Below are 66,939 nucleotides of genomic sequence, written 5' to 3'. Positions count from 1 at the left end.
AGAACGGGCCCAAGACTTTACGCTATCTGAGTTGTTTTTGAGATTACTCAGGCTTATTCTGCCTGATAGTAGCAGTCAGATACAGACATTCTTTAATGTTTGAATGACTTGAAACTGGCATTGTTACAGTGGTTCAGTTTGTCTAAAAAGCAGACAAACCACAACCACAGGTAATGTAACCGCCTTTAGACCTTTCAAATACGGATGCTGCTTTGCACTACATTAGTTTTACTTGCAAGCCTTTTCGTGACACGAGGAAATGCCTTCAAAATGCATAGACAGCACTATTGTCTTGTGGTTAATGTGTTGTTTTTATATGATCATGTGTAGGATGATGGGAAAAAAATAGCTTTCATTCCACATTGACTGGATTCAGGCTGATCCTGTAACGAGGGCTCTTTCACTTACTCCTTACTGGAGCTATTTTGCGGATGACATCATCGTCTTAAGTTGAGACTGAAACTGTCATTAGTTCATCTTTCCTTCACACCTGTTGCATTTGTCTGCAGACAGGTCTGTCTTATCCCCTGAGTCCATACAGCTTTGAGCACCACACACACACAATGATCTGAGTAACAAAGTGCAAAAAATTGCCTTGACATTTTCTGAAAATAGTAATTACGCAATAATCCCTTGTGTCTTTTGACATTTACTTGGCACGAACCGCATGTGGAATGTCAACATTTGTTCCTTTCTGGGGTTTTTTCTTTTCAAAAGTGTGTTTTGGAAGGCCTAGATTACAGAGTGGAAATAGCCTAGTTGTCGGAAGAATGCCCTTTTTTGAGCAGACTCCCAAACGACTCTGACCTCCACGACCTTTCCTCCTGCCCTACTCCCCCAAGCTTCTCTGAGAAAGGAGTGTTGTGGACTTAACTTGTTACTACAGAAACGGAAACAAAATCCAGTTATGCTGTTATGGGGCACATTGTTAGGCTCGCCATTTGAGAAATGAACTCGCTACAAATAGTTTTAGTGTCGTTAAGATAATAACTGCTTTTATTACCCAATAATGCATGCTTGTCTGACAAAGGCCTCCATTTAGGCAGTCTGCAGAAGCAAAAGAATTCTCTGTCCATCAACCGTTTGACGCATTGAGTGGCCAAACTTCTGCATGTGTGTGTGTGTGTGTTTGGAAGTTTATATAGCAGAGATGACTCACTCGCTGTAAACCTGATGCATGTCTTGGAAGCAATATTAAGTTAACTCGTATCATTGACGCGTAATGCTGGCAGCTGCTTCGGGAATGAAAGAGTAACTGTATTTAATGCGTGTTTATTTATGTCTGAACTGCAGTGCCCTGCTTCTTTTTTTTATCTATTGTTTCCTTCCTTTGTGCTCCACTGATACTTGTAAAACAATGTTATGTTTAATGCTTTGAACGATGCATAGCACGTTACACTCTAGGCTATGTTGACACCTTTTTAAAGCACATTTAAATGCTCAGCTACTGCACTCCTATTTTAAAGTGAATCCTTGCCTTTACTGACCAATGCAACCCCTTTACATGTTATTAATTATGCATTGCTTGCCAGGCAGTTGTAGTTTCTCCACCAGGGTTGCCCTGTAGGGTGTGTTATCTTACAGTAGGATCCAAAGCAAGACTTGGCCTTCATGTCGAGGCCAGATACGGGAATGTTATCGAGGATTCTCATCAGCTACTGCTTTGGGGAGCAGGAACTCATTTGCCTGGGAACTTGAGCGGAAAATTCCTCCCCATCTTGTGGGGGAGCGGTCAGGATTTATTGATTTTGCTACTTTATTATGCAATTTAAAATAGAATTGATTCCTAAGGCATCTCAACTGCAGTGGTGGTTGTAAACCTAAAGGCTTACAGGCTTTTAAAAAATGGTACGGTCATTTTTATACTGCTACTGAATAATTGGATGAAATGCATAACTTGCAGAAACAAAATGGGTGCATAGCCAATATTTTGTATTGTACTCCCAAAGAGAATAAATATGCAATGCATACACATAATTGTTTTTCAACTCTGTGTGTGTTCATGCATGTGAATGTGCTTGTTTGTGTTTATATGTATTCGTGAGGGGCACATAATAAGTAGGATGTTATTCATGAGGAAAATGTCCTGTTTGATTTCCCCTGATACTTCCTCTCTACAGAATCGATATACAGTATTTGCTTGCATTATTTGTGCGTGCTTCGGTCGTGATTGTTGTGGGCTATATATACCCTACTGGCACGAAGTAGAGTGTATGTTTGTCCACATGTCACACTATAATTTGATCCTTGTCTGCATGTTGACATGACATTCTCGACATTTCCGAAACAGGTCTGATGGGTTTCACCACGTTTAGAGCAGTGGTGAACCGAAACACAGCACTTTGGCGCTTGCATTACTTCCTTGTCAGGGAAATTCAATCTACCAATCTATTTCATGACATACAGTACTGTGCAAAAGTTTTAGGCAGGTGTGAAAAAATGCTATGAACTAAGAATGCTTTGAAAAATGTAAACAATAAATGTTTATTTTTTATCCATTTACATGGTAAGACTGAGCACAGCTACAAGACACAACGTAGTTATACTGCATCAGCAGGGTCTCTCCCAGACAAAGATTTCAAAGCAGACAGGGGTTTCAAAATGTGCAGTTCCAGCTCTTTTGAAGAAGACGTTGAGGATCGTAGACGCAGTGTTCAGCCAAGGAAACTTAATGCAGCTGATGAAAAACACATCAAGCTTATTTACCTTCGAAATCGGAATATTTCAAGCAGTGGCATCAGCTCAGAACTGGCAGAAACCAGTGGTACCCAGGTACAGACATTTACTGTCCGGGGAAGTCTGGCCAGAAGTGGTCTTCATGGAAGAGTTGCAGCCAAAAAGCTCTACCCCGACAAGGAAACAAGGCCAAGTGACTGAACTAAGCACGTAAACATAGAAACTAGGGTGCAGAAACATGGCAGAAGGTGCTCTGGACTGATGAGTCAAAATTAGAAATATTTGGCTGTAGAAGAAGGCAGTTTGTTCGCTGGAGGCTGGAGAGAGGTACAATAATGAGAGTCTGCAGGCAACAGTGAAGCATGGTAGAGGTTCCTTTGCAGTTTGGGGCTGCATTTCTGCAAGTGGAGTTGGAGATTTGGTCAGGATGAATGGTGTCCTCAATGCTGAGAAATACAGGCAGATACTAATCCATCATGCAATACCATCAGGGAGGCGTATGATTGGCACCAAATGTATTCTGCAGCAGGAACATAACCCCAAACATACAGCCAATGTCATTAACAACTATCTTCAGCTTAAAGAAGAACAGAAAGTCCTGCAAGTGATGGTATGACCCCCACAGAGCCCTAATCTCTACATCATCGAGTCTGTCTGGGTTTACATGAAGAGACAGAAGAATTTTAGGAAGCCTACATCCCCAGAAGATCTGTGGTTAGTTCTCTAAGATGTTTGGAACAATTTACCAGCCGTGTTCCTTCAAAAACTGCGCAAGTGTATCTGGAAGAATTGATGCTATTTTGAAGGCAAAGGGTGGTCACACCAAATATTGATTTAATTTAGAATTTTCTTCTGTTCCTTCACTGCATTTTGTTAATTTATGAAGAATTGATGAAAATAAACTGTTAACACTTCCATTTTTGAAAGCATTCTTAGTTTACAGCATTTTTTCACACCTGCCTAAAACTTTTGCACAGTACTGTATGACCCCCAAATACAAATGAAATTTCAATTCCATTCAATTTCACATATAAAGTGACAAAACAATAATTCCATTGTCTCGAGGTGCTTTACAGAGCCCAGTGCCTGAACCCCCTTAGAGCCCAATGGCCACAGGGCAAGAAAAATTCCCTGTTAATCAGGAAGAAATCTGTAGCAGAACTGCGGCACATAAGGGGGGGGGCCCATCTGCTTTAGACCAGCCAGGTAGAGATAGAAAAGGGGAGGGCAGCCGGGTAGAGAAAACATTATGACATGTATTTTGTCAGTGCCATTTTGTGTGGCTGTTTGGCATTGAATTGTATTTGTGATGCCTTCAAATGCAAAGTTTCTGGATACTGTGTCAATGCTGTTCAGCTTTTATAAAGCAGCACTGGGTATTAAGACGTGGATCTACCCCCCACTTAGTCACAGTGCTGTAACGGAGGCCACTGGCTGAAAGGACACCAGACTAATCTGTGGCGCACATATGGCACAGTCGGAGCATCTGATCCCGTAACCAGAATCAAACTCCTAAATCTGCCCCCCTCCTGCTGACCGTCCAATAAACAGGAGCTTGACCGAACCGAATTGAAAGGCTTCTCTTCTGAAACACTGCCAGCCTACTTGTGACAGCCAGTCCCCTGTCAAACATTAAGGGGTTTGGTTTGTAAACAGACAAAAGCACACCACTTGAGAAACCACTATTTGCCTTGCAGGTGTGGGTGTGTGCCAGTGAGTGTGGTGGCTAGTGAACTCTGGCCTGTTTGGCTTTGGGAAGACAGTGGCTCTTCTACAGTGGCACGCGTGTTCTTGCGTTCCCTCGCACAGAGAGTGCCAGCATACTGTAATTTATTCAAACGATATTCTGGCTGGATGTAAAGTGTTGGACGGCTCCCACTCAATCGCCCACGCGTGCAGCAGGCAACCAAAGCCACAGATGTCATGATTTCACACCGCGGCTTCTGTTCCTCTGTCACTCACTCTCTCTCACACACACACACACCATCTCATTTCTTCTCTGTCTCTTATTCTCTCTCTCTTCCTCTCTTTTTCATTTCCTCTCTTTTCTGCACAGCACTTGTATCACTCTCCATGCTCAGCCCCGATTACGTGTTGACTTTAAACTTTAGCCTATACGGTGAGGCGTTATGTATATTCTGTGAATAGTGAAGGTGGAGGCACCTTAATTCTGCACGAGCAGAGAATTTGCCATTCAGGTGTAAGTAATGCACGTTGAATAATACATCGGCCACGAACACCAGAGTCAGTTATCTGAGTGGAGGAGGGGGAAGTGGTTGTTATGTCATGCGAGTAGTGCATCATTTATGAGACTTCATAGCCTCTTGAGAAGCTGTAAGAGGGAATACGTGCTTCGTTGTCATCATGTTCGAGCCACTTGAAAGTCCTACGGGTTTAAGCAGTCGAAAAGCTCCTTTTGGTGGTCTGGGCACCCACAGCATCCCCTTCAGTTAACAAGGATTAGTTTATTAAACGTCCATGTATGTGCTACAGCCGTAATCCACCCAAATGTGTAATCTGTTTTCACTCCGAGATGGTTTAGGGCTTGTTCATTAGTTGGCCTACTTGGTTACTTTGTATTGAACTCCCCAAAAAAATTCAATTTGCATTATTTCTTCCCAGGCCAAGTGCATTCTTAATTCTCGAGAGCAATTAACTGGAGAAAATCTCCTTGGTGGAACACAATAAATGACTTACAAACACCGTTCTGGAAAAACTGTGCCTACCATTCAAGCGAGGGAGAGGATGCTTTAAATTGATCGTAATCTAACTCTCTCCTCTGTGGAGGAAGACATTCATCCTCCTTCCTGCTGCGTCCTGCGGGTACCTGTTGTATCCGGCTCTGGTGGTTCTACGGTAATCAGATTAAGCCCGCTCCTCATATGATTGTAGAATATGAATGCTCTGCCTCCTAGGACACGTAAACAGCCTCTGATAACGTTACCACTCTTGCCACATCACCAGTCTTTTCCCATTAAAAAGATGCACATGACGTTATGTGTTTCTACAATAACCGTGTAAGATGGTCTTCCTATAGACATGGTCATGAAATGTTGCGTGCATAGAATGTATGCATGTACATTAGAATTAATGGGTGGAAGAAATAAATAAATAGATGCATAAATTAACCCTATCCCCTTTGGGTTTCTTTGCCTTTCCTTTGAGTTAATTTCCATCGCTCTGTCTCGCACGAAACTTGACACCATCAGACTGTATCTCATCTTTGCTTAAAGCCTCATTTGGCCAGTGCTTTGCCAGCACCTCTGTTGCGTACATAAATAAACATGACTTGGCTTGAGTTGACTGGTCTGACCAGACTTAATAGATAGGATAATGGGCCCGTAGATTTCCCAGAGGACATGTCAGCTGGGATTTTCAAAGGAGTGAAATAACTTAACTTGTAAACGTGTGTCAATGCTATATGTACTGTGATATCATCTGGTCAAGCTGGTTTCTGAATGGATCATGGGAAATAAGCTGAAGTTAAATGTCTTAAAAACAAAATGCATGGCAATAGGTTCTAAATGTGCTCTCAGGACAGATCAGAAATTAAGCCTCTCTTTAAAGGGTGCTACTATAGAATGATAGAACAGGTTAAAGAAGGCAAAATGTTGGGTGTCACACTGTTTGCCTTCTGTCATGGTCCACTCAAATTAAAAAGACAGTGGTGAGAATGATAAATGGTATCTATGCCATTAGAAGGATTGCTCATCTGCTAACAAACACAGCAATTAGACTAGTCATACAATCTCTAGTTCTGTCAAATCTGGACTACTGTCCTGTTATCTGGTCTAGTGCATCAAAGCAAGAACTTAGCAAACTTCAGCTTGCTTAAAACAGAGCGGCAAGACTAGCACTTCGCTGCTCTGTTAGGAGTAGTGTGGATGCTATGCATACCAGGCTGTCATGGATGAGGGTGGATGAAAGACTGGCATGCAGCCTTATTCTGTTTTTAAATAATGTGTACTCCTCAGAGAAACCCGTCAGTTTGTCTTTACAGCTATCGCCAGTAGATCAGAGACATGGATATAATACTAGACAGGCACTAAGTGGTCACTTTACTTGTCCTCTACCCAAAACCAATGTTTAAAAAAACAGTTATGTACAGAGCCATTGCATACTGGAATGTGCTCCCCTCATATTTGACTCTAACAAGAAATAAATGTGATTTCGAAAGGAAACTTAAGGCAGCAATAATCAGAAAGGAAATTAGAGTAGATTAAGTTATTATTTTAGGTATTTTCGGACTGACAAAAATGATTTGTTTTTAATTCTCTGTTTTTTGTGTTTTATGCATTATTTTACTTTTAATGTAAATGTTGTTTTCTAAGTCTGTTTTGTTCACCAACATTGATCATGCTGTACTGCATTTTATAATTTGTATTGTAATGTTTTTTGCCTGGACCCCAGGAAGAATAGTCTCCACTACGGTGTAGACTAATGGGGATATTTAATGAACTAAACTAAACAGTAATAGCACTTCTATTAAAACACTGATGTGTGTTTATAGCATGCATCATTTCATCATTTCAACCCAGAATTCAATTTTAACATAAAGGACACACACAGTCCACTCTTTTGCAATACAATGACAGTGACATTATATGGCACTGGCCAGCCAGCACTTCTCCCACAGTGGTAAATATTTAAACTAACAGCGAGTTGTCATGGCAGCAGGTCTCCTGGCTTTCCCACCGGAATGGCCTTGTAAATCCAAAGTTGACACTTCTTCCAGCCTTTGGTGGAATTTTAAAGTGTAATTAACTTTTCTGTTTCCTTTCGTCAGCATTGGATATTATTTCAGACCCTTAAAAAGGTGACAATTTGCCTCTCGAATCAGCAAGTAGGGTTCTGGATAATCTAAGGAGAATAGAGATAATCAACAGCAGGGTTTTCTTTATGATATTTTACGCATCTTGTAAGAGAGTGATCGTGATCAGTGTAAGAGTCTCTGAAGGTGTATGCATGAAGAGCAGTATAGGTAATCAATAACTTGATTTGTGATTGACGGGACCTCAGGCTCAGACAGCCTTGACAGGAAACAGAATTTGCCATGAGGGTCACTCTCACCTCAGCAGGTATGGCATTAGACACAGGGATTTTCTTAATACCCAGAATGACCTTTGTGAAATGTCAGAGATAACAGACTTAAGTACAAGATGACAAAATAAAGGTGAAAATAATGGAAGATATCGCACAAAAAACAACTGATTTATCTTAGTCAAAGATCCAGCCATGAAGGACCCTATTGGCCATCAAGAACATTTTATTTTAAAGAACCTTTACAGTAAAAAGGATTTTATTATCCCTTTACAAGAATGATACGCTTTACAATAAAAAAGCCTCTATTTGATGGATTCTCAAAAGATTTCTTTCAGGTTCTTCTATGAGGACAGACATAGACTCCTGTATTTGCTGTGTTCCATTTATAACCACTCATTCAGCCACTTACATCTCCCAAAGGAACTATGGCTCAGAGGCACAGAGTCAGACACTTTCTTGATACCAAATGAAAAAGGTATTTGCAGGCGGTTCAGGCATGGACATTTGATGGTCCTATAATCACACTGTAGCGCTTCCATAAGTAATGTAAAGTGTTATTAGAACATAGTTTTATCCCAAATGAATTCTTTCACCACCTACTATAAGCAGCTTTTCCAGGCAACAATCCTGATGCCACTATCATGCTTTCATTCATTTAAAGGCACAACACTGTTGTGAGGTACTGAGAGTGTTTGGGCAGGCACACTAAACAAAGCTTTCTATAAAAGTGGAGGTTGATCAAATTAGCAAATTCAATAAATTACTGCCAACAGAAGCAATTACATCAGTCAAGACCAGATTACGTCGTAGCGTCCGGCAGCTTCCGTTAGGTGACATACGTTATCCAAGGGGACATGAGTCAGTGACTTGTAGTCACTGTCACAGTGGACTGGTAGTCGGTACTTGCCTTGGAAGCTGTGAAGTGTCATGACATGGCAGCCATTGGTTAAAAGGTGGCTTTGTGACATCTAGTTTTAACATTGAGCATTCAAGCCTCAACAGATGGAGTAGTGGGGGAGGGAGCTGTTTTGTGTGTGTGTGTGTGTGTGTGTGTGTGTGTGTGTGTGTGTGTGCGTGCGTGTTTTTTGAGAGTATGTGTGTGTGTGTGTGTGTGTGTGTGTAGTATGCATGCTGTAGGAGCTAATGGCTAAATGCTCTTACAGCATGTCTCAGAGAACAGATGGACTAAGGCATTGCGGTGGGGTTTCTTTATCCAAGCCACCATTCTCAGGAAAAAAACTAAATGTTATGTCATAGAATTTCACACAGTGAGATATTGATACGTTCATCCAGACAGGGAGACATAAGAGTCTTTCATTGTAGTTTGTTGTTTGTTGAAATGGATGTTATTTTAAGTTTGGTGTCTCAGTTCACATCACCATTACAATACCCATTCTTATATTGTCTGTTCACACATATATAAGGTGTGTTATTATTGTTAATATTATTATTAATAATAATAATTATAATTATAATATTCGTAACAATAATATGTAGGTCCTAGGTGTCCGTAACACCTGAATAATTGTCAACATCCACAGGTCATTGAAATAATCAGGAACACAGTTGGACATTGGCCATGCCTTATGACCCATTCACCCAGTGCACTGGAGTATCCATTCACACACTGTCACGTGACACCAGCCCCATATCCAGCCACTGTAAACATTGAACTGGCTAGGCAGTCATCCATTAACCTCAACATCTAGTCTCTATATGTCTCCTGCTGTGATGAAAGCATTTAAACCAACCCCCACGCACATGAACACACATGCACACACGCACACACAGATACAGCTCACCTCCCCCTCTCCCTCATCAAAGCAGACTAGCTCATGAAGCTCCATAACTGGTTTTGTGTCTACGTGTGTATGGCATGGAAATTGGTGACATGCTTTGCGTTCTCCTTAATCTGGCCACCTACTGACATGAGCATAATGATGAAAGCTGTTCACTGCCGGTGTCATTGTGACATGAGTTTTCGGCTCAAACGCCATAGATAGCAAGAGCAAAGCCATGTTAGGTTGTGCGATTAAACAAAACAAGCCCACCCTATTGCTATGACAACATGATGAATGAAATCAAATGCAATGATGAATGCTATGCTACAGGTCCAGATGCTATCAGAGAGAGCACAACTAGCTTTAACAGTTGAGATTACCAGTTGAATGTCTGCTTGAACTGGTCACTTTTCCAGCCAGAGCTGCTGTTGATGTAGTAGGAAAAGCATTCTGGTGTGAAGATGTGAGCCCCCTCATGTCATCTGTGGGAGGATCAGGCTTTTAGCTTGACTCTTAGTTACACAACAGCTGCCCACAATGTAGGCAGGATGCAATGCTTCAGAGAGAGAGAGAGAGAGGGTTTATGAAGCACTGCTGTGGAGAAACAGCAAGTGTAATCCTGTTCACCATCCCAGGCAAGCTGCAGCATTACTCCATAATGTTCTGTGTCCAGCAAATCCCACTTGGAGCTTCAAGTTCTCTTGGAGGCTGACACGGTAACCAGCTCTGATCAGCTGTTTGCCCTTTTTGCTACAGTACATCTAGAGTGGTTGGAGGTGAGCGCGTAGTTCAAGGAGAGGTCCTTTAATACCACCTCACAGCCAATTAACCTAACGGCCGTGCCAATGGTAAAGGTTAACGTGACTGAAGGCAGTATTAGTTTCTAGCTTCTTCCTAGCTTAGCCCCAGCAGGAATTCATTGTGTGCTGTTCATACAAAATAACTTGAAGACAGGGACCTGCAAACACTCTCTGATTGGCCGGTACACTTAGAAGGTGTTGGAATTGTAGTGGCTGGTAAGATTCCAGCAAAGTTCAACAAACTGTTTTCCAAATGTAAATGTAAACTGTTTGAAGTGTTCCAAAACAGACATCGCCTGCTGCAGATTACCCATGACAAGGGTCATATTCGTTCTACCCAGAGCAATCCACTCTTACTGCGCTAAAATGATATAATTGCCTTTGATGGTCGTCAGGATTAGACTACCAAAGTAAATAGTGTCCACAGATACACCGATTTATTACCTGAGTGCAAAGTACATAAATGGAACAGGAGAGCAATTACTGGAGAGAGGGTGAAAGATTGAGTGACCGCAATAACACAATCCTTTACAGTCATCCATTCACCTCGTGATTTATTAACATCTGTGAACTCATTGTCTTTCAGGGATTATAATGTTTCCTAAATCACTTGTAGCAACGATGGATATAGGCCCATCATTGCAGCAAAGAGAAAACTCATTATTAAACGTTTATTATTAAAAGTTCCATCCATTCTGTTGTGCTATATTGCCGTTGTAGTGTCGCATATGCAGAGGATGCATTTAAAAGTTTGATTTATCATACTAGTTATTTAAGACATAATAGAACCACATGAGAATACGCATCAATTATACATGAGCTGCAGCAATGCGAGCAAAAACACAAAACCAGCAAAGGATTATCGGAGAGTTCTCTCTCTGAGGTCTTATTACAAAACCATACAGAGTCGAGGTCCAGTTAAATATGCGTATCCTACCTGCATATTCATTGACTGTGTAGCATTTTTAGATTTGTCTAACAGCGACAAATGTACACTGACTCTATACTAACGGATTCCCTCTCAAACGTGACATGGGCATTGGGGTCTGCCTGCACAGCGGCCAGCATACAGTGATGTGGTGCCTCTGCATCTGCGTCTGTCCTCATCTGGGAGGAACTGCCCAGTTCTTACTGTAAGAGGGTGGTGGGCGTGTACAAAGTATCCTCACAATCTTAACCAGGTGCTATTCATCTACATTTCCCTCCAGTCTCTTCATGCCAGCTACCCCTCCACTGCGCCGTCCTGGTGCCACTTACGTCACGGGGAAACTAACTTCACGATAACAATGCTGAGGCTGAAAGCAGCACTTTGGATAGCGTCCGCCTAGATTAATTCCTTTCAATAGCATCCATGGCTCCCGCCACGGGTTACGTTCGGTAGAACCTCTCTACGGCTCTACTCACCTCTTGCCCATTAGATTCTCGGCACAGAGTGTTGAAAACAAGTTACTTTCTCAAGGGTCCAAATGGCTGGACACGAGTGGGAAGATTGGTTCGAGAGGGAGGAATTTATCGGGCAGATCAGCGACATTCGTGTGCAGAATCTTCAAGGTAGGTGGAAGGAAAACTAGCCATGTGAAATGAAAGGGAATCGCGTTACCTTCCCCCAAACTACGCTATTTATGTGCTAATTCCAGCACCCCTTGGTTGAAATGACCGTGCACTGCTGTTAGAACTTCCGACGTTGGTTTCAAATGTAGCCTCGGTTTTCATTTATGAATTAATGTTGCATACACGCCGGGTCTGCGGACATGCTGTGGCACTACCATCCTATACTCCCAGGATACGAGTAGGATCTCCCTGTTTGTTTTTCATCTACAACGTCCAGCCTCACCCTATAGGGAATCCTGGCAGACATGAAGGCTATGGGATATAGGCTACAGCACCATACTACTCTAGTGTTAAGTAACCGAAACGTGCCGAATCAAATCTGGCTGGCTCTGTGTGGACAGTGTGTGATGCATACGTCTTCACCATACTAGTAATCAAGTGCAGGCAGCCGGTAGAGGGTTACTTTTTTTGAACGAAAGCGAATTAAGTAGAACTTTTCGAGAGAGAGAGTCAAAAGCAACAAGGTTTTGTTCTATCCTATACCGTGTTGCTTTTTTTGTCGTCTTACAGACCTTAGTTCAAGTGTGGGGGATTTTTTTTTCTGTTAATGAGAGTGGGCAGACCATTGTTGTCCCGAGTTTAGTCACTGGAGCATTTTGTGCCTGCGTTATGGTTGAGGGCTTCATAATTTCAGTGTGTTTGCTGATGTTGTAGCTGCTGATGCCCTTCTTGATCTGAGGATTTGTGATAATCCCCTTCACTTTCACATCAGAATACACAAATATTTAAGTAAATATTGAGGGAATTCTGTCTTAAAAGCCGAGTGAGACATTATCACTCCAGACATTCCTTCACACACATTCTGAAACCATTGCACTGTGCAATAATACTGATGATAATTATAATAATATTTGGCCATTAAACTCCCCTCTCTTATGTGAGTGGTGAAGTCTTGACATGGCTGCACAGTGGCCAGGCTAGGGGTGTCTGTACTAATTGACACCCGGGAATGTGGGCTTTGCCTCCTCTGTGATGAGGAAGGGGGCCAGAAAGATTAAACACTGCAGAAAACAATGCCCCCGAGCACATTACATAACACACTCACTTCAGAGTGATGCCCTCTACTTTAGAGAGATGGTATTTCAGCCCAACAGAGTGTTCTCACACATACTATAGGGCTCTGGAGAGACCCACAGCTAATTGGAATTCAAACCTCTCTTTCTCTCTCTCTCTCTCTCTCTCTCGAGCGCACTCGCTCCCTCCCTCTCTCTCTCTCTCTCTCTCTCTCTCTCTCTCTCTCTCTCTCTCTCTCTCTCTCAGTGTTGGTGGGGAGTGGAGAGGAGCACTCAGGAGCATCATGATCGGAAATACGGAGATTCACCAGTTGGCAGAGGCAGATTTTTAGTGTGCTTGGCACCCTTTGAGAAGTACTGATGGAAACGTAATTTATCCGCTTTCATAATAATGTGGATACTTTCAGTGCCATTTTGTGTTATTAAATAACACAATCATGTCTGGCTGGTTATACAAGGGAACTGGGTTTTTTCCCCTTATGAAAGGAAGTCGCGGAACTACTTTCCAGACTGTTAGGATGACCTGTAAACTGTTTATTTTGGAAAAGTGCTAAAGTGTGACATTTAGCAGGCCCTTATCTGTAATGGATAACCTTAACACAAATCCAGCACTTCTAGAGCCTGTGAGAGCAGACTAAGAAAGTGCTAGCATGGCAGTATTTACATCAAAGTCCTAAACATCTGCCCAAGTATTCTAAAATGTTGAAATGGTGCCAACATATTATGTCAGAAAGTTCAGTGAAAGCAGAGAGAGAGACAGAGTGGGTAAGAGAGAGAGAGAGAGAGAGAGAAAAAAAAGAAAGAGAAAGAGAGAGAGAGAGAGAGAGAGAGAGAGAGAGAGAGAGAGAGAGAGAGAGAGAGAGATATTTTGGTGCACTTGACTCAAGATTTTGGAGAAAATGGGCCGGGGCTATGAGGCATTTTCATTCAGTGTGATGACTGAGAAGCTGCTCTATACACACACTGACATACACATGTACACACACACACACGCACGCACGAACGCACGTGCACACACACACACACACACACACACACACACAGACACACACACACACACACACACACACACACACACACATAGGACACAGGACACAGACACACACTCAAAGCTAAATGATCTGAATGCACTTGTCCATATTAGGGAAGCAGAGACAGCTTTGGGGGAGGCAGCTGGGATACGGCACTTTCTGTACTTTTTCTGTCTGGCCTTAGCTTTAAGTTTTTATTAGGGCAGGAGTTAATGGGAGGGTTTTCTGGGGGAGGGAGAGCGGGGGGGGGTGCTGCACAGGACAATAGCGTCCAGTGTCTTAGTTGTCCCCCCTATTTTTTTGGGTCCTCTTTTATAGTGTGACGGGTGATGGTTACAGTCCTTAGGCAAGACGAGTAACCCAGATCAGATGTTCACTTTTCTGCCGGCGGCTCTGGGCCCAGGCCTCCTCTTTGATTCCCTCCCGACGTCCCCCTGTGTTTATCTAAGCATTGTGAGATCACTTTGGGCCACACGGAGCTCCGGGTAACCTTGTTCTCGCTTCGTCCACCGTCCACAGCGTTTGGAAAGATTCAAAGTCGAGGTTTTTTTTCTCTGGCATCACCTTCTTGCTCTGTTTATTGATGATTATGAAAAGTACTTAAATAGATGGTGTCTCTGGGTTGTACACACCTAGAGTTTTTGATCCTACAGCTCCGCTGTCTCTGTTGTTGTTGTTGTTGTTGATGATGATGTCTTGTGGGGGGATATTTGCAAGCTTGACTCACTTGGAACATATCTCTTCTCAGTTTTGTTTTGCGATGTAGTCTGGAAACATTTTGTGAAGAACAGTTTGGAATTATCAATGTTCTGTTCCACAGATCAGAATGTTAGTTAGTGGGTTTCCATAAGAAATCTGTGAGTGACACACTGGCACTGGTTAAACCTGATCCATATGCTCCACTTGTAATTCTGGATTACACTTGTTTCTGATGCTTCTAACCCAAAGACAATCCAGCGGAGAATCCCCTGACTCCCCAGTGCAGGGAACACCTGTCCAGGGTGTTTCGTTAAGATATACCTGTGTGGGTGTAAGGGGGACCAGATGATCCATGTCCCCTCTTGTCATCCTCTCCAGCAGACATGCACTGAAAGCCTGGGCTAACCTCCTTCCACTCCAGTGCTCTCCTCTCTCTCCTCTCTCGCCTAAGCAGCCACATTAGAGCCTGTCCTTCAGAGTTCTCCTGGCTCTGAGAAAAGGAGAGCATGCTGTAGGTGTAGCGTCTCCTATATTTAGTCCAGGCTCTCTCTGTCTCATCCCCTCTCTGTCTCTTTCTCCTCCTCTCTCACTCTTCTCACTCACTCTCTCTATCTCTCTGTTTCACTGTCTCTCTTTCTCTTTCCCCATCTCTGTCTCTCCCCCTCTCTCTCTGTCTCCTCAGCACACATGAGTGGCTGCTTGCTCTAACGAGTGCTCGGGCTAATGAATATGCAGCTGTGGAGCAGGAGCTGTGTGCAGGAGAGGAGTCCCCCTACGCTGCAATGGGGCTCTTATATAAGCCATGCTAACCGCGTGTTAGACACTAGCCCCGCTCTCACCTTCCACACACTCACAACACGCACACACACACACACACACACACACACACACACACACACACACACACACACACACACACACACACACACACACACACACACACACACACACACACACACACACACACACACACACACACACACACACACAAACATAAACATACACACACCGGCAGGCTGCAGTAGCCACCTGCAGCATCTTCACTCAACGACCATGTATGAAATCGGCCACGCATGAAATCACATGATCATTGACATGATCACAGAACGTATGGGTGGATGACTAGGCTCAAAAGATACAGTAGCACACTTTTATATGGTAGACTGCTGTTGATTCATGATGTGTTAACTGTTGCAGTATATGAAAGGCAAGTTGCAGCATGGTCTGTGTTATATTTGTATATTATATAATACTTGTGATCATTCATCACCTATGGATGGGTGACTAGACTCTATACACACATCATATAGACATAGATACTTAATTACATTCATATGCTTGATACCCCATGATTCTTACAAACAAGTTATATATGACCGTGACTGTCACAGTAAACCAGAGCATTAATGTGTCCATACATAGGGCAGTGGTCAGATTCAATATAGAGGGAATGATTAGGGATTCATATGTACCGTTAATGCAACAGGCAATCCTGAAAGTAGGTAATTATTGGAATAGCTGGATTGTCTCCTACCTGTGATTTAATGTAGCATAGACAGGTGATAAAACACCTCTACCCTGTCATGATGACAAAAGTGCTGTGCTTTTATGGATGAACATCCAGTCCTTTAACCAGGCCACTACTGCTTTCTTCTAAATGCTGAGCCAGTGTCCAATAGGAATGCCCCCAGAGTCTCTACGGTTACAGAGGAAACATCTTGAAGATGTTTAGAAAGTTACTGTTAGATGAAATATATAGTATGTACTAATACTGTAAAACACACACTTTATTGGAAAACGTTGAACATGATGATGTGAATGATAAGCACTGGCTTATGAACCTGTATCAGGGAACATGAGGTGCGGGGCGATGAGGTCATTCTTTTGTTTTTGATCTCGGCATCAAAACGAAGAATCCTGTTTTATTAGTTGCAGGTGTTTCTGCTGGTTGGCGAAGAAAGCAGTTGAACGGTTCGGACCATAAGCATGGCTGAATATGGTAAAGCTCTCCTTGCCTCAGTACAGCAGAGACTTTGTGGGCTGAGATTTATAAATAGTCAATCTTGTGTGTGTGTGTGTGTGTGTGTGTGTGTGTGTGTGTGTGTGTGTGTGTGTGTGTGTGTGTGTATGAGTGTGTGTTGTGTGTGATGTGTGTGTGTGTGTGAGAGAGAGAGCGAGAGGGAGAGCCTCTTTTGTCTGGCTGGCCTGTGAATCCTGTGTTCAAATTCCCTTATTCCCATGTGATTCTCAGTGTGGAGGACCTGATGAAGACCTCTAACATTTAGCACTGACTGTGCATTCCTTCCTTTGTCATATACCTAGTGTTGATGTCATCTGGCGGCGGGTTTTGGATTGGCTAGGGTGTGAATTACAAATGGTACAAATGCGCACTAGCTGTGTGTAGGGAAGAAGAGCTAATAATGGCTGATGCAATTCTTGGCTAAAGCTGTGAAAGGTTAGTGGCATTTTCACGGAAGTGCATCACAGATGATGATTTTTGCTCAGGAGATGTGAACATGGCGGTCATGATCTTGGAATGTTTGAGAGGAACCTTTTGGGTATTCCACAATCAAAAGTAAGCTCGGTTCTAGTGATGTCACGCATAGACAACAGAACAGCCTGTTGCTGCAAGTGATTAAACAATCACAACCTCTGTGGTAATAACTCATTTTTCCAGTGACATCATATTCTTTAGTAATTTATTGTTGATTTGACCCCACTGAGCGTGTTTGAGTGTTTGTGTGTGTTAATCAAGTACAGATTTGTGTTTATGCAAGGAGCCTAATGAACATGGAGACAAATTCCTTAGACCTCAGTATATACAGTATCCAGTCAGTGTTACTACCATGCTATATACTTCTCTCTCGTGGACTGTAGCCACATAAATATGACCAATATGTAATTGAGATTTCTTCACTGACACAGATACATTTTCAACAACTATAGTCTTACAGCTATAGTCTTTTGAGGTAAATAGGTCAACTGTGGTATAAAGTATGGGAAGAATGTTACCATTGTTATTGGTTGATAGACAATAGCTGCATTTTAGGTCACGTAAAGTTGAAGCATAACCCAGACGACGAGACTTTGTTTCTTATTCTCGTCACAAACTAATGGAGATCATTTTCAAACACTGTTAATGACTTAAGAATATGATAATCAAGTGCCTTGTATTAATAATTACCTTATATGCTTTTGTTAACAGGAACATGGCTTTTCTGTGTTTCTGTGTATATGTGTAACTTTGATTAACTGGCCCCACTTATTGTTTTCTCGAACCTGGGAAGATGCAAAAAGCTCAGTCAAGAACTTTGTTCTGACTGTGATGTTAAACATTTATGGCGTCAGCATTAGAGAAATGTTAAGTATATAAACTTTGTGGTTGCTTCACTTTCAGCTTTGTGCTGGGAGTGAGCCCGATTGCAATTGTTGTTGTTGTTTGTGTAACAAATATACTTATATGCAGCTCCGGAGTCCTGAGGTAACTAGAGTGAATTTTCACCTAACACATAATACACACCTGAGAGTGAGATGCACTGGCAGACCGGATGAAATCCATCTCAAGGATAAACTCCAAGGCCGAGGAGGAGCCCTGGGGGGAGAGGCCCATCTCTGGTTGATATTGATGTGGCGCACAGAGGAAATGGAGTATGAAACGAAGTTGGGAGGAGAAATTGGCCTGGAGGCCGTCATTACTGTCTCACACATTTGCATTCATCAGTTTGTAGTACACCATTGACCTGGTCTGTTGTTTGTAACAGGGCACGTCTGGAGAGTAATAGATTGCAATGAAAACCTGTTGCCGATAGACTACACCCACAGGTGGAAGACCAATCTTCAGGAGCGTGCTTGTTAGGGGTGGGTATTGCCAAAGAAGTCACGATTTGATTCGTATCACGATTCACATGCCACGATGCGATTCTATCACGATGCATCGCGATGCATTGCGAATTTTCACTGAACACTGTTAGAAAAAAATTAAGCCATTACCAGTGGCTGACTGGCTGTGTATGATCTGGATAGTGTGTTCAATTGATAACTCAAAGCAACTCAGTTCATACATAGCTGTATTTATTGAAACGACTTTTGGAGGTTACTTAACACAAATATTATTATTACTGGATACACTGCATGTTTTGCTTATGAATGACTTGTCGCAGTATCGCGCGGCCGGAAATGCTTGATGTTCGCCAACCATTCATGCAATTTAAAAAAAAAAAAAAAAAAAGTTTTTTTTTTTATTAATAATCGATACTTGGCATCAACAATCGATGCAGTAGATCGTGAAAATTAGAATCGCGATGCATCGTCATGACGATTATTTGGCACACCCCTAGTGCTTGTGCACTCTCATGTTTGATTGGCCACCTGCAATTCATTAATTGCGTCACATGGCCATCCAGAAACCCTTAATACATACATTTGTCTTTGTGAGATCCATGTTATGATCCTACTCTTAGTCTGGATCACGACAAATGTTCAAGTCTAGATTTTTCCGTAAAAGATCCTGTTCATAGATCCAGATCCAGATCAAGTTAAGCAAATAAAAGCACTTATAGGGTAAAACACACAACAAAAGACCAATATGTTACAATTAAGAGCAGACTTGAAATGCGTAGGATATTATGCAAGACTTCCCAAAATACAAGCATTCGGTTGATATTCAAGGATATTCTAGGAGTGTTTGACAGGAGGCCTGGTGAGGCTCTTGGATATGTGGAAAGGCAGACCGGCTTTCTCAGTCCCCTACAATATACATGGGATTGGGATCAAATAGCTTTCAATTGATATGAAGTGCACTTAAGATTCGCAAGAATGGCAGTTGAGTTATAGGAGATCAGTGTTGTAAGGTTTAACTGGTTTGATAACAGTGCGCATAATCAAAAAGCTTATTTCCTTTTTCAGATAGGAGCCCACTGATTTCACAGGACATAGTGTACTTTCTAAGCAGGCCATGTGGTTCTGCATGAGGAGGTTATTTCCCCCAGATATTTGGAAAAGTTGTAATTGACAGAAGACTGCTCAACTGTTCAAGGACCCTTTTGTACAGTAACCCTTTGTTAGGGTATGCACATGGTATTGTAATTTGGGCAGTTACTACGGCAACCATGGCAAGTGAATACCGGTTGACTGAGTGGTTAATCAATTGCCATGCAATGGACAATCATCAAGGAAGCGAACAAAAACCCCCTCAAACATTATTGATCTGTGTTTCAAGCTTCAAGGCCCCACGGATCGCTGACTCACCATTTGCACATGGCCATGCACAGACAACATAGCGCACAGCAAAACAACTCTCCTCGCCAACACACTGTTTCATGTCAGACCTATGCATTGAGCTCTGTCTGTGCTTCCACCTGAAAGAACGGACACGTTACTGTATAAAAAACAAACTCACTCCTGCACACTGCCAGAACACTTAGTATTTTGAAAGAACTCCTCAATCACAGGCTTTTTTTTTCCAGCGCCCACACTTGAAACATGTTATCAGAATATGTGTGGCTCCATCTTTCCTTCTTTCTCGGCTCTTCCCTCTTTTCTCTCTCTCTCTATCTCCCTCTCTCTCTCTCTGTCTCTCCATCTCCTCTCTCTCTCTCTCTCTCTCTCTCTCTCTCTCTCTCTCTCTCTCTCTCTCTCTCTGCCAGCTATGAAAGTGATTTTGCCCTTTTACCTCTGAGTTGGTGGAGTTGCGTAGGAGGTGGCAGGACATCTGTAGGCGCTGGCTGATCCAGAGCTAGTGGCTGCCCTAGCTGTCTCCTAATTGGCATGGAGAGGGAAGGAACTCCTGTTGCCTGGGGATGGAGCTGAGTGGAAACACACTGTTGGCAAAAAGAGATGAATTGATTCAAAAGTCAGGCAGATGGCAGATGTGAAGATTGAAAACAACTAGAAGTAAGGTGCAGAATTGTGACGATGATGTTCACTGGGATTTATGTTTGAGCATTGTGTCCATCTTTTAATTTCTGTGTGTGTGTGTGTGTGTGTGTGTGTGTGTGTGTATGTGTGTGTGTGTGTGTGTGTGCACTTCAGTATCTGATATGAACATATCAGTGGATTACCCTTTACAGGTTCACTATACCATGTTAAGGAATGTTTTCCGTGCAAAATTATGAATTCCATATTGGAAAGTGTGCAGATCATGTCGATTTACACATGGCTGACCCAGGAATATTGCAACAATGAAACTCCCATCTTATGAAACTCTTCTGTCAGCCAATCACCTCTCCAAGAATGTTAATTATGTTTGTGCAAGGCTCCTCGGCTTCCCCTCCTTCTGTGTAACTTGTGAGAGTGTCATCTGAGATGACAAACGCCTGAATGGATGATCTATTTGCCTGTGCCCTATGGATGGTCCCAGCTGGTGCAACCATTCTTTGCATGTCAAGCAAATGAAGCTCATGTGACCGTGGCGCAAAGTCCTGCCGTGTTTGTCGGGAGTAAACACACACACATCGTACGTGTACACAACAATGCGAGTGTGTTTCTCAGCCACCCGCACGGTGTCCTGAGGTCTGTCTGGATTGTTTTGCAAATCTGCAGAGTTTGATACCGGAGCAAATCTATTTGTATCCAAGCAGAGACACGATCTGAGATATGATCTTGTGGTCGGCCTTTTTCTCCCACTGAATTTTGCATGAGGTAACTTAGTGGAGGGTTATTCAAAAGATTCACATCGATTCTTATCAGGTCTGCAAACCGTGTATATTGACCTTGGGAGTATAGCATGAACTATCGCTGGTTTCCTTTATGTTGGTATCACACAAGCACATTCTGTTGAGGCGGTCCTTGAGTCATATTTTGAAATAGTTGCATCACAGAGTAATGTAATGAAACCTGCAGAGTGATGGCAGGAGAGTTCATGTATCTCGTCTTTACATGCTGGCTTTATTCTCAGATGAGATTTGCTTTTGTGTATCTCGTCTATAGATACTGGCCTTATTCTCAGATGAGAACTGCAGCAGAAAGTCAAACCTGCAGCACATCACAGAGACTTCACTGCAGAATGTGAAAGAGGGAAAAGAGTGTGGGTGACATGTGGTGAAGAAACAGCCCCTCCAGGCAGGAATTGGAGAAACACTCACACACACACACACACACACACACACACACACACACACACACACACACACACACACAGACACACACACAAACAAACACACACATACACACAGCATATCCACACGTACATGGACTCACACACAGACAAGCACACACACACACACACACACACACACACACACACACACACACACACACACACACACGCAGAGGAAAAAAAGGGTCAGGATTTATGTGTATGGGGGGAGGAACTCAAAGCTATGAAGAGCTGAGTCCTTTCATTTTGAATCGCCTCAACGCTCAAACCTGCTGTTCGTGCAATCAAAACACATCTGAAGGACAGCATTGATGGAGGAAAGTGGAGTTTCTTTTGGCAAAAAAAAGTGCTGCCATAATTGAAGCTGGTCAGCCAGCCAACCGCTGTGTTAACTGCTGATAGCGCGTCTCTGAGCGTGACCCCAGATGACCCCGGTGTGTGAGGTTTTCATCTGTTATTAACAGGATGCCTGCCTCGCATGCCTGCATCATGAAACAAAACAACAACAAAAACATCTTACTGAAAAAACAAAAAACAACTGACCTCAGCAAAACCATGAAGCAGAAGAGAGAGAGAGGGAGAAAACAAAAACGTCGCAAACAGACCCAAACAGGCAACCTGATGAATGGGGTCATCAAACCGGGCCATTCCACCCGCCCTGTTCTTCTGTCTGTCTCCACTCAGTACCGGCGGTCTGTTCAAAGCACGGCAGATCTCAGCTGGGGCCATGCTGCCTATCACCCTCTGTCTGTCTCTGTGTCCTTTACAAGGGCGACGGGGCTGTGCAGAGCTGGAGAAAGGGCCCCTCCTGGTTAGCCAGACCTGGATTACTGTGAGACCGGCGGGGCTGAGGCAAAATCCAGATGCTCCTATACTTGAAAGAGCTGCTGTTGTGTTGAGGAAGAGGGTGAATGAGCGAGTGATCATGATAATAATCTTTATGGTGTGTCCTTTATTATGCTCCACCGACTCCCTAAGAAGAACGAGGCGATCAATGGCCACTTCCCTCTGATAGCGTTTCTCTTCTGCACTTCGTAAATTCTGCTCTGTGACAGGGTAGAAGTATGCAATGATAACAGAGGGTAACACCACTTCCCATGTGTGTCTGCCACACACACACACACACACACACACACACACACACACACACACACCCCGACACACACACACACACACTGTATAAAGAGAGGGATAGAGAGAGAGATAAACAACACATATCCACTGAAAGTACAGTATAGTTAAGTGCTTCTGGTATTGTCATTCCAAATGCACAGCACTCTGAATGCTCCTTTCTGAGCACTTATGATTTGTTTGCGAAAACCAGAGACTTATACTGGAGGAATGTGTGGAAAGTTCAGTTTGCTTGGAAATGTTATAAAGTTTTATAACCGATTCAGTCCCACTTGGGTCCCCTGGCCAGTTGGTTTGTCTCTCCTTGTGAATGTACCCCTTTGTGCCTTCATGATGTAGTGTGTGGGTGTGTGTGTGTGTCTCTGGGCTTAGACTTACTCCTTGTTCATTAGGTCATTATTCCATCATGTAACAACTCTTATTGATTCCAGAAAATGGCGGCGTTTGGTCTTTTCAGAGATGAATAATTAATGGTGGAGACGCTTCCTCAGCCTCTTGCAGTTGCACTCAGAGGATGCATTCAGAGCCGTGTCACTATTACTATTTCCATTTAATGCCAGCATTGTTTATCATTGTGTGAAGGCAGTGGGGACAAGCAGCTCGTATAATCAGAGAGAATCTCCAGAGAATCATTTTGGCTCTCCTCTTCTCTGGGCAACATGCCTTTTTCCAAATGAAGGTTCTAAAGGCAAACACAGACTCGGGCTTATTCACACATGCACACACACACACAAACACACATGCACACACACACACACACACACACATACGCACACACACACACACACACACACACACACACACACACACACACACACACACACACACACACACACAGACAGACTTACACACACACACTCTTTATACTCTCGCGACCTCTGCCCTGCACACATAAGGTGGTGTTGAGTCCAGCTGTTCCAGAGTCAGCCCTTACTTCATGTATTATTGCACGGGCTCTGGTCCACGCCTCTGTCTTCTCCTCTCTGTGGTGCACCTCTCCTACTGCGCTCTGATGACCCCAGCCTCAGCTGTCTGTGCGCAGCCGAGCCAAAGAAAACTGTTTTCACATGTTTGTTATTCACGTCGGATCGTCTTATCAGATGGGTGTTATTGTGGTGAAACGTTGTGCTAAGACGTGTTCCATCAATTGCACAGCTCGAATTTGTGCATGGTGGACAGATTACTAATCTCTGGCGAAGTGTGGAATGAAAGGTGTTTTGCTTGAGATGTTGTTTGAGCAGATGGAAGGTTTTGTGTTTCATGTGGACATGAGAAGACCTTTCAATACTAGGTTGTCTAAACATGAATCATGTCCAGCATTTGTGAGATAGCAAGATCAAGCTAGACTGACCATTAACTGTCCGGTGCTGCTTGTTCCATCAGTGGCTTTCTATTGATTTTGTTGTTTTAATTTCGAGGTTTAGGCTTTTATATTGCTACACTTTCAGAAAGAAAAGACGAGGTTTTTATCTTCAAGGATTCTGCAGAGAAGAACATTTTGTCAAAATAGTCTTTCTACATGGCTATACAACTAGCCAAAGAATCCTTCATCAGATGGTACAAAGGGAGATTTCTAACAGTCTTCAGTCTTCTTTGCAGTCTTTCCTGTGGAGACCCGTGGCATTAGTCATAGCGGTGCTAAACCGGTCTTTTCATCAAGATCTCTCTAGATTCTGCTGAACTTGAAACAGTAAAGCAACTACAAAGCAGCCCTTGGGTAGCAACGAAGCAGCAGCGGATGAAAACAGGCCTCCAGTCAGCGTGGTCCAGCCATCTGAAGCTTGTTTTAATTACGCTGTGTCTCTGTGTGTGTCTCTCTGCCGTAGCCATGCTGTGTTTACATGAGCAGAGATGCAGGGACCTTGGGCTAAGTGGGATTACTGGGATGGGGAGGAACGAGGCTGATGGTGTTGGTTTAAATTGTACTGTATTAATAGTATGTCATGTATTATTCATGAGTCTGGCTGTTGATGTTACAATACCGGGCTTGTCTGTTTTGCAGTGGAAAGAGAGATGGTGCAGAAGAGGACCTTCACCAGGTGGATAAATTTGCATCTAGAGAAGGTAAGTTATGATCATCAAGCTGACGTCTCCTGCCGGCTACCATTGTTGAATGCTGCACCCTCTGCCAACACTGCCGTAATAGTTCTATTCCAGAGGACAGTATAGGAGGGGTTTTCTATCTCAGTAAATTTCCCAGTCATCTATTTGCTCTCAAGACTTCCAGCAGGAAATGAACACCCCTCTCATACATTATTCATGTCTTAGAGGAATTGTCAACGTGTGCCATAAAACATGCATCAAGAGAGGAAAGGAATTGTGCTTTGTGATGGATGCTTTCTCCTGCTCTCTCTTTCACCCAGTCTCATTCTGCCGCAGGTGGATGGTGGTTTTTTTGTGCTTTTGTTTACATAAGTTTGCATGCCCAAATACGCTTGCGTAGACACACACACACACACACACACACACACACACACACACACACACACACACACACACACACACACACACACACACACACTCATTGGAGTGTCCTAGCAGGTCATGGGTGTTGCAGGTCTAGTGTTTCAGACAGCTTGTAGATGATAACAACATCACTAGTCTAAGGGCCATTGAGTACTGGGTGAAAACAAAAAGTGATAAATCCTTTGTCTTGCCACACAAAGGCCCTCTATTCCATTACACAGTGTTTGGCATCTCATCAAAACTGCGACCCACTAATTAACAATTACACGTTTGTCTCCTCCTCTCAGTTGGAAAATGTGACGTCTAGTCTCCCAGCCAGCATTCATGGCAGACAATATCTGTCTATCTTTTCCTTTTACAATAAGAATTGATTATTTGTATTGTGAAACTCTGGGTTGTTTAATGGGAAACAAGTAATGTCGTAAAAATAGCAAAAGCTGGATGTGTGTAGGTGTCAGTGGGGTCGTATCATCATAAAGAGATTCTGTTTTCTGCCTGTGGTCACAGTGTAACCCTCCAATGGAGGTGAATGACCTGTTTCGGGACATCCAAGATGGCCGGATCCTGATGGCCTTGCTGGAGGAACTGTCCGGATGTAAACTGGTGAGATTCTTCAAAGTGTCATATCACCTGACCCTAGTGTCAGGTGAACATCTCCCTTAGTCTATAGTCTCTTTTAGTTTCAAGTCTTTTCATGTACATTTTAGTTTTATTTTGAGTACTGTGGGGTGTAAACTGGTGAGATTCCCTGACCCTAGCGGAAAATCTTCCTCAGTTTCATGTCTGGATGTACATTTTAGTTTAATTTTGAGTTATGAAAGAAGTAACAAAGTTTAAGTCAACACAATTTAAGTGTGAAGATTCATGAAGAGGTGAAGTTAAGAATGAGAATTGACAAATTGAAGTTTAAATTGAATAAACTGAGGTATAAGGAAACTAAAAGAAAGGTCAGATTGAATGAAGTAATGATCTTCAATCTGTGTTTCAGCTTCATGGATTCAAGCCATCCTCCCATCGTATCTTCAGGCTGAATAACATCGCCAAAGTCTTGACATTTCTGGAGGAGAGAAATGTAAGAATCAGTCACATGGAGCTTGCACATTATGGCCGTCTGCTGAAACCCACTGCCTGTGTGAATCATCCTTTCTAATGTTTGGTGTGTTTTATCTGATGCCCAGGTGAAACTCGTCAGTATCGATGCTGCTGATGTTGCCGATGGCAACTCCTCTATTGTTCTGGGCCTCATATGGAACATTATCCTCTTCTTCCAGGTAAGGAGGAGAAAGGACGTGAAATCTGAATAGTGTCATCTCTTTATCGCCATCACACTTTGGGGAAATATAGGGCAGACAGGAGTGGTACATTGTGTATTTGCTGAAGATAAAGCTCATACAAATCTAATAAAAAGACATAAAAAATCTAAATGGATATTCTGTTCAAGGGCAATGTACTCTGTCCTATGTCCTTTCACGGCTACCCGAGTATGGAGCTGGACTCAAACTCTTTCTTAATCTGCCTCTTATGTTCCCCTCATTTCCCCGATATCCCACTATCTCAGCACATTTCCACACGGTTCTCTGCAGAGCTTCATTTTGCGGTGCCAGTCCCAGGTTTATCTTACATAATGCACATTCCCCTATGCCTTCCCAGATTAAAGAGCTCACAGGGAACATCAAGAACCAGTTCCCCTCCTCCTCCAGCCTCTCGTCCATCCCCACCAGCTCTGACTCGGACACGTCCCACTCCAGCACCCCGTCCGAGGAGAGACGGTGCTCAGTGGCCATCAGGGACCACGGCAGAGCCATCAAGACACTCCTCCAATGGGTGCAGAGGAGAACGAGGAGGTGAGAGGACTCTTCATTTTGTCCCTCTCTACACCTTCTGCTCTGGTTGCTGAATGTTTGTTTAAAGGCGTCACTGCTTTGGTACAACTTTTTTCGATTCACAGAACGTACCCGTGTAGAAAAGTACACGTTAACTAGACGAATGAAAAAAACATTCATATCATGAATAAAACTCCTCGACAGATGGGACTGGAAATAACAATCCCCAAATGTTGTGTAAATCTGGTTATGCAATATTCAGAGGTCATCATCCTCATATGACTTCCAACCAGTAACAGACAAAGTCTGTCATTCACAAACAGGAAATTGGCCTTTATGTAGTGTTTACGCTGCAGTCCGTCTGGCGCTGAATGCTAACTGTCTTATCTGTCAGATATGGAGTGGCTGTGGCTGACTTTGGGAAGAGCTGGACGAGCGGCCTGGCTTTCCTGGCCGTCATCAAGTCCATCGACCCCAGCCTGGTGGACATGAGGCGAGCACTGCTGAGGACAGCCAAGGAGAACCTGGAGGAGGCCTTCAGGACGGCACACTTTAGTCTGGGCATCCCGCGACTACTGGAACCTGAAGGTCACAAGGGCTTTTAGGCTCAAAATAATTCATAATATTCACTGTTATGTTCACTACTGGAACCAGAAGATATCCTGAACATGATTTTTATTATTCACCGTCATATCCATTAGGTCACAAGACATTTTGTAATTGAAACCTATTCATTACTGGCACCTAAAATGTACCATGCATTATATAAACATTATTATTTAATGATATATTCACTGTTATATTCTCTTTTGGAGCCTAAAGGTTAAAATGCATCATATACTTAAAAATGATTAATAAATTCACCAGTATCTTCACCAAACCTCCTTTAAAATGTTTCTTTGCTACTTGCTATAATAAAGTGTGTGTGGTTGTATGCACAGTCTTGGCATAAACACGCTTTGTTATGTAATTGACCTAAATACAACTGTGATGAATTTGCCCTCACAGATGTGACTATAAACCCACCAGACGATCAGGTGATTATGACCTACGTGGCCCAGTTCCTTGAACACTTCCCTGGCATTGATGAGGTGAGATTATTCATTTCACTGGAACCTATTTGTATTTCCTGTCAACCGCAGTGATATGTTCTATCAATATTTATTTAAGGTCGGTTTTGTTTCTGTGGGTGATTTTTTTCAGGACGATGTGTCAAAGAGAAGCACGACAAAGGTGAGTGCACGTCTGAACGACACAATGACCCGCAACGGTGTGAAGAGGACGCACGAGACGTCATACGTGGTGAAGCGGGACTGGGTCAAACAGCCCCCAAAGATCTTCATCTCCTCTGTGTCGGATGGGTCCTCCGTGCAGCAAGTGGCGCCACCACCTTCCTCCAAGGCCAGTGAGGAGTCCTGCTCCAGCCCTGCTGAGTCCAGCCCCAGTCCAGCAGCTGACCGTGTCTCAACCCCCTCACTGGACCTGACCAAAGACACGTCCTGCTCCGTGTCTGCCTCAACCTCCTGCTCCAGCTCCCCACAGCCGTCTTACGTGGACTCCGTAATCAGCTCGCCAGACTCCTGGAGTGAGATGCCGATCGAGGGCGAACCCCTGGAGAAACTTCCAGAAAGCTACAGCGACGGCTCACTGAATGAGGACAGTCTAGCCTGTGATGAGAAGGAACCCGTAACAAGCAAGAAATCACAAGCGTCAGACAAGGGCCTGCCTTTAGAAATAGAGAAGCCATTAGATGATGGCATGGACTCTGAGCTCTTTATAGATGAGGGGAACTTCTCCATCTGCTCTCTTGACAGTTTACAGGCCAAAACGCCTTCTGAGAAGGAGGAGGAGGCCCCCCAGCACACCTTAAGTGCCCAAGATCAAAATCAAGTGCCCGAGCTAGGTGGAGTTGTGAACACATCTGACATGGGTTCAGAGGAAAATGTCCAGAATGAGACTGTTAAGCCTTCACCTGCTGATGTATGTGATGGGGGCTGTGAGTCGGGGTACTTTCCCGAGGAAGGAGAAAATCCGCTATCCCTTGGTGAGACTGACCTCCAGCACTGGCCCTCTGTGACCTCCAACCAACAAGGAGTTGAGGAGGAAGTCAAGTCAAAAGAGCAGTCTGGACATTCAGATAAGACCGCAGAGTTTGCAGACCAACTGCAATCCTCCAGCACTGATCAAACGACTGCTCTTGAAATAACAAGAGAGCCCGATCAAATGACCGATCGCATTACTGCTGCGGACGAGCCTGCTGTCGGGCCTGGCTGTTCTGTTTCAGGTAACAGCGTTCTGCTCTCAGAGAGGGAAAGTGATATCCGCTCCAAGGACACACCGCTAACAGAGGCTCTCAGCAGGAGGACATCCACTACGCTGAGAATGTCGACGTGGAGTCGGCGGAAGAAAGTGACTCATGCGACGGCGATGCCTCTGAGCAGCCGGCCCACTCACTGGAGGCACAGACGCCGAAGGGAGGCGTGAAACCACAAGCCAGAGGACAGCGATGTAAAACATCAGGAGAACTTGGAGGAGAGGAAAAGACGGGCCTAGGTGATCCCCGGAGTCCTAAAGTCTATGAAGTTCCTGCAGCTTCAGGGAAAGTTTTGCACAAGAGGATGACGATGAAGACGCTGGAGAAATGGCTGATGAGAAAGTGGAGGAGACCAGTCATGGGGACATAGAAGAAATCAGTGATGGGGACACAGAGAGGGCAAGTCATGGCACAGAACAGGCGACCAGTAACAGGAACCCAGAGGTGAGCAGTGGGGTGGACTTGAAGTTTGAGATAATGGACAAGATGGATGTTAGCGACTCAGCTGAGGTGAACTACGATAAAAAGGAGTCTGGTCTGTTGTGGGGTCATGACCCCTGCAGCGGGGAGAACAGTCAGGCCAGTGTGACAGAGAACATTAAAGAACCTGGTGAGTTGGAACCTGAATCCCAACTGAGACAACCCACTGAACTTGAGAAAGAGGAAAGTGCCCCAGAATGTTCCCCTGAAGGTCAGTCGAGTTGCGCGGAGAGCAAACCTGAAGATGTCTTAGCCAGAACAGCTAGCCAGACTGCGAATCAACACGAGGATACAGGAAGTAGGTCAGATTATCCAGCAGGTCAAACGCAGAGCAAGTCCGAGGAAGTGGTGAATGGCACAGAATGTAACGAAGAAAACCCACCGAATGAAGGAACGGAGAGTCTGTCTTTGGAAAGGCAAACAGGGACTGAGAGTGAACCCAGACATGAACAAGTTGGCGCAGAGATTCAGTCGGAAGAAGATTCGGTCTCCCAGGAGACTCGGAGTGACAGCGTGCCCACTGCAGAAGGCTCACAGCTGGAGGAAGGGAATGAAGACGAGGCTGAGGAGGCAGGGCGGGCACCTGTGTCCGTGATCCCCCTGGATCTGGTGTACTACCCGCATTACGATGTCCCCATCTCCGAGGTCATCGAAGCATTCGTGGAGCCCGACGCCGACCCTCGCGACCAGGCTGAGGTGGGGAGCCTTGACCTGATTGGCTCAGGCGGAGCAGAGGATTGTGGGAGCATGCTGCAGGAGCTGCGGCTGTCGCTTAGCATGGCGCCGCTGCAGCCGGCACCAGTGCAGGAGAGGCTACCAGGACCCGACACCGACAGCAGCGAAAGCGAGGATGAAAACGCAGACCTAGACCACGTCCAGAAACCAGCACAGCCTGGTGGAACATTACTTCAATATATGGTATAACTAACACACACACACACACACACACACACACACACACACACACACACACACACACACACAAACACACAAATGACCCACAAGCACAGCTTCCATTCATGCACATTATGATTCAAGCAGCACTTACATTATCAGTGATCGGCATGCGGACAGGATGTTCCTTTTTTTAGCGCAGTTAAACGGAGGAAATGACATGAAATGGCTTAATTGTATTTATCTGCAGTCTATCCCTAGCCCTCGTGATAATGCTGTGTCTGTGAGCTTTGTTTGGCCTGTGGAGAGGATCAGACATCGGCTTGTTTGGTGCTGAACGTCCTCACACAAATTTTCACCCATGATTAATGATTAATGGCGGTGGTTGGGTGGGGGTGGAGTTGGGAGGATGCATGAGGATATTTAGAGCAGTACATTCCCTTAGATGTCATTCACACTGTGGAACTAGATCACCGCTTTTTCAGTCAGCACAGCACCCTTAATGAGCAGCAAGAACACAACCCCGAATAATGAAAAAATCATCAGAGCGAAACCCATTAAGGGACGACAGAGAGAAAGCATGGCTTTAATCTCTCTCCTGTATGGTGCTCTACCCTGAGCTTTAAACCCCAAACTAATCTTTGCTCATTTCTCTTCCTGGGTACACTTATGAAACAAACAAAAAAACGCTTCCAAGGGTTCTACAAAACTCAGTGTTCTCCATAAAGCTGTTTCCAGATGATCAGAACAAAAAGTCCAAGAACAAAACGTGTTCTACATTATAAAAACACTGTCGATGAGACTGATAAACAATAAACTCATCAGACGTTTCTGAGCCAACGAGGCTTTTCTAATGGTGGTTAGCCAAAGAACCTGAGAGACGTGGACAGATTGCATGGTCTGCATGGACTTGAGAGTAAGAGAGGGAGATACCACAGCACTGGCTTCCTGCCCAGGGCCCAGAGTGTCTGCACTGTGTGTGACTGTAATGTATGACTCATACACTCATTACTACTCTCTTCTCAACCACACCCCCACCTCAATACCCCCCTAAAATAACCAACCCTTAACCCTAACCCCCCCACGTGTGAACAGGCGTCAGAGGGGCCCCCTGAACCCCAGGAACAGTGCCACCCGAAGCCAATTGAGGGGCTCGTCGAGGTGGACCGGCGAGCTGCTGATGCTGATCCAGGCGGCCTGGGTGAGCTCATTAAGAGCGATGAAGAGTGGATCAGCGCCAGAGAAAACACGACGCCTCTGAGGTAGGCCCGCTATTCTTAGCCGGCCCAGTGCTCGGCGCCGGGGCGGCCTGAAACACCCGAGACGCCACAGGGGGAACGTTGAGTTTCTTGCAGGCCATGACCTCAGCTGCAGGCCCCGGACGACTGCTTGCTAAATTGCCTTAAATGTACTGAACTAAGGTTGCTGTTAGAGATGTTGATACCCGCCGTTGGTCGGCAGTTGGAAAGAGGTCATTTCCTACTCTGTCAAAAGCCGTAACTTACATTAAGCATAACATACACTGTATGCATTGTATAATGTTACCAGAGGCCTCTGCCATGTACCCCTATATAAACTGGAAATATGATTTCCTGTAAGTTTATATTTACATTGTTGCTAAATCTGGATTGGATTTGTTCGCCGCTGCAGTGGATGAGTTTAGATTAGGTTCAGTTAACAATGATTAGGCAAATGGCTTTATTAAGAAAACAATCTCATTTGGTTTAAACAGGGACGATGCTACTGGAGATCCGAATCAGCCTTTTACTGCCCCGTATCTGAGGGCCTCAGCTCAGCCGAAAGAGGCTAAGGTTGGTTGCACATCAGAGTCGTCCACCTTAGAGGTGATCTAGTTTTGCATGTTGATTAAGCAGTAGCCAGTTCACATATATGTTTGTCTCTCATATGACCTGTATTCTCTTTTGTGTCTTCAGAATGGAAATACGAAGACCAGTGAGCCTAGCACATCTGACAGAAGCAGCCTTCACATTAGGTATACCTGTTGTTTAATTGAAAATGTGTTATTTCGCTGAATGGTAATTCACTTCAGAATGAACGTAATGTAATCTCTAAGAGCAGCTTCAGAGTCTGCACATGTCCTGTTGCCATGGCTCTAAAACTGGGCTGGCTGAGTCTGGAGTTGGCAGTCCCTTAGGGAGTACAGACCTGATGGCAACGTGGAGCACTGGCTCCTCCTGTCTGGATACACGCTTCTCCCAGCACCATGCTGTCTTCCTGCCTTCGCTGCTGATATAATTCCGTCACAATCACCCAGTCTTAGCAGCAGTCTTACACATGTCCATACCACTCTTAGTGAGTGGACTTCTCAACTAAAATGTTCATGATTCAGCAGAATGTGTGAAAATAGACTGTGTATGAGTATATAATGGTGCTGCCAAGATAACCTGTAACGCTGCCCTGTTTTTTTTTTTTTATCTTTCTCTGTTAGTCTCTCGCTTTCTCTGTTCTGTGGCAAGGTTGTTTGCTTTTGTTGCTATGACAGCCTGATCCGATTATCTCATAAGGGTGTAATTCAGGAAGATGTGTCAGTTTCACCAGTTTCCACTGAAGAATGCGTCACACACACATACACACACACACCAACAAACCAAAAAACCTGCAGTGCTCACCTTTCTAGTTGGAATGTTTGTGTCCTTGTAGAAGTGAGGAGGCGTTATGCAGTGGTGATTCATTAATACGCCACCTGTTCCTTTCACAGGAGAGAGAGCGGAGCACAAAAGGACGAGAGGCCTGTGGATCTCACACTGGAGGAAGTCTGCCTGCTGCTCATTCTGTGGCTCATTGTTTACTGCCTCTTCGTCCTGCCTCAAATTGACTTCCGGACTCTTCCTCAACTCCTCCTCAACATTGAAGAATGAACATAATACAGGCCTATCTACTTTGGTCACATGACATTGAAGGGAGTTGGGGCATTTTTACAGCTCTGCAAATATAGTCAAGGAACTTAACGTTTTTTTATTACTTTAAGATAAACATTTGAGAATTTTTTGGGACCCTTATACATCCTGTATTGATGAAGATTATTTGTAAGAAAAATATGTGTGCCACTGTAGTCTTGGCTTTTTTGTTCTGTTTGGAGTGTGTGCGACGCGTTATAAACATTTACTTACGCTCATTTGTAAATACTGTTGTAAAAGACTATCGATGAAGTAGTGCCCACCCATGAAGAATTGTATAATTTATGCATGCAGTATTCAGTTATACAAGTGAAAGATTTGAGTTTTACAGAATTATAGATATATTATACGTAATGCACAACTTCCTCTAGGCAAGCTGACTCGTGGGACTTACTCCTATGAAGTGTATTCGGTAGGTCTCAGCATTGCAGGAGGAAGGCTAGTGTCAGTTGCACTTTTTAACCACAAAACACAAACTGCCAAAGATGAAGATTTAGAAAGGTAAAAATTATAGTGATCACAAATTCTAATCAGAATCTAATATCAGAAAAGATAGCCATGTTTTTGTTGAAGTTGAGCATAGCAGGAATGTTTTAAAGTCATTGAGCAGTGATTAACATGAGCAGTGATTTTTATATGTCTTTGCTGCAGAAGTCTAGGAGATGAATGTGACTCAGCTGTGCTTGGACATTTGGAAGCCTAAGGGAAGAGAAAGAGAGAGAAATATTTGCTTCACAAACTAAAGAAAATGATATGTTTACCTTTAGTTCATCTGAAGTACATCCTCACTTGCTGTTTATTTTTTTCTTAAAGTTCGAAAGTGATAAATTGCATCTTTTACACTCTAGTGAATGGAGAGAATTACACAGACAAGCACAGAGTACCATGACATACATTTTTCCCCCCCAACATGGGGTAAACAGAAACGGACACAATATTGACGTGAACATAACTTGTTTAATAAATTGATTATACAAAACAGCCTTTACAGTTTTGCTTATACATACCTTGAGGCATATCGCAGTCTTTGTGGGTCAGACAGTGTCTGTGTGGTTGTGTGTGTGTGTGTGTGTGTGTGTGAAAGAAGGGAATAGAATGTGATCATTCAAATGGAGTGTCTGAAACGCAATCCTAAAACTGCATTTTGCTTTTGTATCAAACTTGATAATGATGTATCAAAAGCACCTGCCAAGTGCAATAAATGAAATGCTTTGCCCTCTGTCCATAGCGTGCTTTCTTTTACAAGTGTAAGCATTGTGACAGTGAGAAAAACTGTATTGACCGTGACCTCTTTCTGTAGACATCAGCAGGATCCCCAAATCCTTGATAGTTCTCCGTCAATCTCTCAGCAATTCCAACCATCACAACCATTGTTCCTTCCTTAACATTGCAACCACTGCCATCTGGTGGACACATTTCGTCTGAAGTGTTAGCACAAACTATTTGTTAGTTAACTCTACATGTACAGTTCATATTTGCTAATGGTTCTCTCTACAATTTAAAAATATTTTGTATTAATCTAAGTTGTATCACAAATTTTCCCATGCGCACAAATATTGATGCAAATCGATTCGTTGGTTTCATCATCTCTGGTTACATCTTGTCTGATTGTTTTCATAATTTCTAAAAGTTAAAGCTTAGTTACTCTGACTTAATGACAACAGCGCTGTTTAAAAGTAGAGCAGACCATTTTTTAAAGCAGAGTACAACAGACCAAAAGTATTTATGCACGTGTTAACCAAACGACAGAAACCTTATACCCTTTACTCTTTTCAGAATAGAAGTTGCAGCAGAATCAGATAGGTCAACATAAAAAATAGGAAACTCATATGCTTGTATGAAATACTGCTCGACAAGGAAATCGTCAGCAACGACTAACTGGGAAATAGAGGCAAATAAAAGGTAGGCTAACACTTGTCAAAATAAAGGCCACAAGCAATTCACAATAGCAGAAGGTAGAGTAGAGGTACATCACCAACAGGTAAGGTAGTGTACCTTACCTGCACAGATGAAACCTCTGAAAATGGATTTGATGGTTTTCCCAGAAATTATTCTTGTAAAAATTTGGTGACAGAAAAGATTGTCACTTAGCCCTTTCTGAGATGTGTCTTTGGTCATTTTAGTGGCATTTACCAATCACTCAACATCATTTTTCTGAACAAAAAATAAAATAAAACTAAATTAGGTTGCACTTGATCTGCCTAGAGTACAAGATACTGGGACAAATAGCCATACATGTACTTCTATGAATTACACACTATCACAATTCATTTGACATCACCTTTGAAGTGTTAATGCATTATTGTTGTGAAAGATAACTGTGTTATGAAATTGTAATTAATAAATGCTTTGTTCAATAGCTGTTTCAAAATCATAACAAACCATTGAGAGTGGGCACTATGGCTTTTATATTGGAGCTTCATGAAACGGGTACACGGATATGAAAGTCTTCTTCACCGTAGTTGCTGTTTGCTTCGAATGAGATATTGGAGTCTGACAACAGCAGGAGGGAATGGAGAAAAGTGTTTCTAGCGAGATAACAAGAACATTTTAATTCAGGACGGCCAAATAAAGACATTGTATTAGGTGAGGATGTTGGACGGATGCACGCTTACCACGTATTGCCTCTTAGCGATCACTGTGATTCAAGCTTTGTCGAAAACCGTGTCTTGTCGCACCCTCAAGATAATCAATTAACTAGCCAGCCAGCTAGCTAACGATTGTTTGCTGCTATCGCCGTTTTGCAAACTAATTTGCCGACGTTAGCAAGCGAAAGGTAGATTTAGAGGTAGATGCTTCATTTTTTTCAGATTTCGCAATATATTGAAGAAGGTTTGAAAGCAGAACGTGCATACAGGTTGATAAATAGTGCCGTATCGTGTTCGGTAGATACGCTACATCATGTTCTGAATGGCTATGGCTGTATGACTGCCTACCGTTATGCCTGCATCTCAACGCATGGAGATATGTGCACTCCTGATGTTTTAGCTTATGCTTAGCATGCAAGTTATCTTGACAGCCTCACACTCAATACATTTCGCTAGCAAAGTTGGTTCCATAGAGTTGGATCGGTAAGAAGTATCAGGTCACTGAACGCTTCCGTAATATGCTCAATTTAGATTGATAGCAAGGAAGCTGTTCATTCTAATATCAGAAATGAGCAGAAGTAGCGGGTGACCTGTGGCTTGCTAGCAAACCATCCGGTCGTCAGTAATATTTGTCTGAGTGGCTAGCAATAGCATTAGCTGGCTAATTATGCTAGCTAGCTGTACTTGACGCTTGTGTGTTGAGCCCGTTTAGCGGCAGTCAATGCCAAGGTCGCATTGAGGCCTAGTAAGTGTGAAATTCAGTCGTCTGGAGTGTAGGCTAACTAGGACTTTTCCCTTAATTCCCATTATTCAACTAAATAGAAACGTTAAATAAACGCAATTGAAGGGGTAGTGATCAACTCTGTCCTGTTATATTAAGGAAAACTAACTTTGGGAGCTACCTAATGTGGCAGCTAACGTAAATTGTGAGTATCTTCCCCTATTTCAGAAATTCGTCGTTTAAGTTAGCTTGGTAGCTAACTTGGTCATTGATGTGGCAGTGCAGCAGTGCACATCACACCAGTTGGATAGAGAAAAACAACTGAAAACCATAGTAATACCTTGGATAGCGCTCTTGAGTATTGCCTATGTTCAAACAGAAGGCCAACGGAATGTGGTGATTCCTTAGCGTTCATTTATTTGTCTTTGTCATGCATTTAGAGAAAATGTGATTGAAATTCATTCAGCCCGTTGTACATACTTAAGTTAGTAAACGATCTCTGTGGATTTGACATATACCTCTGTTATCTGCAGTCAGGTGCCCTGTTTGTTGTGTGCAACTAACCGTACCCTAACTTACATGTTGACGAAAATTATCAACCTAAAAAATGTTGTGGTACACGATTTAAGTCATAAGCAACATTTTAGCTAAGCATGTTTTTTTTTATCGGTACAGAATCTTTGGTAATCATTAAGACAGTTAACCTGCTGATTTGTTATTGATTCATTGTTGCATTATTGTCGGATGTGGTCTTACAAACAGTGAAACATAATCTTGAATGGGTTGCCGTGCAGACCGCTTAATGTTTTCAGCATTGTCAGATGAAATGGCCCGGTATATTTGTTGCATTAAGATTATGTTGCCTCCATTTGCCCTCTCACACTCAACATCAAAGTCTTTGCTTGTTGAATTTCATATGCTGAGTCCAAAAGCCAATTTAAACAAGCACCTTTCATTCTACTCATGTTTTGGGGCCCAGGCCAGAACGGCACATGTGCTCGGCAAATGTTCTCCGAACACATAAACCGATTTTGTCATTTCTCTCAAACCATAAGTGACGGTAATGAAAGCGAAAGTGAATAGTTGATGTAGATTTATGAGTGCGTGTAAGTAAGCCTTGCCTTCCTTTTCTAGGTCACCGTTAGATGACATGGAGGTCCGCCGTAGGGCCGGTTCATGTGACTGGTTTGACTGAAACCCAAGTTTTTAAGATGTCAGTTGATTGCACTGGTGATTACAGAGGGCTTCAGAAATCTGTTTGTACTTAGGAGACCTCTTGATTTGTGCATCGCACATGAATTTGTAGCTGGAATAACCATCTCTATTTTCACCTCAGTATCGCAGCATTATTTCAGGGGAGAGTCATACTGGACTGCAGAGAGAAAAATCCTGAGAAAAAAAGAGGCCAAAAGAAAACGTTAATGTTATAATTTTTGTAATCATTTTTTAGTACTGTGGGGTATTATCTTTGGGGGAGACTTTATTTCATCTGTTGCAGAGAGTGTGATTGTAGGCCTACTACCACACTGTCTGATGACAATTATTTTTAAATGAACGGGAAGATTCCTAGGCTAGATTGTGTGTGAGGGACAGTCACTCCAGTAAGCCTAAACAGTCCTCTGTTTGAAGTTGGGCACATATAGTAGGCTAGCTCATTAATAGGATTCTGAGATATCACAGGACTTATTGTGTTTGCTTAAGGTTATCACTGTTACCGCAAAGCTGCACATAGACTTGCTCTTGCTTTTAGTGATCTCCCTACACAGCCTGAAACTTGCCCTCGGAGTTACCCTGTGATTGTTGGTCATAACTGGGCCGACCATGCCGGTGTTATCGGGCCTGACCTTGCTTACTGTTGGGCTGCAGTAGAATAGTGGAGGTGTGTTGACTTGGGTCCCCTCATGTTGTCTTAGCCTGCCCAGGCATCGACATGGTGATGTAGGTCAAGCGTGCTGCTTTGTTGTAGGCCTTGACTGGGTCTGCGGTATGCAGTCTGTCTGTGACGCTGCACCAGACTCCATTATACAAGCTGTCTGCATCTCAGGGCCCTTTTGTGTGCAAGGGGATTCAGCTGGGAGAGGTAATAAACATGCACACGACTTGTCTGTCTGTGTGTGTGTGTGTGTGTCTGTTTGTGTGAGTGTGCGCACACACAGGCGTGTGTTTGTGATTCTGTGTGTGTGTTTGATTGCCTCTCCTACTCTTTATTGATTTGTGGCAGGGGTTCAGATTGTCTTATAGGAGGCATTAAGAAGATTCTCCTCAGGCCAAACTAATTAACTAGCCGTTCTTAGAAGTGGCCAGTCTCTCGGTCGACTTCATTAGCAAGCTGCGGCTGTTGTAAGAGAGAACACAACAATGTAGAGAGCGCAGCACTGAAAAGGAGGGAAGGCCTTAAAGACGTGCACATTATTTGAGATGGGACCACGGTGGGCAACTTGGCATTTGTTTAATTCGCGAGTAAATATTATGCGCGGTCAAATCCAAAATTTATGTTCCCTTGCATTGATTTGGAAAGCAAATTCTTAACCAGCAGCAAATGTGCTCACCGATCGCTCAATAAAAATGAAGCCATGTGTTGCTTGAGCTGAAATGACGGCTATGATTGGTTGCAGCTGTGGGGAGCGGTGTGTGCGTGCGTGCGTGTGTGTTTCGGGGTGAAGGGGATCGTGTGGTCTTGATTTGGTGTGGCTAAAAAATGCGTTGACAAGCCGGTTGTCATTCAGTATCCAACCAGCCCCCCATGCCAAAAGCCAGTCCACAATCTCACTTAAAATTCTCTTTTTCTTTTCTCTCTGTCGGTCTCTCTCTCTCGCTCTCCTTTTGTTCTTGTAGTGTATCAAGACGAATCAGCACACCAGACAGTGACTGACCATCCACTGCTTGAAAGGTATTTATCAAATCCCCTCATAAGTGGTCAACTGCCCAGACTGCTTTTAAATACACCATTATGGCCGTTTAGTTTATGGTGAAGGTGCACTGGAAGCACCAGAATGATGGATAGGTTCCCATGACTATGTTGTGTGCCTGAACAGTATGCATGTCTGGGCCAATGCTGTTGAAAGCTGCTCTATCTAGCTGCTGTCAGAGAATAGAGGTTATAGCATGGACTGGTTTTTGGTTTCATGCACCTACATGGATTCTGCACACATTTAATATACAGGAGGGCGTTACTCTGCTTGCGTGCAAAGAGACCCATACGGCAGACTGTGTTTTGTGGCACTGTTGGACTGCATGGCCACATTGTATTAAAGTGTAATTTAATTTCTCATTAGAAGCTGACCAGGGTGCTACTCAGGTTATTTTGCAAAAGTAATGTTTATAATAGATGCTAACTAGGTACTTCCTTTCAATCGTTATTAGTCTGCGACATTGATCATCCCCCATACAGCTCTTACAGGATTATAACATACGAGATCATATGGTAGACATGGGGTTTATGATCTGTTGGTTTATAGCTCAAGTCCAGCAGAAGGTTATTTCCAGGCATTGCTATAAGAGTTGAGCGGATATTGTTTGTAAAGTCACGACCCTGTCAGTCCTCAACTTATTTTGCATGAGTAGATATATGGGGTCTTAATATATCTGGCCTCATGGACTCTGAGTATATAAAATCCATTCATGCTTTGTTGTATTGTGCTACAGGTCGATGCATGGTATAATGTAATAGATCAACCTGAAATGGGCCTTGGTTTGCAAGAGTAGCTCTGAACACACCCACACCCACACACTTGTGAATTGTTGTTTTGTCTCTGCGCAGCTCCTTCAGAAGAGTAATGTGGACCAATCACAGGCACTGATGGCACAGGACTGATAATGAAGCCAAGGATAAATGCATCCTGCTCATGCTGCAGTGTCCGAGACTGAGACCCAAACTGTGAGTACCCCCTAGGGTTAGTAAGCTCAATAGACAACTCAAAACTACCTAATAAGTTCAACACACAACTCTGTCTCTTGGTCTAACATGGAGGACCAACAGTCCAGTTGTGTTCTTGGCCTTGATAGATAAGACAAATCACAGTAATGTGTTGAAGTAGCAAATCTGTTGCTCAGTCAATGGGGTTTATTGGATTTAACCTGTTTGGTTTCAGATTCTTGATTGTCTTGATTGTCTTTGCGCTACAGAGATGGAATTACTAGTGTGTTGCCCAACATTACATGATACATTTTAATGATATTTAATAGGCTTCCATGTGAGTTCATATGTTTTCACAGAGGGGTTGAAACCCTAAACTGATTTTCTGGAGTGCATGTAAGGGCTATCAGAACGCAGCTTATTTTGAGCTCATGATGCGTCTCTGGCCTTATTGTTGGCAATGGCTATGTATGGGAGTAGTTAACACCTGTGTGTGTGTCTTTCTGGTCTCTGCAGTAAGCTTTGGAGCAGCAGGATGCAATGAGATAAACCCTGGACGACTGGAGGCTGTCCTGCTCTTGAATCCCCCCCCTTCCTCCCTGTAGGCATGGCTGGATTACAGCTGGTGACCCCTGCATCCTCCCCCATGGGACCCTTCTTTGGTCTCCCGTGGCAACAGGAAGCTATTCATGATAACATTTATACACCAAGGAAATATCAGGCAAGTGGCCAAGAACCAGGAAGTGCGCCAAATGGCTTTTTTTATTACTGTGCCAATGCGTAGTCCCACATGAACGCACAGCCATGACTTTCTCTGTTACATGTATTGGTTTAAACCCTGACTTCTTGGTTTTGTTTTAGCAAAATGTATCAATTCATTAATTGATTATCCCTAACAAATTATAAATACATAACACATGGATCTGAGGTTGAACTTGATTTTGTCCCCAACAGGTTGAACTTCTTGAAGCAGCTCTTGAACACAATACTATTGTCTGCTTAAATACTGGCTCAGGGAAGACCTTTATTGCAGTACTCCTTACAAAAGAGCTCTCCCACCAGATTCGGGGAGACTATCATGAGAATGGCAAGAGGACTGTTTTCCTGGTCAATGCAGGTATGAGGTTACACAGACTGAGTTAACAGTGTTGATTAAGGTGCCCCTTTGGGGCCCATGTTCACTTGAACTGTGGTGATCACTTTTGTAAATCCACTCCAAAGGTGCAAATTGGTTCAGATTTCCAAGCACAACTCCTTAAACAATGTTTAATTAAAATAACTAATAATACATAATATTAAAGTTCTACATTGCATGTTAACTCTGTTTAGCAGTACGATGGTTTTCCTCTGTATACTGACATCTGTTTTGTGTTTGTGTGTCCATTGTAAAGCGTCGTCTGTGGTTCAGCAAGCAGCTACTGTCCGGACCCATTCAGATCTTCGCGTAGGGGAGTACACTGAGGACAGTACGTCCTGGACAGTGGAGAGATGGAGCCGAGAAATTATTGAAAATCAGGTGCGATTACAGACTGCAAAGTTTATATTTTTTTTTTTTACTTTTTTTAATCGTTTTCACAACCAATTTCAGGAATCCTTTTCAAATGTTCATGAATTTTCCACTGTGTCGTTTGAATTACAAGGGGATTGAATACGGCCCTGTGAAATGTCATCCTGTAATCGGCCAGGTGCCGGCCCCCTGATCTGCTCTCATCTCTGGGGTAATGTCTTCCCTTCCGCAGGTGCTCGTTATGCCTTGCCACATCTTTCTCCACGCGCTCAAGGCCGAAGTGTTGCCACTGTCCAAAATCAACCTGGTGGTATTTGATGAGTGCCACCTAGCAATCACGGACCATCCCTACAGAGAGATAATGAGGGTAAAATTATAGTCCTCGCCTCCCGTTACCTCAGGAACACCACAGCCTCTCATTGTACGACTGTCTCATTTACCCGCCATCATGTCTCCATGAGAAAGAGAGACGTCATCTGTTTGAATGAACATGGAGGCCTCTTTAGTGCTTGAAATTAAATCTGTAGGGTCGTCTCCTTGTTCTGTTTGAGTGTGGGGTCAGAGAAGGGGATATTTATGAACCTATTTGCATGTGGTATGTGGACTCATTTGCATTCCCATCTATGTGGAGAGAAGGATAACAGTACTTGGCCTGGTTAAGTGCTCACATCTGCCCAGAGGAGAAATGATTTGATTTTTATTGAGAGCAATTTGGCTTATTGCCAGGTAGTGCTCATACCATGGAGTTGAGGATTGCTCAGTGTCTCTGGAGTTTCATTTGGAGAAAGCGAGATTTGTGACCTTTTTTTTTTTGTATTATCTTCCTTGGATGCTGTCAGGTTTGTGATGGCTTTCCAACATGTCCGCGGATCCTTGGGCTGACTGCCTCCATCCTAAATGGGAAGTGTGACCCCAGTGACCTGGAGGAGAAGATCCTGAACCTCGAGAGGATCTTAAAAAGCAGTGCTGAAACTGCCACAGACCTGGTTGTCTTGGACCGGTACGGTAAAACGTTATTATAAGGCCCTTTTCTGCTGGAGATTTTTTTTTAGGGTTAAGTTTGGGGGATTTTTCAAAGCCTTTATTTAGATAAGAGTGTGAAGAGAGACAGGAAATGGAGGCATGGTTCTTGTACGAAATGCTTGCATCTCAGGTTCTCCCTAGGATGAACTATTGTTCATTACCCAGTAACGTTTAACTTTTTTTGTGGAGAGAAATATGTGGAGAGAAAGGAAATGTATTTAATGTAAAGGTAAATGTTTTTTGTTATGTGTGTGTGTCAGATATGCTAGTCAGCCCCGTGAGGTGGTTCTGGACTGCGGGCCGTTCGTGGATAAAAGCGGCCTGTCTGAGCGTCTCCTGACTGAGTTGGATGAGGCTCTGCATTTCCTCAACGACTGCAACCTGTCTACACAGCGAGAAGACCGGGACCCCACCTTCATCTCCAAACAGGTCAGCACTGGAGCACTTCTTGGCTTGCTGGACCACTGAGGAGAGAAACTGGCAAATAGATAGACAGAGACGGATAGAAAGAACCAGATTATAAAGAAGAGTTAGATGTATAAAATATATATAATAAAAAAAAAAAACACAACAAAAAAACAGAAGATAAGAAAAAAAAAAAACATGACTCCGGTCATATGTGTTTCCCTCCCTCCCCTCTCTTTCTAGAGCAAGAGAGTGACAGACAGAAAGTAAACGATTGTAAGGAAGTGGTAAAAAAAGAAATTGGACAGGAAAAATTTTAAGGAAGAACTCTCCATTTGCGGGAATGGGCTCGGGTCAGACGTATTGTTTCCTTCTCTGGTGCAGGTGCTGACTGACTGCCGAGCGGTGCTGGCGGTGCTCGGCCCTTGGTGCGCGGACAAAGCGGCGGGCATTATGGTGCGCGAGCTCCAGAAGTACATCAAGCACGAGCAGGAGGACCTCGGCCGCAAGTTCCTGCTGTTCACCGACACCATCCTGCGCAAGGTGCACGCGCTTTGCGAGGAGCACTTCTCCCCAGCGTCGCTCGACCTTCGCTTCGTCACGCCCAAGGTCATCAAGCTGCTGGAAATCCTGCACGAGTACAAGCCTTTCGAGCGGCAGCAGTTCGAGAGCGTGGAGTGGTACAACAACCGCAACCAGGACAACTACGTCTCCTGGAGCGACTCGGAGGACGAAGACGAGGACGAGGAAGTGGAGGTGAAGGAGAAGCCCGAGGCCAACTTCCCCTCACCCTTCACCAACATCCTGTGTGGAATCATCTTCGTTGAGAGGCGCTACACGGCTGTGGTGCTCAACAGGTGGGGAGACATAAAATTCCAACATCTTCATCTGATATTAAACAAGGTCCGATTGTATTATTAGGTGAAGACAAATCACAGCGCATGTTCATCAGACTGCTACCGTCAGCACATGTTTTGAAATGGTATCTTTGGCATGAATAAATGAATACAGCCGTACATTTTATCTGGGATGTCCATCAGGTTAATCAAAGAGGCGGGGAAGCAGGACCCTGAGCTGGCCTACATCAGCAGCAACTTCATCACAGGCCACAGCATCGGAAAGAACCAGCCGCGCAACAAACAGATGGAGGTGGAGTTCAGGAAACAGGAGGAGGTGAGTGCCTCCCCATCCATTACTGGACCTTACCAATATGGCTGACTACTATGCCATACAATATGGCTGACAGTACCTTCCCATCCAATACTGGAAGATTTTCCGAAAGGCACAGATTCTCCTCAGCACGTAATACTGAACACGGAGTTCTGAAGTGTGTTTTATCATCTTTCTCTCTAATGTTTTGTTTGCCTCGTTTCCCAGGTGCTCCGTAAATTCCGTGCACACGAGACCAACCTGCTCATCGCAACCAGCATTGTGGAGGAAGGCGTCGATATCCCAAAGTGCAATTTGGTGGTTCGTTTTGACCTTCCGACCGAGTACCGGTCCTACGTGCAGTCCAAGGGCCGAGCACGCGCTCCACTCTCCAACTACATCATGCTTGCAGACAGTGAGCGGACGAAAACCTTCGAAGAGGATCTTAAAACCTACAAAGCTATAGAAAAGGTAGCGTCAAGGGAAAAGAATCAAGAATCTGTCTTTTTGTTGATAAGTTTGCACAAAGTGACTTGCAGTTAAAGGCTGGAAACACTTTGAGGTAAACATACCTTGTGAGATTGGAATGTTTGACCATCGTGATGCTTAAACTGGGTACCACCAGCTTTGTTGTATTTCTTGATATTTTCTATTGGTTCAGTGATGTGTTCATTTTAGATGTGCTTTCCGCTTCCGGTTTCCAGATCCTTAGGAACAAGTGCTCAAAGTCAGCCGAGTGTAGTGAGTTTGATGCGGAGCCTATCACTGACGACGACAACATTCTGCCTCCCTACGTCCTTCGCTCGGAAGACGGAGGCCCACGAGTTACAATCAACACAGCGATCGGACATGTCAACAGGTACCATCCTTTACATAGCCATAGCACATCAGAATATATCTGTAAAGACTTACCCTCATTACCTACTGCTCGATTAGCGGATTTCTTTCAGCAGTGGTGCAGTTCAGTGTGTGGATATGAGCCCGCAACACAGGACGCTCAGTGCTATTATTTAGTCGATTTTTACATTTTATTATTATTAGCATCATCACTGCATACAAGTAATGATATTTAATGATCAAATATCGCAATATTTCATACCGCATTTTATACATACACATGAGAACCGTTTACACTCAACATTATAACCTCAGTGTTTGTACAAGACCAACGGTGTAGTTGGAATTTGTAGTGTCAATGACTTAACTTCTGGCCGGAGTTATTTGCCCTGTTTATTAGACCTGTAGCATTAAACTATTATATCTTTAGCTTGCTAACGAATGTAACAGTATGTTGCATTAAGAATAATAAACTGTGTGAAATACTAAATATGCCACAGCCTGGCTGAGAGGGAGTTTGGATTCTTAGGGAGGGGTGAAAGCGCTCCGCAGTGAAGGAAAGGGCTGCACTTGATTTATAACACAAAACAAAACAAGAGAAACTTGTTAAACAGAGTACAGCACATTTATCTTATACGATTTTCTTGTTTTTATAATCGTTAGAAGCCAAAATTCATAATTGAAAATAAAATGAAATGAATCACCCCACCCTAGTACAAGTACTCCGGAGGCGATAGTGGTTCAGGAGGAAGAGGAGTCAGCAATTGTCCTAGCTATTGGATTGGGTTGCTAGTTCGATCCCGGTTTCAAAGTGTCCTTGAGCAAGACACTGAACCCCCAACCACTGCCGATGTGCAGGTTGGCACCTTAGATAGTTGCCCCGCTATTGGGGTGAGAATGGGTAGATGTCTGAGGCATTCCTCTGTAAAGCTGAGAGCTCCATTTATATACTTGTATAGTGATGCTGAGGCCACTTTGTCGTCATTGTCATCTGATGTGGTGTTTGCAGATACTGTGCCAGGCTCCCGAGTGACCCCTTCACCCATCTGGCCCCCAAGTGTAAGACGAAACAGCTGAGGGACGGGCGATACCAGTCTACCCTCTACCTGCCCATCAATTCCCCCCTCAGGGAGTCAGTGACGGTGAGTCCAGGGCGGCCTCCCCAGCCTCAAATGTGTCCTTTAATATGATCTCGACTCCAGCCTTAGAGATGCCATGAGCATGCTCTCAACCTGGGCCATATCTTCAATTAGATCCCTTTCTCTGCCTTAAGAAGGGGCAAATATGTTGTTTCTGTTATGAATATATATATATATATATATATATATATATATATATATATATATATATATATATATATATATTAAAAAAGGCCTACCATAACAATGCTGTTCTGAATTGATTTTCTTTTTTTAGTATTCCTTTGCATTCTGTTCATCCATTTATAGATTGCAATCTATTATACTAATTTATCCATTAGTAGAGTTCTTTACTTCAGAGCAGAAGCAGTCAAGCGAAGTGTGTGTCATACTAAGTTGTGTGTGTGTCTTGCTTTTTAGGGGCCTGTGATGTACTGTGCGAGACTCGCTGAGAAAGCAGTTGCACTCTTTTGTTGTGAAAGGCTTCACAAAGTCGGTAAGTTCTGATCAAAGAGGGGATGAGTGTCTGATGTGGTGGTGTTCTGGGGAATTACATGGAGTCCTTTAGTAGTATTGGATCCTTTGATTTCAGTTGTTGTTTTTATAAAAAAAAAATAGTTTTGTTTTATAAATTAATATTCTTTGAATACCATGTACTGTACAGAAACCTTTTTTTTCCCCTTTGTGATGCCTGGAAGGCCATTCATTTAATCAAACTCTACTACAGAGGCATGAGAGAGGAGCATATTTCCTTTTCTGTGATGCCGAAACAGTCATCGCTGATGCTTAAAGTCAAGCTTTTCCGTTGCAACTGAACCACTGAACTAATCATGAGTTGACTGTAAATGTGTTATCAGCTTGAGATGCTGACCGTGTTGTGTGTGTGTATGTATGTGCGCGTTCCAGGGGAGCTGGACGACCACCTGATGCCTGTGGGCAAAGAGACGGTGAAGTACGAGGAGGAGCTGGACCTGCATGACGAGGAGGAGACCAGTGTGCCTGGCAGGCCCGGATCAACCAAGAGGAGGCAGTGCTACCCCAAAGCCGTGAGCATCCTTCTCATCACCTCCACTGTCCTCCTCTTGGCCTCTATTCACTCCCTGTCTCTCTTCTCCTTTTCTTTTGGCTTTCATCCACTCTGCCCCTCTCTACTCTCCTCTCCTCTCCTCTCCTCTCCTTTCTTATTTCCTCTCCCCTCTGCATGCATGAGTAAAACCTCAACCACAACCAGTTTGTAGAGGAGATGCTTATTGTCATGTGACGGAAAAGAAATCTCTGATGTATGTTTTGAGTGAGTCATGACCGAGGACTGACTTTGACTGGTTGGTGTGGTGACAGATACCGGAGTGTCTTCGGGACAGTTACCCAGTCCCTGAGCAGCCCTGCTACCTGTACGTGATCGGCATGGTCCTCACCACCCCTCTTCCTGACGAGCTCAACTTCAGGCGGAGGAAGCTCTACCCCCCAGAGGACACCACCCGATGCTTCGGCATCCTAACGGCCAAACCCATCCCCCGGGTAACGGATCTTTCTTTCTGTCTTTTTATTTCTCTCTGTGTTTAAAATGTCTGTGTTCACAAATTTCTTGTTCTGTCCACCCCGGCCCGCTCACAGATCCCCCACTTCCCGGTGTACACCCGCTCCGGTGAGGTGACCATCTCCATCGAGCTGCAGCGGTCGGGCTTCACGCTGTCTGCGTCGCAGCTGGAGCTAATCACACGCCTGCACCAGTACGTCTTCTCCCACATCCTGCGGCTGGAGAAGCCAGCGCTGGAGTTCAAGCCCACGGAGGCCGATGCCGCTTACTGCGTGCTGCCACTCAACGTCGGTTAGTCTGCACAAAGCGCCTCGCTCGCTTGAGTCTCGCAACATTTGGAAACAGAGCACATTTTAGTAGACTGCCATTTTAATAGAAAATTGTATTGTGTTACTCAGTGTCTTCAGTGCATTTTTTTAATGGCAATTTTATATTTTCTCTGTGATCCTGATCTGCTTTGCTGTGTAAACTGTAAGGCCTTAATAACGTCCCCACCTTCATCCTGTAGCTCAGGATAGTTTTGTCATCATGCTTTATTCCATGACGCTAATGCATTTTGTAAAGCGCGTATGAGTGTCATGGTTTAATAACAATCATAAGCTAAAAAAACGGATGTTAATTTCTGCACTACTGCATAGATACAGAGCAAATTATACGTTTTGTGCGTGGAATATGAAATGGAAATTGGAAATGGAAAGTGTACTGAGCGACCTCGGGTTTCTCGTATGCGCTGTCTGGAACATTTAAAAAGACGAAGTTGAGGCTGGTTTGCCCTTGACTCTTTGAAATGCTAATTTCCAAATGTATGCCTGCTTTTCCACACTCTCACTGAAGTGTAGCAAATCCCCCCCAAGCCTAGAAATGTGCCACCTTGTACAGATCAGGCCTTGTATGGGTCTCGCCGGGCACGGAGAGGGGAGTATTACATCTGTAAACACTTGTGTCTTTTAGTAGTGGATCCACCTCCAACAAGCCCAAACTATTGGCTCGTGTCCAGTCCTGACAAACACCGTTACATTTTCATGTTGGAGTTAAATTGTGATGATCCTGACTGTGTAGAATTTGTTCATGTTTTGAGACGTGGTAGAGACTACATTCATCTCTTCTTTGAGATGTTTAATTCAGCTGGTCAGTGGTGGCAACGCTGAGGTCTCCTTGGTGGACCACATCTGCTCTAGTGGTCCCTGGAGCAGACCACACCTGACTGTGGAGACAAGGCATCACAGTTACTTTACTCCCGTGACCGCTGGATAAGCAAGCACGGCCAAGGTCATTGGGATCAAGTCCCAGAGTAAAAATATGTCTGACATGCTGCTGTTTCAGCCATGGTTGACTTAAAAGTGCCTGTTGAATGTGTTGAATATGCCTGGCCACTTCAGGTGTGTGTCTGCATGCACCTTTCTTCCCCGGGTGTTTCCTGGGGGGGGTTTGTGGTCTGCTTGACAGCTGTCGGAAACCTGTGTTCCTTTGTTTTCCTAGTTGAGGATTCCAACTCTCTGGATTTGGACTTCATGTTCATGGAAGACATTGAGAAATCTGAAGCACGTATAGGCATCCCGAACACCCAGTACACGAAGCAGAACCCGTTTACATTCAAACTGGAGGATTACCAGGACGCGGTCATCATTCCAAGGTGAGAAAGGAGATCGCGTTGACGTTCCGTGTAGTTGACAATGCTCCCATAAGGAGTGATCAAGCGTAGAAACTAACTTAATTCACCCAAAATAAAATGTCTGATGCATTCGTCCCCACCCGCCAGGTATCGCAATTTTGACCAGCCTCACCGGTTCTACGTTGCGGATGTCTACACAGACCTTACCCCGCTCAGCAAGTTCCCATCGCCAGAATACGAGACCTTCGAAGAGTACTACAAAACCAAGTACAACCTGGACCTGTCCAATCTCAACCAGCCCCTTCTGGATGTGGACCATACATCCTCAAGGTAGGGTGGAAGAGGAAGAGGAAGAGGAGGAGGAGTAGAATGCATTTCACGGCTGAAGTCCTTTCCAGACCTAATGTTGACCGGCTGTATGTTTCTCTTTCTCTTCCGCTGGCAGGCTGAACCTGTTAACTCCGCGGCATCTGAACCAGAAGGGGAAAGCCCTGCCCCTCAGCAGTGCCGAGAAGAGGAAGGCCAAGTGGGAAAGCCTACAAAACAAACAGGTAATGATTTACAATCTGCCGCACAGGGGAACCAATCTGCAATCTGCTGGGGGACTCCCTGACACGGTGGTCCACGTATCTCAGAGTTCCTCTCTGTGTGTGTGTTTCCATAATGAGAAACGTTAGCACACACACACACAGCCAGCCACCCACACGCCTCCTTAGCTTAGCCTATGTTCACATTTTAGGAGAACCTGGGAGAGGTGGGTGGTTGGGTCATTTGGAATGTCAGCTGCACGTCCATCCCTCTCACCTCTCCTCAGTAACCTCCTCCCTCCCTCTCTCTCTCTCTGTTCAGATCCTGGTTCCTGAGCTGTGTGCCATCCACCCAATCCCCGCCTCCCTGTGGAGGAAGGCCGTGTGCCTACCCAGCATCCTCTACCGCCTGCACTGCCTGCTCACAGCCGAAGAGCTGCGATCTCAAACTGCCACGGACGCCGGAGTTGGGGCCCAAAACTTACCCCCTGACTTCAGGTCAGTGCAGTGTACCCCAGGAGTACCCACAGGCTATACTACAGCACAGTAGCTGTGTGTGTGTGTGTGTGTGTGTGTGTGTGTGTGTGTGTGTGTGTGTGTGTGTGTGTGTGTGTGTGTGTGTGTGTGTGTGTGTGTGTGTGTGTGTGTGTGTGTGTGTGTGTGTGTGTGTGTGTGTGTGTGTGTGGCGCCCTCTTAGACTGTACCATGTACATTTAAATGCATGATCTATGGTTCAATAGGAAAATCATACAGCCATTAACACTTCAATACACTTCTGTACCAATCAGTTGTGATTTAGTTTAGTGCTATTTGGCTTAATTCAGTAAGTAAAAATGGATTCAGATGTTTCTGCAAAAAAGGTTAATTAGGTGTTAATTTTGCCCAAAGCAAGTAATGCTGTTATGTGCAGACAGCATTTCCTGATTGACGTTTTTATATTGATATACCACACAAAGAATGGAGAATGAGAATCATCATGACAGGATATTGCGGCCCAGATCCAATATTTAGTCAATATTGTTCCTCTGTCTGCCTCAGCGCTCTTGAGACCCTCTGTCTATGTTGTGTCATGTCTAGGTATCCCAATCTGGATTTTGGCTGGAAGAAGTCCATAGACAGCAAGGCTTTCATAACCTGTCCCGACGCGTGTGCGGAGGACAGCGATGATCACTGTAAGCACACCTCGCGCTCGTCAACGCCCTGTGACCCCACCGAAGAGCCCCACTCCCCTGAGGAGGCCCCCCCTCCACACGAGAACTGCAACACACCAGATGAAAAGCTAGAGCCGCCTTCGGCTCCCCTGCCGGACCCGCAACCGGGACCGCAGTTGCAGCAACCGCAGAGCGGGCGAGATGAGCGGCGAGACTGCATCTGCTCCAGGAACCTCATCAACGGCAACGGACCGGACGGGCCAGGCCCCGATGCCCCAGAGGTGTCGGACCTGTGCCAGTGCTCCGTGGCCAGCTCGCCGCACGGTGAGACGCCAATGCCGACGCAGACCACTACCTCAGTTCCTGTGCAGTCTCCTCCCTCAAGCAGCCGCGAGGACCCGCCCCTGACCACGCCCGAGGCCAGCCATGAATGTACCCCTGACGGGACCCCGGACCTCTGCGAAGGACTCGTGAAAAAGAAGAAACCTACCTCAGACTGTTGTCCCGCTGTGGCTGCCGCCGAGACCACCACCACCACCATCATCGCAGCGATAACCCCCAGCACCGCAGTACCTTTGTGGGTCACTCCGGCCCCAAGCTCCAGCTCTGCAGCAGGGGTGGAGTCCCCGAAAACTCTGGGTCCCAACCCGGGGCTCATCCTGCAGGCTCTCACGCTCTCCAACGCCAGCGACGGCTTTAACCTGGAGAGGCTGGAGATGCTGGGCGACTCCTTCCTCAAGCACGCCATCACCACGTACCTGTTCTGCACTTACCCCGATGCCCACGAGGGACGCTTGTCCTACATGAGAAGCAAGAAGGTGAGCTGGCCATCAGGGAGATGCATTTCACACATTTATTGTTAATATATTGGAATAGGGATAAATATTTAGATGTTTGTGGGTGTGTGTGTGTGTGTGTGTGTGTGTGTCCCTTAACTTGGTTGACCTGGCATGTAGTCTATTCAGTCATCCTTCCCTATTATACACTGGGAAGGTTGGACAAATTCATCCCTGAATCCTCTACCTCCCCCTCAGGTCAGCAACTGTAACCTGTACCGGCTTGGCAAGAAGAAGGGTCTCCCAAGCCGAATGGTGGTGTCCATCTTTGATCCTCCAGTCAACTGGCTGCCCCCGGGCTACGTGGTGAACCAGGACAAGAGCATCACAGACAAGTGGGACTTGGACGAGGTAGGACTCTAAGGCCACGAGTGAGGGGATGATTTTACGAAGGCCACAGGTTTTTTTGTTTTTTTTTACTTTTATTTTGAGCCACTAGGGGGCAGCTTGGTCCTTCCTTCCTGGCAAAGCAGAGCAGTGCAGGGTAGGGCTTGAGCTCACTGAGCCTGGTGCAGTTTGGGCCGCGGTGTAAACACAAGAGGTCTTTATCTATCGTTATAGAGAAGGCCAGAGCCTGAGCCTGTCAGAGGTTTTAAGACAGCCCACGGGATTATAAAATTTGAGTATAGAGTAGTCTTAGCTGTAACAACCGAACGAAGTGGATTTTGGGCCCATCTCCTACAACAACAACTGGTACCTTGTATTTAGAGATTAAAACCCTACTCATTTAGAAACGACTCAAACATTTAAATGCAGCCTTGTTTTGGATGGAGTTGTATGTTATTATGTTTTGCAAATGTTGGCACAAAGTCGTAGTGTAATGGATTTTATCGTCACACACCAATTTTAATTTAGTTCAGCGCGGCCCTTTTCAGCGAAAAATTCCCACGTTTTACTGAAGTGTATATCATAACAAATGCAGCAATAAAAACGCAAAGCAGACCTCAGACGTTAAGTCGGTGATTGGAAAATTCTCAGCATCCAGCACGCTGAATTCCAAACAGGTTCGGTGGGTGTTTTTTAGGGCTTGAGTTCCCCCCGTCTCCATTACTGAGGTCTGCCCCTGTGGTTGTGTGAGTGCGTGTGTACAGGCGGCTCCTACCCCCTCTCTCCAGTCACAGCCTAATTTTAAGTGTCAGGCTCCTGTGTTATTACAATATTAGGTATCACAGCCATTAACATTTTAATGAATATGCATTTGCGTTTTTCCCACATGGTCAACTTTATGGGCTATTAATGGCATCGAGATGATATTCAAGGTGCGTGTCAGATATTGGATTGCCTGACTGCAGTGAGTCATAACGCTGGGTGCTGCCAGGTCCTGTGCACAAACACACTACCCGTACGGCAGTAACGCTGTGGCTTTAACCCTAAACCACTTTAAAGTGTAATCTCCTGCAAATGCCCTTTTCCAAAGGGCTCTTGACCACTGCTGTTCGAGTCATTGGTCATTATAAGTCTAGCAGATGACGCAGTTTATTTATTTTGTAAAGTTTCGCATTATTGTACAGTTATTTTTGGTTCAACCTTCTGGTGTGTTTTTTTTTTTTTTTTTTTTTTTAAATGGGTTCTTGTTGTAGACTAAGGAGGACCTGGCGAACGGAAAAGGCAGCATAGAGGACGAGGATGACTACGACGACGAGGACGATGAAGAGGTGGAGGTGGAGGCGACTCTGGGCGACGGTGGCGGTGGAGGAGACGGGGATATGCAGTGGAAAGAGCCGAAGGACGGGAACGTGAGCGGGGAGGAGGATGAGCTGGAGTACGACCAGGAGCACATCCGCTTCATCGACAGCATGCTCATGGGCTCCGGCGCTTTCGGCAAGATCTCGCTGGCCAACTTCCCCCCGGCGGACTCCTGCCCCCAGTGGAAGCCCCCCCGCAAGTCCCCCCTCCTGACCAGCGCACACCCGCACGCAGCGGCTGATGGCAGCGTCGGTAGCAGCGGCATGGAGGAGTTTGACTACAGCTCCTGGGACGCCATGTGCTACCTGGACCCCAGCAAGGCGGGCGAGGAGGATGACTTTGTGGTGGGCTTCTGGAACCCGTCGGAGGAGAGCTGCGGCGGGGAGCTGGGCAAGCAGTCCATCTCGTACGACCTGCACACGGAGCAGTGCATCGCGGACAAGAGCATCGCCGACTGCGTGGAGGCGCTGCTGGGCTGCTACCTCACCAGCTGCGGCGAGCGCGCCGCCCAGATGTTCCTCTGCTCGCTCGGACTCAAGGTGCTGCCCGACGCCAAGGCCGAGCGGGGTGCCCTGGTTCGCTACGGCGATGAGGAGGGGGAGCCACAGTACGGCTGGCTGCAGATCCCGCCGCGTTGCATGTTCGATCACCCCAACGCGGAGTGCACGCTCCTGCACCTCATCTCTGGCTTTGAGAACTTTGAGGCCAAGATCAACTACACGTTTCAGAACAAGGCCTACCTGCTGCAGGCCTTCACCCATGCCTCCTACCATTACAACACTATCACAGGTACACATGCCTTAAACACCTCCAACCTTTACAACACTATCACAGGTACACATGCCTTAAACACCTCCAACCATTACAACACTATCACAGGTACACATGCCATAAACACTTCCAACCATTACAACACTACCACAGGTACACATGCCATAAACACCTCCAACCTTTACAATACTATCACAGGTACACATGCCATTAACCCCCTAGGACCATTACAACACTATCACAGGTACTTTCAGGTAGACAGGTTATTTTCAGCTGTAAGTAGTGGTAGGGTATGCTAAAAGTGGTGCATCTGTATGGATTTTCCAGCGTTACTATTTTGTGGAGGCATTATTTGCATTTGTCTGAAGTTCAGTTGAGCTCTTTCGGAGTTCTGTTTTGCTGTCGGGGGAACTGAGCATAGGAAAACACTCCTATTTAAGTTGCCGCCTTCAACATTATCATGTTGTTCTGAAATTACCTACAAATTAGCGAACATTATACTAAGACACTAAGTCCATCTGAAGTACTACACGCAGAAAAGCCTACCGTCTCTTTGGTGCTTTGAAGACTCTGTGTGGTAGCCCAGGGACGAGGCTCCAATCTGGGCTGAAGACGTTACTGCTTTGCTCTGGTTTGGTATCTGATGACTGACCACTGAAACATGGTTTATTTCTGAATGGCCAGTGGTATTAAATCAGATCAATTATCAATGTAATTAATCTCTGATTCAGTGTAGCATTGTTGGTGGTCGCATGCCAGTGTTGCCAGCAACTGCGTTTTATTCCTGTTCAACTGGGCGTGAAGTTCCATTTTATTACTACAAGGCATGCGTAATCTGTCTGAAACATTATCTGCCATGGTTTTCTCTGGGTTTATCTGATATAATGTGACGGTAAATAGCCTGCTAGCAACCTGAAAACAGGTTAAGTAGGATAACCTAGTAGATGTTTTTTATTAAATAAGCATGCAATTTGCATGACATTAGAAGTGGCATAGTAACATTCAATGTGATATGCTGGTAATGCCACTACATTCAGACTTTCCATTCCTGTCTAAAACTGCTGGAAAAATGGTGCGTTTAGCTGCCAGAATTAAGAAAATTTTCCATGGGGGGAAGATGCCCCGAGACCCCCCTACAAACCTCACTCATTCTGGCACCATGGTAACATACACTACACAGTATTGCAACACTATCAGACGTACACACACCTCCCATCATGACATTTATTTTCGATACTACAATCTCAAAGCCTTGACAATTGCTAGCCTATCCATGATGTATAGTACTACGGCTATGATATAGGCCAATGCAGGACTAGACACCTCCTACTACTGCAACACTATCGCAGCTCAGTTACACACACACCTCTTGTCAACACCGCACCATCCCAGCTACACAGCTCAGAAGCCATCAGATCCATCTCATCACTGTTTTATGCATCTCTGTGGTAAAAGACCAGTGCAGTGTTTCCAGTGACATACAGATCTCCTATCTTAATTTCTCTACCACATAGACACCAGTAAAGCGTACTCTCTGTATATTAGTGTTGTGCGATCACACACAGATCATCTTATAATCTTCTGTCTCTGTGCTGCTCTGCTGTCCTGCCCTGTCTTCAGATTGTTACCAGCGTTTGGAGTTCCTCGGTGATGCAATTTTAGACTACCTCATAACAAAGCACCTTTATGAAGACCCGCGGCAGCACTCTCCCGGCGTGCTGACCGACCTGCGCTCGGCCCTGGTCAACAACACCATCTTCGCCTCCCTGGCCGTCAAGTACGACTACCACAAGTACTTCAAGGCCGTCTCGCCCGAGCTCTTCCACGTCATCGACGACTTTGTGCAATTTCAGCTGGAGAAGGATGAGATGCAAGGCATGGACTCTGAGGTGAGACCTCTCTCGCTCTCTCTTCTCTCTGTATATCTCTCACTTTCAGTTTTTCTGTGTGTGTGCGTGTGTGTGTGTATGCTAATTATGTATGTGTGTATGTATGCTAAAGATGTGTGTGTGTGTCTCACTTCTGTCAGTATCTCTCTCTCACTCACAAACTCACTCTCTCCGAATCTCTCTCTCGTTCCATGCCCTCTGGTATAGTAATCAGACCCGCAGATCATGTGACCTGTTGTTTTGCTTTGCTTTGCTCTGGTCAGTCATGCCACTTATTTGCATTCGGAACTCTAGTCCCGGTCTTAGACCATCATTATGTGAATTCTATGAATGTATTTCTTTATTTATTTTCCTTTTTTCGGTGATGCAGTTGGATTTGATTTGTTTTGAAATGGTTATCTTGGCATTGAATCTGCTCTGTTTGACTGGAAAGCTTTTTAGGCCTGAGGGACAACACTGGATACAGTAAGCGGAAAGACAAATTCATTTCCACGCACACACACACACACACACACAGTTCGCCATTGTAAGACAAGATGATTGCATCGATGCAAACTTGTTCAGACATGGTATAAAGTAAAAGACATAGCAATACCAGGCCAGTGTGTTTACCTAGTAAAACATTTATTTGTATTACCATTATTTTGTTTGCAATTTGTCATGATGTCCTGTCGTCCCTCTTAATACTCATTGGATGCATGCAGTTTTGCACCCATCTCTTCTGAGGAATGGCAAGCGTGAAACTGTTTGTTTACGTCCCGTGAGTACCCCCTCGCTGGCGAATAAACGGGAATAATAAACGATGAACTCCTGCTGTGTCCCCTCAGCTTCGCCGCTCAGAGGAAGACGAGGAGAAGGAGGAGGACATCGAAGTCCCCAAGGCCATGGGGGACATCTTTGAATCACTCGCCGGTGCAATTTACATGGATAGCAGGATGTCCTTGGAGACCGTTTGGCGGGTGTATTATCCAATGATGCGGCCACTTATAGGTAAGACGTGCAGAGGAGGCAGCGGCACCGCTTGGCTTCGTTTCCGCTCTGATGGATTTGATTTCACACAGCGAGGGCCATCATATGCAGCCATGGTCAAATGTCCCCTTTTATTGAAATCTTTGGCTTTTGTGTGTGTGTGTGTGTGGGTAGGTGCTGACATTTTGATTTTATTTGTTTTCACTCTAGAAAAATTTTCTGCCAACGTTCCTCGTTCTCCGGTGCGAGAGTTGCTGGAAATGGAGCCGGAGACGGCCAAGTTCAGGTGGGAATCGCCTCTCGAATGTTGCCCTGACGGGCTAATGATGCTCGTCACACACATACAAACACACATATTTCACCTTTCCAAACACCCACGCTCTGTAGTAGGTATGTAGTGAAACAGGACGTATTGATGTCCCCTTTTTAAAGGTGTAATGCAGTTTACTTACTGTGGTTTCATTCCATGATTGCTTTTCTTTGGCGGTATGGTGGTACAGCTTGAGGTGGCCCAAGACAACTACAATTCTGTAGTTATGTATGTAATTACAAAGGAAAACTACAGTGCTGCTAATTAAGCAGAACTTAAGTACAAGTACACCACCTACTCACAAGTCCTCACAAGTACAAAACATAAATACTATAGCAAGCTCTCACTAACCTTATCTACAGGGCTGTAACACAGAAAAGGTATCAGGTCCTTGCAAACACCAGTACAACAACAAAAAACACACAATTTCCACCTTAGCCTTATTAACTATGCAGTTGAAGTGTTTATTGTGTGTTTGTGCTTCTGTGTGCAGCCCGGCAGAGCGCACCTACGACGGGAAGGTGCGGGTGACCGTGGAGGTAGTCGGGAAGGGCAAGTTCAAGGGCGTGGGACGCAGTTACCGAATCGCCAAATCCGCCGCTGCACGTCGCGCCCTACGGAGTCTCAAAGCCAATCAACCTCAGGTCCAGACCAGCTGAGCGACACACACACACCCTCCCTGTCTATGTCTCACATACATACACACACACACATACACACACACACACACACACCCTCATGCTTACAAAAAAACACACCTACAACCCGGCTCTCGACACCAGTCTCCAAGTAGCGAAGACATCCTGGCAACAACGACTGTGTTTTTGTTTTTGTTTGTTTTCCCCCCTTTTCAGAAAGAGAACGACTTTGCAGAGTTCACATATTTTCTTTCGTGGCAAATTCTTTTTGTTCGTTTTCCCATTTTGCGCAAACACAATCCTCACGTTTCTCTTCCTCTTTCCCAGTTTTGTATATTTCTCATCCGAAGTGTGCATTATTAACACATAGCAAGTGTTCAGAAGAAGAGAAAGGTCAAAGGTCTTGCTTTCCTGTATTTTTGTTTTGCTATTGTCGTTATTGTTGTTATTGTCTTTTTTTTTTTTTTTTTTGTCAAATTAACCTCCGCTTTAAATTAGCGGGTAAAGAGGCTTATGCTTAAAGTAGTGAAAAAATGTACTGTGGAAATGTATCCCAAAAAAAGGAAGGAAAAAAAACGCTAACTCAGTCGGTACACCAGTGCCAGTTTTTAAGCGTTTTTAATAAATGCCGTGGCATAGCATGAGACAAGGGTGTCTGGAGGAGAGTTCGGACAGACCATCCTCTGGGCGGTGAGGTGGCATTCTTAATCATTATTGCACTTCTTCCACGAGGGTCCGCTTGTGTTTTCAGCTTAATCGTGAACATTTTTGTCTGATCAACACCAAATCTGTTTAGTTATTTGCTTTAGTTTTTTTTTTTTTTTTTTTTGCTTTGGAGGAAAAAAAAACTCTCCTTTTTATATCCTTTGTTATGGATAGGAATTCAACATTCCCAATGTACTGTCATTGAAACCGTTTTTAAATGGACAGCTCTCGAAGTTGCATGTTTGTGTTGCTATGGATTATCATAGCCAATTGGATGGATTATATAAATGCTGCAGAGCTACCAATTACGTGTAGAGAACAATATGAGATGTTTATTATGACACAGGTCGCTATCATTGGTTTCAGTAATGTCTTTTGATACCAAGAATATTTGCATCAAGTTTTTGGTGATTATAAGCATTAGATGCCTCCATTGACGGACTTATTTAGTTTTGATATAATAACAGAAAAAGAGACATATCACTTGGGAAATATGCTGCAGATTTTATAAAAAAAAATGAAGTTTAAAAAAAAATAGAATTGGATACTTCTCTGAGACACAAAGCACCTTTACATGACGTCTATAGGACATTCAATATTTTACTAGACGACTCGTATCTCATGCACTTCACTTACCAAAGCTAAAGTTGATGCGACGTTTAAAAGGTTTCATGTGAAATCCAACATGAGTAATTCAGACATAGGCAAGTGGAAGCAAGCCTCTTGTGTTGTTTTCATTTAGGTTAAACAAGTGTGACAACCTCTTGTCTAGCCTTTTATTTGTGTTAATAGGCATTCTTCACTTGAATACCTCAGTTAATTGCATGCATTTTCTTTTTTTTTTGGTGCTATGTTTATTATTAAGCTTGAATTTCTCATCTTTTGCACTGTAACTATAATACCTCTTTATTTTACCTTTTGAAATCTGTTGGGTTGGTTGTCCTGTTCTGTCAGCAGTCAAGTTTGCTTAAGTGTATTTTTTTTTTATTTAATTTTTTTCCTCAACCTCCCCTGGTTTGGAATTATGGAATTAGTGCTTGAACACCACGGAAATGCTAAGACGTTGCGTGCACATGAGCCTGCCGACTCGAGTTAAGGTGCTCGTCCTGGGGTTATTTTGCTAATGGGATGACCAGAACTGTGGAGCTGTCAAGTAGTCACTTTACACTTGTGGGGTCGATTAACAGGTTACACTCAACTGTCTTTGATTTACCTCGCTAAATTCAAGCCTCAGTCACTTGAAGCTGTTCTCATCACCCTTCTGCTCTAAGCTGTACCAGTTTATCTAGATCTGTGATTCTCTTAGGGTTGCCAAACGACTAAGCCCCTTCGGGAAAGAAAATGGATATATCATTTTGAATGAATGGGGTAGTAAGAAATTTGAATTCCGGTTTTTAAATGCTGTAGTCCAGTCGGAACAATGAAGTTGTAGGTTATTTAGGAATGGGCCATTGGGAAAACGGGCAAGTGGAATTGCAAAGGCACATTACCGCATGTGCTGCTACCTCAGAATACTGCAGTTCATTTCTCAGAAGGCTTATTTGAATCCAGAAATGAGAATTCAATTAAGGAATATTCATCAGTATGAGAAGTATCAAGACATCCCGGCCTGTTATTATTTCGCTTTGACCATATTCTCGATGTTTATTTGGAAACTGGCATGGTGTCATACACATATTTGTCGGGTATGTAAACAACAAGACATTCCCTCAAACTCTCTTCAATCTTGTCTATTTATAACTGAGAGTATGAACATCAGGAGTGCCTTCAGTCACTGTGCTACTGACCGAACACTTCTCTTCCAGCAATCCTACCTGTATCTGCTGCCGTCACCTACTTTCGGTGCCATATAGTTGTCGTTGAAGATGCTCACTGGCCCCTCCTAGGCAAATGGGCAAGAGTGGAGGGATCCACCCTCCCACATGCCCTTAGTGTTGACCACAATGTTTTTGTACAAAATAATTAAACGTTTTTTGAAATTTGTCACTTAAGTGCATCTTTTCAAGCTTAGATTCCCCCCCACCAAGATCTAAATTAGACATTGACTTTTTATTTTATTTGCCCACCCAGCGAGTGCAATCCTGTTTCTTTTCTCAGGCAAGAGTCGAGTGACCGTTACAGTTTTGTCAGTTACGACTCTAAACCTTGTTTTGTCGATTAGCTTGTTTGTTTTTTCATGGACTCAGTAAAAGACTGTGGTTAGTCTCTGAGCTGTAGTGTGAAGGTAGAGAAGCTGAGCGATGTACCCTTAATACTCTCCAACGCTTAACCCCCTGATAACACCATTCTACTTAGATTTCACCTGTTTTTTTTGTTTTTGTTTTTTTTTTACTGTTGAGTATGGCACACATTTAAAAATCCTATTATTATTATTACCATTATTATTATTATTATTATCATCATCATCATCAATATTACAGTAACAGCTAATTAAAGAATGTGAAATCTCTGATATGGTGCCACACCCACACAATCATTTCTTCTCACAGAAAGGACTGTATCACCTGATGAAATCTTGCAAGCTAGATTCCCGCACAACAAGCGACTCTGGTGTGGATGAGGCTCTGGTCTGGCATGGCCCTGTATTTGTCCGGGCCCAGAGTTGACCTTGCTCCAAGTTAGGTCCGACACAGCATGAGTTCCCTACGATCTGCGTGTTGTGTGTTTGTTAAAAAAACCTGAGCAAAGTGTTGTTTTTCCTCGTTGGAAATGTTTAAAAGGTGGTCCTCCATCACATGCTGCCGACTGGGTTTGCTCACTGGCGGAGAGTTCTCTTTTGTTTTGTCTTTTGTTTGTTTTTAATTTTGCTTTTTTTGTACATGTAGCACAAATGAGCATTGCACTTGGGCGCCATACTTTACCTCATGTCAGAAAGAAAAAAAAAAGTGTGTATATATATATGATGCCGTTACGTTTAAAGGAATAACTTGTGGTTTTGGCCTTGCTGCTGTTTCAATTGCTGGTATTTTCCAACTGTATTTAAGAAAATGCGATCAGAAAGATACAACGTGCCTGCAGGTCCTCTGATAAAATACACTGTAGAAATGATGTAGGGAATCTTTACAATCTGGGGCTCAATGTATGTCTTGTGTATACATTATGTCCAGCCTTAATGTAATACCTTGAATATTAAATTGTAAGATAACCCACGAAACTACCAAGTCCTATGACAGGCATGACTAGAACTGTTTAGTCAGTGATGACCCACCCCCTGCCCCCGCCTTTAGATTATATTTGACAAGGTAGTACCAGATGTTATGTTGTGCATGTCAGTTGAAGACACCACCCACACACACACACACACACACACACACACACACACCAGCCTACCCCAACCATCCTCCTGTCATTTTTCCAAATGTAGTGTAGAGGTCTAATTCAACCAACTACAGCCCCAGCATTTACAAAGGGCTTGTGTATGAATTGTTTTTTGGGGGGAGAAAAAAAACCTAAACTGCAGGCCTTCAAGTATAAAAGTATCTATTTCAAGATATAAAAAAATAAGATGGAAAAAATAGCATTATGGAAAAATGCTCTCATATCAGCAGCAAAGAGAACTCAAGTGATTTTGGAAGTAGAATGTGACATGGACTCTTGCAGAGTGCATTTGTGTGAATGTGGCCAACGGCCAACGGGCGAATCACCAGCGGAATGAAGCGGATAGCGTTGAGTCGTTTTTACAGGGAGGAGGGATAAATGCCCGCCATTCCCATCCCATCTGCAGCCCGATGTTGTTTTAAGGGACAGGAAAGACCTCTCATGCATACTGTAAATGTGCTGCACCTTATGGGTCACAAATACCTTTAATATTTTTCCCCCTTTTTTGAAATAATTGTAGCTGAGTATATCTACAATAAAGTTATGGTATGGTCGTTCAACTTTGCCTTGACTTGTGTGATTTTTGCATGCTGCATCGTGTGTTTGTGTGTGTGTCACCTAAAACTGTTGATTTCAACTTTTTCATCCTCTTCTACTCAGATTTGCATTTTATGTACTTAATCGTGGTGTTGTAAAGTCGTATTTGGCACTCTATATAACGTCAGTTAATGCCAACATAAAAGAGATGGGTATGCTTTGGAAGTGGAGGTGTCGGTTACCTCATCCTCGCTCCCAGGCCGCGGCTCGCGGGCAGGCGTGCCAGGAGTTCACTGGTGAGTGGTGTTTTAGTGTGCTCTGGAAGTCCAACCTCTCTGTGTTTTAATCACCCACACACAAAGGCTCAAGTTAGAAACCAACTAGGCATGAACTTGCCTCTTCGCTCTCTGCGGGTAGGTTTTACAGTTTGGTGGGCTCGTATACTGCATTTGCACGTTGTGTGTGTGTGTGTGTGTGTGTGTGCGCCAAGAGGGGAAAGTAAAAGCCTGGCCTCTGCTTGCGAGGTGAGAAGTGACCTCACACTCTCAGCTGTGCAAGCATTCTCTCAACGCCTATGATCAACTTTCTTTTTTTTGAATTAATTGTAATGTTGATGAGTTGGCCCAGTTCAATCAAAACTGTTTTAAATGTGCAGCTTTGGAGAGTCGTTTCCCACATCCATATGAATTAGATAAGAAGTATTTGTTTCTGAACCGTATCGCTGAATAAGTTAAACATGTTATTGAACGAGAGTCGCTCTGTCAGTGGGATCTCCGTGTGAGAGAGGCGGCGAAGGGCGAGGTTGTCGGGCGGCCTCTTGACGGATGAAAGCAAGGAAAAGCAAATCTCATTTTGAGTTATTACCCCCCTTTCCTCTGATGAAGTGCCTGGTAGGTGGGTGGTTGGGTGGGGAGAGCAAGTTAGACAGTGTCAGCAGATCTGGGCTTCAAGAAAAGATTCAGCAAGACTTTTAGTTCATTTAGTGGATAACGGTGGGAAAAAAGAAGTCTTAATGAAACGTTTTTGAAAGAATATGTGCACCTTTTTAAAATAAAATATAAATTAAACATTCTTTAAGAAGCATTTATGTATGGCATGCAAATGGCGTCCAGGGCTCCTGCTCCCAGATCAGTCCTGGTTGATTTGTTGAATAGGCAGAGTGTGGGAATGCCAGAGCAATAGTGACTTATTACCTGTGTTGACAATGTGCAGGCTCGCGCTGCGTTATCCGAGCCGTTTATTCTCCACTCTATAAAAACAAAGAGATGACGAATAAATATGCAGTGGGCTCTCATTGTTTCCCGGTCGCCCCGCTCGTTTGCCAAAACTCCAGCTGACCCCTGCGAGCGCGAGTCCCCAGCTAGCGCTAAACTGTCTGTCACTCAGCGCACACGCACTTACACAACTTGCCCTTTTGCCCCCGGCGTCTTGTTTCTCTCTCGTGCCGGCTCAGGGGGGCGAGGTGACAATCGAAATTGAGCATAGCGGGCATCCTAGGCACCGACCTTCCTGGACACACACACACCCACATAAATATCCACCCCCACTACACACACACACACACACACACACACACACACACACACACACACACACACAAACATATATCCGCTCACTCTGCACATGCACACGTTCATATAAATCTACTCCCTCACACACACACACACACACACACACACACATACACACACATACATCAACTCCCTCTACACATGCACACACACACACACATCTTTGTTTACTTTTCCCTCAGCACAGTTTTTTTCTTCTTCTGTAGGATTACAGTGCGTTGCAGTCAGACAATTACACTGCGCAGTCCAGCAGTGGGTTATTAATGTTTGAGCTTACTGATGTTCTTTCAGCTCGTGAGCGGGTCTGTGCTTCCTCACGCCTAATTGGATCCAGCTTCGCTCACCCTTACCAGAGGGTAGTCAGAACAAGAACCCCTCCATAAAGAGAGAGATAGCAAGCGCATTGGGCCCCTGCTGTGTGTGTGTGTGTGTGTGTGTGTGTGTGTGAGTGTGTGTGTGTTCATGTGTGTATGTGTGTTTAAATCGGCAATCATCTCTGCTATCTCTGCTATCTTTGCTACCCAGTTCAGCACGTATTTTCCCCTGTTATTAATTTAGTAACTGTGATTTACAAAAAGCAAACTCCGCAGAGACGTTCGCATATTTGATTTGGAAAGTTAAGAGTTGATTATGACTAATGACGCCTGGTTTGAATCCTGCGATTTTCTCTTATGAGAAAAATTCAAAACCTTCCAGCAGTCCAGTAATATATCCTGTAGGATAGGTAATGCTTCAGTCAAAAAGAGTGAGAGACCTGTATTTTATTACTGCCCCTCCTAAATAAGCTGGGCTTGCCCAGTACTAGCAACTTCACAAATGATGCATCTTAAGCCACTTATACAGACTAAAACAGGTCTGCAGCTGTGAGGGCAATCAGAGCCTCAGACTCTCATTTTCATGTGTGTGGGGAAGGATTCATTTAGTCAAATCAACACTTAAGTTGTTGCGCTAACACCCCCTCTTTGTAATCTTTATCTGTGCGTTGCATGTGAAAGGCGCGCCCATTGTGAGCTGGTCCAGGCCGGCCCAGTGTGTGAATGGATTTGACCATCAGAATAAACACTTAGCGCTTAATCCTACTATCTCTTAAAGCTGTTCTGTTAAGGAAGTCAGTTGTTAGCCGGCTAATGCGCTAGCAGGCCTTTGTCTTCGGCCTGAGGATGGATTGGTTTATGGAAATGCCACCATCACATTATGCATGGGCAGATTTGCAGGGGAGCCTGGCTAAGGGTCAGCTTCTCCTCACTGGGTTCGGCTGGCTGTTGATTCCAGTGATTAAAGAGAAAGCCACAGATAGGGGAGCCTCAGAGAGTGTGGCTAATAAGCCTCATACGTCTGAGCCCTGAGCTGTGGCAGGTTTCTGTTTGAGACACAATACAGACACAGTCCTCTGTGTGTGTGTGTGTGTGTGTGTGTGTGTGTGTGTGTGTGTGTGTGTGTGAATGTGTGTGTTTTATTCAATCAGGATTTTTGCGACATAGATAGTTTTTTGTTGCAGTAGTGCTACTCATAACTGTAGAAGTAGTGCCAATGTGGTAGAACACTTGAAGGAGTATTAGTTGTTGTTGCCATGGCACTCTGGTGTTCCGCTTTCTGTATCATCACCGAATAAACATATTTACTTGCATACACTTGTTTTACCTAATCAATATTTATTTATTCCCCGCCCCCCCACCCCTGTGCATAAGTAGAGGTTACTCTAGTGTGTGATTGGTTATCACCACCAGCTGTTTCGCCTTCGAGTTTTCCCCGTCCCTCGTTTTCCAAACTCGTCGCCACTGATAACCGCCTCGCTCTATCTTCTTATGAGGCCCAAACCACGTCGCAGAAATATTGAAATGAGGTCTGGGCAGGGGGGCCATGAGCGCAGCGTGCTGACCC

At 44.2% G+C, this 66,939-nt stretch overlaps 2 protein-coding genes across 3 annotated transcripts; both read left to right on the top strand.

Annotated features, from left to right (window-relative positions):
• Positions 1-11,766: 11,766 nt before the first annotated feature.
• On the top strand, positions 11,767-33,737 carry clmna (calmin a; the record flags this gene model as incomplete). Its single annotated transcript, XM_080850800.1, is given in 17 exon segments — positions 11,767-11,851; positions 24,884-24,945; positions 25,855-25,950; positions 26,336-26,419; positions 26,526-26,618; positions 26,998-27,191; positions 27,565-27,758; positions 28,179-28,261; positions 28,374-29,522; positions 29,525-29,659; positions 29,661-29,700; positions 29,703-29,780; positions 29,783-30,882; positions 31,954-32,120; positions 32,591-32,669; positions 32,793-32,851; positions 33,578-33,737. Coding segments are annotated over 17 exon segments (3,858 nt in total).
• A 2,546-nt stretch (positions 33,738-36,283) lies between these two features.
• On the top strand, positions 36,284-63,494 carry dicer1 (dicer 1, ribonuclease type III). 2 transcript variants are annotated; one of them, XM_080849989.1, is made up of 30 exons: positions 36,284-36,362; positions 39,921-39,975; positions 40,846-40,962; positions 41,458-41,662; positions 41,896-42,058; positions 42,333-42,457; positions 42,681-42,815; positions 43,288-43,448; positions 43,732-43,900; positions 44,261-44,733; positions 44,917-45,049; positions 45,254-45,496; positions 45,730-45,884; positions 46,872-47,004; positions 47,422-47,497; positions 47,908-48,047; positions 48,340-48,519; positions 48,616-48,829; positions 50,018-50,171; positions 50,298-50,480; positions 50,596-50,701; positions 51,000-51,175; positions 51,755-52,646; positions 52,863-53,015; positions 54,245-55,139; positions 56,742-57,010; positions 57,838-58,000; positions 58,190-58,265; positions 58,783-58,933; positions 62,122-63,494. In XM_080849989.1, the coding sequence occupies exons 4-30, from the start codon at positions 41,549-41,551 to the stop codon at positions 62,236-62,238; spliced, it is 5,949 nt and encodes a 1,982-aa protein (XP_080706115.1). In that variant the 5' UTR covers positions 36,284-36,362; positions 39,921-39,975; positions 40,846-40,962; positions 41,458-41,548; the 3' UTR covers positions 62,239-63,494. The 2 variants fall into 2 exon arrangements, with proteins under 2 accessions (XP_080706115.1, XP_080706114.1); XM_080849988.1 differs by lacking the exons at positions 36,284-36,362; positions 39,921-39,975; positions 40,846-40,962; positions 41,458-41,662; positions 41,896-42,058 and having other exon boundaries at positions 42,409-42,457.
• Positions 63,495-66,939: the final 3,445 nt, after the last annotated feature.

The sequence above is a fragment of the Sprattus sprattus genome, assembly GCF_963457725.1.
Source record: "Sprattus sprattus genome assembly, chromosome: 13".
Taxonomy (NCBI): Eukaryota; Metazoa; Chordata; class Actinopteri; order Clupeiformes; family Clupeidae; genus Sprattus; species Sprattus sprattus.
Note: the sequence above shows the minus strand (reverse complement) of the source record. Positions and strands in the feature narration are given on the sequence as shown.

Bases quoted from the DNA above. Each gene is read 5' to 3' on its own strand.
- dicer1 (XM_080849989.1), top strand. From the start codon at position 41,549: ATGGCTGGATTACAGCTGGTGACCCCTGCATCCTCCCCCATGGGACCC. The intron at 45,050-45,253 runs GTGAGTGCCTCC...CTCGTTTCCCAG, and splicing joins AGTTCAGGAAACAGGAGGAG to GTGCTCCGTAAATTCCGTGC. The intron at 50,702-50,999 runs GTAATGATTTAC...CTCTCTGTTCAG, and splicing joins AAAGCCTACAAAACAAACAG to ATCCTGGTTCCTGAGCTGTG.